The 72,089-nt window shown below is 43.4% G+C and overlaps 1 long non-coding RNA gene across 1 annotated transcript; it reads right to left on the reverse strand.

Annotated features, from left to right (window-relative positions):
* Positions 1-18,316: 18,316 nt before the first annotated feature.
* On the reverse strand, positions 18,317-37,287 carry LOC123281606 (uncharacterized). The gene is made up of 5 exons (XR_011501342.1): positions 36,954-37,287; positions 28,554-28,765; positions 28,197-28,387; positions 20,370-20,449; positions 18,317-18,577 (listed from the first exon to the last, which is right to left on the reverse strand). It is a non-coding gene; the product is annotated as an uncharacterized lncRNA (long non-coding RNA).
* Positions 37,288-72,089: the final 34,802 nt, after the last annotated feature.

Raw genomic sequence — 72,089 nt, forward strand, 5'->3', positions numbered from 1 at the left:
AGATTATTTGGATTGAAATTAAGAGAAGAAACTCTACTAAATTTATTGGAAGGAGCGAGAAGCGTATTATGCTACCTAAGGTTAGAAAGGTAACAAGTAACAGTGAAGTAAAATCCGGGAACTTGAGCTTCATCATGACTTCCTGTATCTTTTCCCTTCTCTCTGCTGTTAGCTTCATACTCTCTCTCTCTGTCCGTCTCTATCTTTCTGGACAGATCAGCCTTTTCTCATTTCCAGTACACAGTGTGTAAAACCTGTGAGAGTTCCCACCTCTCACACAGAATGATCTCTGTTTGTATATCCCTCTGTCTTCATCTCTCACAAATCGTTCCAAAATCACTGAACAATGAGTGCATTGGTCCCTTTGCATTAGATACCCAGTCCTGCACTGTACACTTAGATATGGCTGTTCTCTCCCTAACCATATGGCTCGGCAGGAGGGAAAATTCCTGGAAAAGTGAAGTTGTGAAGATCAAACAATGGATGCCACTCTGTACATGGTAGGTGACAGAATGCCTGTCATGGCTGCCGGGACTAGGTTGTCCATTATTCTAAAAACATCTCTATTTTGCAGTAGACATGAGATTAGGATACCAAACTGAGCTAGACATAACCTCTACATCTCCTTATAGTTCTGTGTCTACCATTCACTGCCTGATCTCAGTAAGTCACTTCCACTCTCTGGGCCTCGTCTCCCTTAGTTAAATCAACAGGACAGACAGAACTAGAAGTTCTTTATGGTCCATTACAAGGAGCCCATGAGCCTAAGACAATGTCACTATTCTTCCAGTCATTCTTTGTGAAGAACCTCAGGCTCATTGTCCAGAGGTTTTTCCGTGGAGAAGTTATAAGCAATTCCTGAAGACCCTCCTCCATGAATCCCACTAGTATAGAACATCAAGAAAAGTCTCAACCAGTTAAAAAAAAACCTTTTCTTTGTGCAAATCAGAAATGCAAACTGATTAAAGTCATGATTTCACCCTTCTCTTAAAAAAATAGAAAGCGTTCAACACAGTAATTTACATCCTGGAAGGCTTCACAGATGTAGTCCTATAGCACTCAGGACTTGAAACCCATCCTCCAAGCTTTACAAAGCCAGACATTACAGTAAATCTCGCTAGCTGTATGGCCTCATCTTTGGCCAAGAGACTGGAGAAGATCTAGGTGGTGAATGTGTTGCCAGTGAGATAGTTGTGTTGTTTTGGTAGAAAACTCTAGAAGAGGATCTGCAGCCAGAAAACCCTACTGCTGAGACTTCAGCCCCCAAAGATCCCCCAAGCTCTTTGAAAATCAGGCCAGTCTCACAGCCTTTCCTGAACCCAGTGATGAAGAACGAGTCTGAAGAATCGGAGACATGGATCAAAAGGTTCAGGAAGCTAGAAGATGCCCTATACTTCTGTGATCTGAATAATGCAGGTGAAGTGCGAAGCTTAAAGCTAATATACTTCTGTTTGTGTTTTAGTCTGAAAGTGGAGATCTCATTTTCTTTCACTTGTTAACAAATACAATTTGTATATAACCCACGTGCCTGGCACTGTGCTGGGCGCAGTCAGGGAATACAAAGATGGATCAGATGTGTAACCTCCACCAGGTTGCTTAAAGTTTCTCTGTGTCTCTGGAGGAATCTACTTCCCCACCCGGGTCTAACCCACAGTCCAATCTTGCAATTCCCTTGATTGACATTTTCAGCATGCTTGCTAACAGACTGAACTCCAAACTTCTTAGCAAAGCAAAACCTGATCCTTGTCTACCTGACCAGTGTCTTCTCCTTCAGTTGCTATTCTCTCAGCATACCCTATCCTGTCAGAGTCAGCAACGTGCCTTCCTCAAATGTGATTTCTCCTGTGGCCATGCCCTCCATCTGAGCTGTCTGCCTCTCCTTTACCTACCTCACCCCCTCCCAACTCCCCGTCTTGTCCAACTGGCTAATTAATACCTAAACATATTTTACGTTGGAACTCCACTCCACTCCTCTGAGACTCCACAGACAGATCTAGGCCAACCTTTATCTGACCACTTAGAGTTCATTAACATCCAGTATCATATTTAATATATTGTATTTTGTCAATCGAGGGCTTGTTACTATCTCACCAGTAGACTATATTCCCTTTTTATCCCCAGCATCTTGTGCAATTCTGTTCAACACTTTTTTTGAGGCAATAAGTAAATAAATAAATGTACATAAATAACTAAATCCAAGATGGGAGGTGATAAATGCCATTAGGGTGTGCTACGTGGGCATTCAGAGAAAGGAGGATCCTTCCCATAAGGTGATCAGGAAGTCTCTGGTAATATGGGACTGATCATTAGAGATCAAGCGCAGTTTGTATACAAAGGGATGAAATAGAGCGCCCTCTCTGGCAAAGGTGCAGGTTAGCCAAGCAAAGTGTTATGTATGAAGCTCAAGGCAAGGAGTTTGCTTTGTATAAAATGTAAGGACTATTAAGAAGAATATCAAACGATAGAAGATGGGACCAGATCCAGGAGGATCTTAGATGCCAGACCTGGAGATGAAGATTTCATTCAAAGATAGTGAGTAGTAGTGAGGGTTTCTAAGCAGGGGAGCGGTATGATCAAGTTGTACTCCAGAAAGTTGGTGTTTCTGTGCAGAATGAAGGAGAAATTGAAAGCAGGAAAAGGAGGAAGGAGGCTATCGGAGTGTCCAACTGAGAGAGAATGTAATCCAGAACCAGGTCAGAGGCCTGCAGAAGGGAGGAGCACATACAAAAGCACATGGGCTGAAATTGTTGTACTTAATCACACGCTGTGTTTTGTGAAGACTTAGTGTCCCCTATGTGGCTCTGGAAACACGAAACTTGTAGAAACAGAGATAAGAGTGGTGGTTTTCAGGGGACTGGGAGAGATGTTTAAAGGGTACAAACTTTCAGTTTTCAGATGAATAAGTTCTGAGGATCTAGTGTACAGCATGGTGAGGCTAGTTAATGTAGGGGAGGAAGACACTTCCTCTTCCCAAATGTGGGTTCGTCTGGCCGGAGAACGAATTAAGTTCACCTGAGACAGAATAGCAAGAGAAAATTAAACAAAGATTTATGAGGAGCCATGGCCCGGGGCCTGTCTTCCCGAAGGAAGAAAGGGCACCGAAGAAGTGGGGTGCACAGAGTGGTTATATATCCCCAAACAGGGTGTTTCACGTATGATTGAAATGTCCCTTTTACAACAGTCACGAGCCTGCTCTGTCAGCACAGCGCTTGATGGAGGCAGATATTTCTGCTGTCTCAGTGAATGCCGTGGGGTGGCAGGTGTGTTGTCTCCGGCTGGGGGATCACAGATGAGCGCAGCAATCAGTTCCTTGCCTACAGAGAGGGAGGCACCTTTACAGATAGAGATTTACCTTACAGATGTAAATGTGTCCTAACAAAGGGCAAGTTCCACTCCTCAGAGCCTCCTTCCCTGTCCCACTTTATCAAAAGCAATCAGCCTCAAATAATCCTGATGCCAAAGAGACATATCTGGGGGTGGCCAATTTCAGGTCCCTACAGTCTCGCCTTTGAAACTAAAAGTTTCACAATCCAGAAGCTGAGTGGTAGATTGTTTCATCTCACTGAACACATTTCTTAGTCCTGGTAATAGATCAGTCCAGTTAAATTCATTTTAGAAGGTGGCGACGCAGGTGGGCTCCCAAAGTTAGGCCTTTATTTTGGAAGCAAGCAATCAGGTGTTTAAGAAGTATTTCTATGGAAATAAGAAAAACAAGGTTAATGGTTGGAGCAAATTATAAACTAGTTCCTGAGTCCAGGAGGCAGCCAGTCAAGAAGACTTCTGGATGTCAGAGTGAAGCATCTTTAGCAGCTTGAAATGTCTCTGATGATGTCGTCAGGCATTCAGATATCTTTCTGAGTGGCTTACAGCTTACACAGCAGCAGACAGGAATCTCTCAAGTTTTTATCAAGTCGTTCAGCTTTAGTTTGCAAGGCTTCAGGAAAAAGAGCAGGTTCAAATCTCAATGATTCCAAATGAAAATGAGGAAAAGATTGAAAACATTAGTTTGGAGATTTGTAAGCAGATATTTCAGCAGAAGAATTCAGGATCCAGTCCAGTTCACAGGTGGAAAAAAACCCTCAAAGACAGTTAACAAAACTAGGATCTAACATCCACAAATGTGTCTTATAGCTTTTCACTGAAACATAGTTCTTCTCTCTAAAATCACCCTCATTTTTACCAAAGATAGCCAAATTAAGACTAATTCGTTTGCAAAATAAGTTTAGTTTCAAGAAACTTGGCCCAATTATTTACATAAGTGCAGCACGAATAGCAGTTGATCACATAGGCTCTTAAATCTGCTTTGCTGAAGTTTTTTCTGAGGAATCTCAGATTGAACTTCAAAGACCTCTCGAGGCCAGGAAAGCCACGCCAAGGACTTGCTGTCAGATTTTGCCTGCAGTACCTACAGATTTGGGTGGACTCCTCTCTTCTTGAGGTCCCCCAAAATATTCCAAGTTTCCTTACATCTGCCAGATAAGCAAGCTTCCTTACTTACCGGGTAAGAGTGCCAGAATCTCTGTAAACAAGATACCAGGCCCATATTTCCAAGTGGCTTTATTTCCAGAAAGTCAACCCTCTTCCTCAAAGGCAGTATTGTCATATCCGAGTCTGTATGTTTCTCTCAAATATGACATTCCAGTCAAAGCCTTGGTAATACAACCAATGTCCTGTTATAAGGAGAACAGATTCTTATTGAACTTATGCAAATACCTGTATTGCCATGAAATAACCATACTCACAAAGGGTTTCCCAATTCTGGAGGGATCAGGTAGGGAGAAAAAGATAAATGTTTCAGTTTTGCTCTTAAAGGCATACTATCACTAAATTGCTGTAAGTCATAGTTAGCAAAATAGAAAAGATTTCCTTAAATCTGAGTAAACAAAACAAAACAAAACATCAAAAGAATACACAATATTTCAAATAAAAGTCATAAAAAGTTATAGTCATCCTCATCAGTTCACACAGTCCTGTATAATTGATTACTGAGCTTAAGCTCCTGTTAGGAAGATCTATGAGGTTATCCGTTTCTCCAGTAGATTTCTGTAATTTCTTACCCAGTCCAGTTATGTGATCTGAAAGTTTATCAGAAAACTGTAATCCAGAGTAAGTGTCAGAGTTTTTTCCATGAATGTCTCTGAAGATGAGAAGTATTTGCAAAAGCAAAAAGCATCAGAGTAAAACAACCGACTGTAGACAACAAAAGACTTAAAAATGACAATTGACAGAGAAACTTATTATCTCTGATATACAACACCTTAAAATAATAGAATTATGGCTGATAGCCAGGACAGATCAGAATTTTAGGAATGTCAGCTAATTTTCAAAACACTTATATCAGTAATATTTACCCACAAATACCACTTAGGAAAGATTATCATCGCTTATCTGATAATGCTTCCAATGTAAATTAACCTACCAAGGAATCCTAATTAGTTTAGAATCTTCCACCTTACAGGAAGGAAGAGCAAATGTCTCTCTGAAGTCCCAGGGGCCGTCTGAAAATCCCCAGAGAAATCCTCCCCCTTCTACCAGGTTAAAAGACAGCCTTCATTCGGGACTTGAATATTCTTTAGGGAGAAGCTTGTCAAAAATATCAAAAGATTTGAAAACACTTGTTCAAACAACGGTCACTGTCAGACAATGCTCAGGTATCCATTTAAAGCAACAACAGAAACAATCAAAAGTCTTAAGCATGACCTCAGTCATTATACTAACAAAACGGATTTGTCTTTTAGGTAGACTTACTCAAAGGAACACCTTTTATAACCTCTTTATCAAGAGCAGACCAAAAGTTCAAGACAATTATCCTTTGAGAGACAACCAAATTTTAACTTCTGTACCACTTTACTTTTTCATATTAAAACCCATTTACTTAATTAGATTCATTTCAATCTTAGCCAACTTCACCAGGCATAAAACTCCTTTCAGAATTTCTCCTTCACAGACTTTGTGCAACTTTCTTTTTGCCTTCAGAATTTGTCCCAAAGTCTTTCGTTTTTTTTTTCCACCTAGTACTTTAGGACCAGTTTATCTTTTCTTAACCCATCAAACAAAAATATTCCATTCTTCATACACTCTTTACTAAAAATTTACACCTTACTTTCCTTAAGTACAGAACTGTTTTTCTTATTAATTTCTAGCAGCTTTAATCACATATATTAGAACTCTTTCACCTTTAACAAACCGTAGGAAACACGAAAATGGTAAGCAATTATGAATTGTCTTTTATATCAGCATTCTAAACACTTTTCATAATTTCTTGAAACACCCCACACTTTACAGTAAAAGACCCAAAGACTTTTAGCCTCTCTGCAATAAGAAGGCAAAAGTAGATAAACTTAGATACGTTTAGCAATAATGTTTCAGTGTTCTATCCAATCAGAAAATGACCCAGATACTCAGATTTTTTATCATTTAACTTAACTTGGCAAAACTCAAGATTGTTACCAAAAAGAATTTCAAAGCTGTTTTTTTTCCCAAGTATACAGACCATAAAACAGTTATTGTATCCACTTTTATCTATTTAAATCATTTGTTTCCAACAATTATGTTCAGATTACCTATGGAAACCTCATGAGACATCAGACAAAACTGATCATTTATAGCTGTTATTTTCCTGACGAATTTCTAACAGACAACATGCACTTATTTGACTAGTAAACACAGGCTTGCATGCCTGCATCATATGCAAATACCTACAACTCTTGAGGGCATGCCTTTTCAATCAAACCAACAACTTAAACTTTCATTAAGCAAGGATTAATCTATGTCATGTTAACTTGAAAGACATTTGGGTTAAAACTTCTTAGAGAAACTTTTTTGTAAGCCCTTACTTTAAGTCAATGGAATAGAGCTCTTTAGAAATTGTACCATCTGGAGGTAAAGTATCACACATTTGTAACATATATAGATACAGACAGACAGACATATAGAACAAAGATTTTCCTTAGATTTGATTTTGGTGTTGTCATAGCAGACCATGGTGAAAAAACTTGTTTTCCCAGTTTTTTTTTCCTTTCTCTCTTTCTTTCTTTCTTTTCGCCTTAGCAATCTGGCTTGGGATACCCCCTTTGTTAAGCAATTGCAATCACAGCACGAAGCCAACGGGAGTCTGGAGGAAAGGCTGCAAATTCGGGAACTGATTCAGGCCTTTTCAGAAGCTTGATTTCCCACGTCTCTTTTGATTTTCTTTTGTTATTGTGGGGACCTGGAATTGGCCACCCCAAGATATGTCTCTTTGGCATCAGGATTATTTGAGGCTGATTGCTTTTGATAAAGTGGGACAGGGAAGGAGGCTCTGAGGAGTGGAACTTGCCCTTTGTTAGGACACATTTACATCTGTAAGGTAAATCTCTATCTGTAAAGGTGCCTCCCTTTCTGTACCAGGAAGAAGAAAGGAGATGACCTTCTCTCTAAAAACTCTTAATCAATACCACAGACAAAGACTTAAAATCTTCATTTTATTGTGCTAGTCTGGTAACCTCCTGTAACTAACTTCCCTCCCCCTCCCAACGCTGGCATTTCTTAATGATTAAGCATCTTTCCTTAGGCTAGGAACTGATTGCTGAGCTCACCTGTGACCGCCCAGCTCCAGACAACCGACTTGCCTCCAGCTACGCCCTCTGAGACAGCAGACCACTACCTGCTGTGTCCATCAAGCACTGTGCGGACAGGACAATCTTGTGACTATTGTGGGAGGGACATTTCAATCACATGTGAAACACCCCGTTTGGGGGTATATAACCACTCTGGCACCCCACTACTTGGGTGCCCTTTCTTCCTTCGGGAATAAAGGCCCCAGGCCATGGTTCCTCATAAAGCTTTGTTTAATTTTCTCTTGCTATTCTGTCTCATGTGAATTTAATTCGTTCTCCAGCCAGACGAACCCCCATTTGTGGAGAGGTGATGTCCTCCTCCCCTACAGTTTTGGCATAGTCAGCAGGCTGAAATTTCCCTGGCTGGACACTGCTTGCACCTGGACTGCTGCAGCTGAGAGATCCCGGACCCCTGATGAGAGCCGGCAAGAGGTAAGAGTTCTTACCACATCAGTCTCCCAGATCTCTGCCTGCAGAGTCCAAAGGAAGCAAGAGTGGTGAGGTTTTTGCTCTTCTAAATTTAGATTAACAGGAGAAAATGTTGGTGGGGCTAGCTTCTCGGATTCAGCGACTCTAGGATTTGAGCACTCACTGGTTGTAGATCCTTTTCCTCCCAGAGATAGACTTTTCCTTGTCTCTGTCTTTTTGTTTGTCATACAACACAGGCATCTCTATAAGACTGTTGTCTGGGTTTTTTGTCTTGTTCTATGTCTTGAGAGCTTGGCTTTGTGACCTTTCTGGTCTCTGCCATTGGAGGATGCATGTACCGGCACGCATCTTGGCAGCCAGTCACATAGACTGGGGCTCTGGGAAAGTTTATCTTGAGAGCTTGGCTCTCTTTGTCTGGCTGTGTAAGCTCTCAGGGAAGTTTGTCATAAGAGGTCCCAACTGCTTTCATAAGGGGCCTTTGTCGTCTCAACATTTGTTGTTTGCCTTTACTTTCTTAGGCTATTTTTGGGAGTGAACTTTCTGGATCTCTTTTGGGGGCGCCTCTTTGTCCTTGGTTAAGCTTTGGTTGAGTCGCTAAGATCCTACTCGTCAAATCAGCCAGACGATGGATCATTTAAATTCGGAAAACTTCTAAATTGGGGAAAAAAATTGTGAGAGCTCTCATCATAATTCTTAATTGGTATCTGTAAAAAAAAAAGCCAAATTGAAAAGGAAACACAAGAAAATGGCAACTAGGTTTTAAACCCTGACTCAGGTTATAATTGAACTGGTGAAATATAAAGGTCTATGTGTTAAGATTATAAAGGTTGGAATGCTTGAGCTGATTATCTTTTTATGGAGAGGTTATACCAACTTTGCTTGAGTATGTTTTAAAACGTCTTTCTGGGAATGCTTCCTTATGCAATATTATAAGACTAAGACCTGTTAAGTCCTGGCCATGGGTCCTGCTGTCATGCTGCAGCTCTTCACTGCCCATAGGCCCTGTCCCCACGCTATTTGAATAGAGGAGTGCTACTTCCAGGCCTTGAGCCTAGGAAGTCTTTCTTTTGACTCCTTGGCTGCTGAGCCAGCTTGCTTCACCAGCTTGGGAGCTGAAGTTCTAGTTTTCCTTGTGCCTTTCTCTTTTTCAAGGATGGATCTAAATTCACTGCTCCATCGGGAACTTTCTGGGATAGCTGTATGAATCCATGTTTGCTTGCCCATGGCTACTCTATGGGGCAAATTGTGGCATTCAGCCTGAAGAGAATCAGTACCTTAAGCCTGAGGGTGATGGACAATGAATTAATCCATTCCTTCCTGACTCTATCTGTAATAGACAAATTTTACATGGGCACGGGTCGGCCACTTAAGTCATTAGGACGGCCGCCAATCTCCAAGACTCCCGTGGAAGGTTTCTTTTCCTAAGGCTGGATTGGGATCCCTTCCTCTGGCACCTGATCTCTCTCTGAACTGCAAGTCCCAATCGGGACTCCGGTTCAAGGCAAGTACCAAACTCTAACCTTTGGTTGAGTATGGGAACCCCTTCTTGGGAGAACGGCTCCAGGACGCAATTGGGTAGAATGTCCCCCAGACCGGAGGAAAAATTCTTCACTGTTTTTCTCTGTTCTTTGATCCTGGGGACAACTCACCTGGCACTTAATGACTGCCAGGCATAATAGGGAAGGTGTACAAGGGATGCAATGCAGAGGGATGCGCCCCATCGTCCCTTGCTATAGGAACCCCACAGGCAGAACAAGTAGGATGCTGCCCTAGGTTCGGGAGATTTTCAAGGTAATGGACCCATTTCTTTCCTCTCTCTTAAAGTGACAGTGACCATTTTTGGGCTCCTTTTGAGCTTTGCAATTGAGAAACAAAGAAATCTTTAAAGTGTGAAAGGCTCCACCTCTGGGAGCCCCCACTCTGGTTTCTGGGCCTGATCACCCCGGCAACCACGTGGGGTGCCCTCTCTTGGCGATTGACTTGTTAAGCATTTTAGGTGCCTACTGAATTGGTTATGACAATAGGAGACCTGTGGTTTATTCTGTCAACTGTCCTGATGGTGCTGTGTGCCCCAGCATGGGAACTGCTGTGTGACCTCTATCTCGATAACCCTTGGGGAAGAGGCCATGAGGGTGAGGCCTGATCTCTTTTCCATTGTTCTCCAGGCCTTTGCCTCCTGCTTCCCTGCCTGGCTCACCTGTGCTGGCTCAGGGACTAAGTGCCCTGGGCTAAGTGGGATTTGACTAGATCTTATAACTATGTTGATGCCTGCAGTCAGGCGCCTTTGCACCCTTTCTCTGGCCTTGTCAATTGGACACCAGCTTTACCACCATGAGGAATGCCTCAAACATCCTAAGAGACTTACCCCCTGGGTGCATTTTAAAGTTGGAAACGCTTTCAGTTGGATGGCTTATGCCCCAGAAACTCCAGCTTGGAGAAAACTTGAGGAGTTTCTCTGTCCCTTTGTGACTGCCTGTAGTTGGACAGGCAGGTCAATCTAGAATGTCATTAAGTTAAGCCCAGTAACTTCCAACTGTCCTTGGAAAATCCTTGCAAGACTGGACATACAGCTCTAGAGGCAGTTCAGATTCCACCCAGTTCCTTTATCTCAAAAGGATTATCATCTCCCCTCTCCAGGAACTACTATCTAGACCATCACTAATCCTAAGAATGAAGGAAAAAATAAAAAGAGGGGAAAGGTCATAAGTGTGCCCTTGCTGAGGAAAACAATCTAGCGTCTTGAGTGTCTTCTCCAGAAATATTAGTAAAAAGGCTCAGAACAAAATTCGGATTCATAACTAGGGAGTTTTGTATTGTACCAGATTCATGGAGTGATTTTTAAAACAATGGCTGTGGAAGCACTGTGTCTGTGTGTGTCTATGTGTGTGTGATATTTTTACCCCGGGTGATATGGCCTAAACTAAGAGCTCTGTTTAATTGGATTAAAGTCAGCGCTTACATAAATTCTAAATACAATGGAAATTAACCCAATGTCTTTTAAATTAAGATGATATGGATTAATCTTTGGTTAATGAAAGTTTAAGTTTGTTGGTTTGATTGAAAAGGCGTGTCCTAAAGAGCTGTCAGTATTTGGATGTGATGCAAACATGCAGCCTGGGTTCACTAGTCAAAAAATTCATGTTTTCTGTTAGAAATTTGTCAGCATAATAACTTTAAATGATAGCCGTTTGTCTAATGTCTCAAAGTTTTTGTGGGTAATCTAAACATAATTGTTGGGAACAAATGGTTTAGATATAAATGAAATAAGAGTTTATAGATAACTTTTTTTTAGCAATAATTGTAGTTTATGGTATGTGTATTTAAAATAACTTCCAAAATCTTTGGTAACGAAATTTTGACGTTTTGCTAGGTTAATTTAAATGATAAAATTCGTTGAGTAACTAGATCATTTCCAAATAAGATATTAGACATTAATTATTAAATGTAAGTTTATCTACTTTTGGCTTCTTATTGCAAAGAGGCTAAAAACATTTGGGTCTATTAGAAAGTATGCCTTGTGTTTTATTGTGAAGTGGCATGTTTCTAGAAATTATGAAGTGTTTAGAATGCTGGTATAAAAGACAATTCTTAATTGCTTAGTTTTTAGCTTTTTACTATGGTCTGTAAGGGTTAAAAGTCTAATTAACACATGTAATTAAAGCTACTGGAAATTAATAAGGAAAATGCTCTGTATTCAAGGAAAGTAAAATGTGTGTTTTTAGTAAAGACGGTATAAAGAATGGAAATATTTTGTTGGATTAAGAAAGATAAATTTGTCCTAAAGTACTAGAAAGTAAGAAAGCAAGCATGGGACAAATTCTGAATATAAAACAAAGTTATAGAAATTCTGAAAAGGGTTTTGTACCTGGTCAAGTTGGTTAAGATTGAAATGAATCTAATTAGGTAAATGGGTTTTAATATGAAAAAGTAAACTTGTACAAGAATTAGAATTTGACTTTCTCTCTAAAAAGGATAATTTTCTTAAACTCTTAGTCTGCTCTTGATAAAGGAATTATAAAAGGTTTTTCCTTCTGAGTAAGTTTCCAGAAGAAGATCTATGTTTGGTTAAGATAATCTCCTATGCAAAAAGACAGAGGTCTCTCTATTAAGGTTTATTTATTTATTTATTTTTTTTTGCTGTTGATACCTGAGCATTGTTTCACAAATGTTTTAAAACCTTGGATATGTTTGACAAGCTTCTTCCTCAAAAATATTCAAGTCCTGAATAAAGGCTTTCTTTTGACCTGGATGAAGGAAGAGGATTTCTCTGGGGATTTTCAGAGGGCTACGGGGACTTCACAGAGAAATTTGCTCTCTCTTCCTGTAAGGTGGAAGATTCTAAACTAATTAGGCTTATTGGTCTGTTAAATTACATTGGAAGCATTGTCATATAAGTGATGACAATCTTTCTTAGCTAGTATTATGTGGGTAAATGTTATTGACATAAGTGTTTTGAAAATTACATAACATTCCTAAATTCTGATCTGTCCTGGCTATCAGCCATAATTCTAAATATTATTTTAAGGTGTATATCACAGAAATAACCAAGTTTCTCTGTCAATTGTCATTTTTAAGTCTTTTGTTATTTACAGTCAGTTGTTTTACTCTGATGCCTTTTGCTTTTACAAATATGTCTCATCTTCAGAGGGATTCATAAAAAGGACTCTGACACATACTCTGGAATACAGGTTTCTGACAAACTTTCAGATCATAGAACTGAACTGGGTAAGAAAGTACAGAAATCTAGTGGAGAAACTGAAGACCCCATAAAACTGCTAACAGAAGATTAAGATCAAGAAATGATGTATAGGACTGAATGAACTGAAGATGATTATAATTTTTTTACGACTTTTGTTTGGAATATTGCTTTTGATGTGTTGCTTTGTTTTCTCAGATTCAAGGAGATCTTTCTCTCTTTTTCTCTTATGCTAACTATGACTTACCAATTTGGTGAAATTATACCTTTGTGAGCAAAACTGAAACATTTATCTTTTTCTCCCTACCTGATCCCTCCAGATTTGGGAAACCCTTTGTGAGTATGGTTATTTCATGGCAATACAGGTATTTGCATAAGTTCAATAAGAATCTGTTCTCCTTATAACAGGACATTGGTTGTATTACCAAGGCTTTGACTGGAATGTCATATTTGAGAGAAACATACAGACTCGGATATGACAATACTGCCTTTGAGGAAGAGGGTTGACTTTCTGGAAATAAAGCCACTTGGAAATATGGGCCTGGTATCTTGTTTACAGAGATTCTGGCACTCTTACCCGGTAAGTAAGGAAGCTTGCTTATCTGGCAGATGTAAGGAAACTTGGAATATTTTGGGGGACCTCAAGAAGAGAGGAGTCCACCCAAATCTGTAGGTACTGCAGGCAAAATCTGACAGCAAGTCCTTGGCGTGGCTTTCCTGGCCTCGAGAGGTCTTTGAAGTTCAATCTGAGATTCCTCAGAAAAAACTTCAGCAAAGCAGATTTAAGAGCCTATGTGATCAACTGCTATTCGTGCTGCACTTATGTAAATAATTGGGCCAAGTTTCTTGAAACTAAACTTATTTTGCAAACGAATTAGTCTTAATTTGGCTATCTTTGGTAAAAATGAGGGTGATTTTAGAGAGAAGAACTATGTTTCAGTGAAAAGCTATAAGACACATTTGTGGATGTTAGATCCTAGTTTTGTTAACTGTCTTTGAGGGTTTTTTTCCACCTGTGAACTGGACTGGATCCTGAATTCTTCTGCTGAAATATCTGCTTACAAATCTCCAAACTAATGTTTTCAATCTTTTCCTCATTTTCATTTGGAATCATTGAGATTTGAACCTGCTCTTTTTCCTGAAGCCTTGCAAACTAAAGCTGAACGACTTGATAAAAACTTGAGAGATTCCTGTCTGCTGCTGTGTAAGCTGTAAGCCACTCAGAAAGATATCTGAATGCCTGACGACATCATCAGAGACATTTCAAGCTGCTAAAGATGCTTCACTCTGACATCCAGAAGTCTTCTTGACTGGCTGCCTCCTGGACTCAGGAACTAGTTTATAATTTGCTCCAACCATTAACCTTGTTTTTCTTTTTATTTCCATAGAAATACTTCTTAAACACCTGATTGCTTGCTTCCAAAATAAAGGCCTAACTTTGGGAGCCCACCTGCGTCGCCACCTTCTAAAATGAATTTAACTGGACTGATCTATTACCAGGACTAAGAAATGTGTTCAGTGAGATGAAACAATCTACCACTCAGCTTCTGGATTGTGAAACTTTTAGTTTCAAAGGCGAGACTGTAGGGACCTGAAATTGGCCACCCCCAGATATGTCTCTTTGGCATCAGGATTATTTGAGGCTGATTGCTTTTGATAAAGTGGGACAGGGAAGGAGGCTCTGAGGAGTGGAACTTGCCCTTTGTTAGGACACATTTACATCTGTAAGGTAAATCTCTATCTGTAAAGGTGCCTCCCTCTCTGTAGGCAAGGAACTGATTGCTGCGCTCATCTGTGATCCCCCAGCCGGAGACAACACACCTGCCACCCCACGGCATTCACTGAGACAGCAGAAATATCTGCCTCCATCAAGCGCTGTGCTGACAGAGCAGGCTCGTGACTGTTGTAAAAGGGACATTTCAATCATACGTGAAACACCCTGTTTGGGGATATATAACCACTCTGTGCACCCCACTTCTTCGGTGCCCTTTCTTCCTTCGGGAAGACAGGCCCCGGGCCATGGCTCCTCATAAATCTTTGTTTAATTTTCTCTTGCTATTCTGTCTCAGGTGAACTTAATTCGTTCTCCGGCCAGACGAACCCACATTTGGGAAGAGGAAGTGTCTTCCTCCCCTACATTAACTAGCCTCACCATGCTGTACACTAGATCCTCAGAACTTATTCATCTGAAAACTGAAAGTTTGTACCCTTTAAACATCTCTCCCAGTCCCCTGAAAACCACCACTCTTATCTCTGTTTCTACAAGTTTCGTGTTTCCAGAGCCACATAGGGGACACTAAGTCTTCACAAAACACAGCGTGTGATTAAGTACAACAATTTCAGCCCATGTGCTTTTGTATGTGCTCCTCCCTTCTGCAGGCCTCTGACCTGGTTCTGGATTACATTCTCTCTCAGTTGGACACTCCGATAGCCTCCTTCCTCCTTTTCCTGCTTTCAATTTCTCCTTCATTCTGCACAGAAACACCAACTTTCTGGAGTACAACTTGATCATACCGCTCCCCTGCTTAGAAACCCTCACTACTACTCACTATCTTTGAATGAAATCTTCATCTCCAGGTCTGGCATCTAAGATCCTCCTGGATCTGGTCCCATCTTCTATCGTTTGATATTCTTCTTAATAGTCCTTACATTTTATACAAAGCAAACTCCTTGCCTTGAGCTTCATACATAACACTTTGCTTGGCTAACCTGCACCTTTGCCAGAGAGGGCGCTCTATTTCATCCCTTTGTATACAAACTGCGCTTGATCTCTAATGATCAGTCCCATATTACCAGAGACTTCCTGATCACCTTATGGGAAGGATCCTCCTTTCTCTGAATGCCCACGTAGCACACCCTAATGGCATTTATCACCTCCCATCTTGGATTTAGTTATTTATGTACATTTATTTATTTACTTATTGCCTCAAAAAAAGTGTTGAACAGAATTGCACAAGATGCTGGGGATAAAAAGGGAATATAGTCTACTGGTGAGATAGTAACAAGCCCTCGATTGACAAAATACAATATATTAAATATGATACTGGATGTTAATGAACTCTAAGTGGTCAGATAAAGGTTGGCCTAGATCTGTCTGTGGAGTCTCAGAGGAGTGGAGTGGAGTTCCAACGTAAAATATGTTTAGGTATTAATTAGCCAGTTGGACAAGACGGGGAGTTGGGAGGGGGTGAGGTAGGTAAAGGAGAGGCAGACAGCTCAGATGGAGGGCATGGCCACAGGAGAAATCACATTTGAGGAAGGCACGTTGCTGACTCTGACAGGATAGGGTATGCTGAGAGAATAGCAACTGAAGGAGAAGACACTGGTCAGGTAGACAAGGATCAGGTTTTGCTTTGCTAAGAAGTTTGGAGTTCAGTCTGTTAGCAAGCATGCTGAAAATGTCAATCAAGGGAATTGCAAGATTGGACTGTGGGTTAGACCCGGGTGGGGAAGTAGATTCCTCCAGAGACACAGAGAAACTTTAAGCAACCTGGTGGAGGTTACACATCTGATCCATCTTTGTATTCCCTGACTGCGCCCAGCACAGTGCCAGGCACGTGGGTTATATACAAATTGTATTTGTTAACAAGTGAAAGAAAATGAGATCTCCACTTTCAGACTAAAACACAAACAGAAGTATATTAGCTTTAAGCTTCGCACTTCACCTGCATTATTCAGATCACAGAAGTATAGGGCATCTTCTAGCTTCCTGAACCTTTTGATCCATGTCTCCGATTCTTCAGACTCGTTCTTCATCACTGGGTTCAGGAAAGGCTGTGAGACTGGCCTGATTTTCAAAGAGCTTGGGGGATCTTTGGGGGCTGAAGTCTCAGCAGTAGGGTTTTCTGGCTGCAGATCCTCTTCTAGAGTTTTCTACCAAAACAACACAACTATCTCACTGGCAACACATTCACCACCTAGATCTTCTCCAGTCTCTTGGCCAAAGATGAGGCCATACAGCTAGCGAGATTTACTGTAATGTCTGGCTTTGTAAAGCTTGGAGGATGGGTTTCAAGTCCTGAGTGCTATAGGACTACATCTGTGAAGCCTTCCAGGATGTAAATTACTGTGTTGAACGCTTTCTATTTTTTTAAGAGAAGGGTGAAATCATGACTTTAATCAGTTTGCATTTCTGATTTGCACAAAGAAAAGGTTTTTTTTTAACTGGTTGAGACTTTTCTTGATGTTCTATACTAGTGGGATTCATGGAGGAGGGTCTTCAGGAATTGCTTATAACTTCTCCACGGAAAAACCTCTGGACAATGAGCCTGAGGTTCTTCACAAAGAATGACTGGAAGAATAGTGACATTGTCTTAGGCTCATGGGCTCCTTGTAATGGACCATAAAGAACTTCTAGTTCTGTCTGTCCTGTTGATTTAACTAAGGGAGACGAGGCCCAGAGAGTGGAAGTGACTTACTGAGATCAGGCAGTGAATGGTAGACACAGAACTATAAGGAGATGTAGAGGTTATGTCTAGCTCAGTTTGGTATCCTAATCTCATGTCTACTGCAAAATAGAGATGTTTTTAGAATAATGGACAACCTAGTCCCGGCAGCCATGACAGGCATTCTGTCACCTACCATGTACAGAGTGGCATCCATTGTTTGATCTTCACAACTTCACTTTTCCAGGAATTTTCCCTCCTGCCGAGCCATATGGTTAGGGAGAGAACAGCCATATCTAAGTGTACAGTGCAGGACTGGGTATCTAATGCAAAGGGACCAATGCACTCATTGTTCAGTGATTTTGGAACGATTTGTGAGAGATGAAGACAGAGGGATATACAAACAGAGATCATTCTGTGTGAGAGGTGGGAACTCTCACAGGTTTTACACACTGTGTACTGGAAATGAGAAAAGGCTGATCTGTCCAGAAAGATAGAGACGGACAGAGAGAGAGAGTATGAAGCTAACAGCAGAGAGAAGGGAAAAGATACAGGAAGTCATGATGAAGCTCAAGTTCCCGGATTTTACTTCACTGTTACTTGTTACCTTTCTAACCTTAGGTAGCATAATACGCTTCTCGCTCCTTCCAATAAATTTAGTAGAGTTTCTTCTCTTAATTTCAATCCAAATAATCTTAACTAACTCACCATAGAATTATGACTCTAACTTTTGAAAATCATCTGTGCTTCCCCCAACATTCAAATACCTGTATTTCTCCAATATAGTACCTCTGTCTCAAACTTCTCACATAGAAAGTATGAAAATCCCATAGGTCTAAAGAATAGTAATTGAGATTAGAAGTCCAGTTTTAGTTGGTTAACAAACATGGATTAACCTGCTGCTGGGAAATGTGAAGAATTGTTTTGTTTGAAATAATAGAATGGTACATGATATGGTACCCACATGGATAACAAGCAACCAGTAAATTTTAAGAGATTAATATAAAAGAATTCTACTTGGATAAAATCAACTTTGGGAAGGGCTGAAAGTTTTCATAAAATAAACAGAGTAGTGATTCTTATACTTTTTAGAGCTTTAGATCACTTGAGAAATCCAACGAAGGCTTTAGATAATCTACCCAGGCAAATGCACATTTGCATGCAGGATGACTTTAGACAGTTCAAAGAGGTCCTTGGATCTGAAAAAGTGATTTTAATAATTTTATATTTCTTCAGATAGATCAACACTCTCTTTGACCACTAAAGACAGGGAAAGGGGGAATTTGTATGAACCTGAATTAGGCTGAACTAAGTAAGTGAGTGAGTACTAACTAACACACTCTATACTGTTTTCGTCCCACTGTGTCAGGAGGAAGTCCACGTCCCGTGATTGGCATGTAAGACTGTTCTCGTTCTCGTTCTTGTCTATCTTCTTTCAATCCCACATATACATCTTTTTCTCCAACCACCTAAAACCAGAAAACACGAAGCTGTTTTGTGCCTTGTGCATGCTGCTCCCTCTGCTGTAAAAGCACTTCTTGCCACTCAGGCCTTGGATGGTTGGGGTCCTACTCATCCTTCAAGATTTGACTCATATTTCACTTCTTGTGGGAAGCCTTCTCTTACAGACAAGCTGGCTGAGGGGCGATTCTTTGTGGCCCCTTTATCCACCTCAGCACTTATTGTGGAATGTTGTAATCATTTATTAGAATGACTCTCTCTTCTACCAGAGATCTGGAGACTGGCCTGTGAGATAGTCACTTATGTATCCTCAAGGTCTGGTTAGTGACCAGGGCATAGCTGGTTCTCAAGACATGGTTACTGAAAGAACAAGTGAATGAATGAGTGAGTTTCTCCAGGATCATAAGAAAGTTGCTTTACCACACCTCTGCTTCAATTCCCCCTTCTAAAAAGTGGGACAATGAATGCTACTTATGCAGGAATGTGACACAAATCAATTACTGCAGAGATGCCATAAAATCCTCAAAACAGAGTCAAAATAAAAGAGCAAGGTGTATTTTTTTTATAATCTGATTCACAATAGATGGTACTCAAGGAGAAAAGCATTTGCTGTTGTTTCTGGCATGGCAAGAGGCTTGCCAAAATTGACATGATTTTCTAAGACATTTTGAAGTGTGAAGTGCATGAAGAGGCCTCCTGCCATTTTGAGATGAATTATGGTCTAATCTGGGCATTTAAATAAAAATGACAGAAAAACTCAGGATGCTTTTCAATTCTGTGTGCATCTTTTCCTGGCTAAGTGCTGGGAATATTAAAATGTAATTTAACTGCTTACCAGATTTTGTTTGCAAAATCAAAGAGCCCACTACATTTTAAAATGTGGTGTCTGGGGAAAAGGTCGCCCTCAGTCTCTGGAAGCTGAATTTAAGATGTTGAAATAGGGGGCTGGCCCTGTGGCCAAGTGGTTAAGTTCGTGCGCTCCGCTGCAGGTGGCCCAGTGTTTCGTTGGTTTGAATCCTGGGTGCAGACATGGCACTGCTCAACAAACCTTGCTGAGGCAGCATCCCACATGCCACATCTAGAAGGACTCACGAGTAAAATATACAACTATGTACCGGGGGGCTTTGGGGAGAAAAAGGAAAAAAATAAAATCTTTAAAAAAAAATGTTGAAATAGGTCTCAGAACCACCCTTTATTTTGATGGCAGTGGGAGGATTGGTCACAGGCTTCAGAAACGTTGCACATGCTACAGGTCCAATTTCTTGCGGCAGGTGCCAAGCCCATGACCAGGTTGTGGAGAGAGGTTTCTGCAGCGATATCAGCTAAGGCAGGAACCACCCCACACTTGAAGAGGTTTCTACCTCCCTTCTCTGCCAGAGGAGACTCTCAAAGTCAAAGAGAGTCTGACATCACGGCGGTGGGTGGAAACCAAAAACCAAGAAGGGGGGGTTAGCCCCGTGGCCGAATTGTTAAGTTCACATGCTCTGCTTCAGCAGCCCAGGGCTTCACCAGTTCAGATCCTGGGAATGGATGTCATCAAGCCATGCTGAAGCAGCATCCACATAGCAGAAGCAGAAGGACCTACAACTAGAATATAAAACCATGTGCTAGGGGAATTTTGGGAGAAGAAGAACAAAAAATTGTCAACAGATATTAGCTCAGGGCCAATCATTAAAAAAATAAATGAACAACACCAGAAAAAAAAAAAAACCAGAAAGGAGGACCCTACCCAGCATCAGAGAATAGAAGGTGAAAGATAAGTGAAGCTCTTCCTCAAGCTCCACATACCCAGGTGCATACCATTTGTTTAGTTGTGCCTTGAGGCATCTCAGGAGTGTCAGGCTGAAGTGGAGTGGCAGAGGTTCCCTTTCCTCTGTTTCCTGAGAAAGAAAGAAAAAATGGAAGGGTTAAATTTGGTCTCTTCATTGTAACACTTACAGCCAGGCAAATAAAATGTTGAGGCCCTTCTATGTGTTTGGCACTGTGTTAGGCGATGGGGATATGGAGGTAGATCAGAAAGATCTGGTTCCTGCCCTGATGGAGCTGACAAAGGGGAGGTAGGCGCTAAACAATTACTCAAAATTATTATGTAATTACAAACTACCATAAACACAACAAAAGAAGATGTGAAAATATTTTGTTTTACTGTAGGGGTGGGAGTGGTGGAGAACCAGAGGAGGCTTCTTGGAGGAAGTGACGCTTAAACTGTGGATCCAAAGGGTGAATAGGAATTTCCAGGCAAAGGTGATGGTGGGTGTTCACAAGGAGCAGAGAGTTCCAGATAAGCAGAGACAAGAGCCTGTAGAACTGCCCTGAATCAGGAGGACTTGCACAGTTTGAGGAGTGGGCAGCAGCTTCCTCCCATGGCCCTACCTCTTAACAGAAAACCAGGCATTTCTGCCCCCTCTCTCCACACAGGTGTATGCCTCAAAGATCAGGCAAAACCTCTCTCTTCCACTTTCCCTCTCCTATCAATAGTCAGAGGGTCTGAATGGGATGAGGTTTGAACAGCATCTCTAACCCAGTACCCCCACAATTGGCTTCGGTTGTATTCCTAGCATTTATCACTACTTACATTATTTTAAGTGAAGGAAAAGCCTTCTGTTTACTGCAGGTGAAAAAGGTCCAACTTGCTCCGAGTCATAGAGTTTGAGAGTTAAGGGGATTCTAGAAACAGTATAGAGTATACAGGCAGGAAGATGAACTTTGGTGTCAGCCCTGAATGCTAATCTTGAGTCTTCCCTCTCCCAGCTGCAAGCTTTCAGATCCTAATTTTGCCAGTTGTGAAAGGAGAGAAAACCAGTGATTTACCGTAATGTTGTAGAGATAAAAAATTACCTACCTAAAATACTTAACACAGGGAAGATGCTTAGAAAAAGGATTCATTGTTTGTCCTTGTGTCGTTATTATCATAACACCTTAGGCAAGTCTAGTTTGCTTAATTGAACACTAATTACGATGGGCCAGGAATTGTCCTGGGCACTGTTCACATGCATCATCCCTGTTAGTATAAGATCTAGATCCTAGACCCTGTCCCAGGCCAGTTCCTCTGCACTTTTAAAAGTTTCTTTAGGAGAAAATACACACTAGTCTCCCTGGTCTCCTTTAAGCTTCTCTTTCTCCCCCCTAACATCTACAAGCGTGGAAATGGGTCATGGTTTGCACATGTAAAAATCATTTGAGAAATCTGAGGCAGAGCTGGTGTTTTTTCTTTCTAACACAGTGGGAAGGATCATCTGTGTAGTCTGCCAGTTGAAGGTTTGTACTGGAGAAAATAAGCCAAGCTGGCTTCTAGAGATTTCCAGGTGTTGGAAGGGCCAGGTTTTACAATGCTTCCATGAGTCTGATGGTTACACATCCAGCCCTGCCATCAGCCCACCAATGACTAGAAACTAGTGGTCTTGAGCACTGGCTGCATATTAGACCCCGCTGGGGAGCTTTAAAAATTGCCAATGATTGGGCATCACACCAGGCCAATTAAATAAGAGACTCAGGGTGAGAACCAAGCTCAGCACTTGTGAAGAATTCCCTCGGTAATCCTAAAGTGACACCAGGGTCGATAACAACTGATTTAAATAAAGGATTTTGGCCTCATTGGGTCCACTGAATGAAGCTTTGTGAGAATATATATATATGTGTGTGTGTGTGTGTGAGAATAATATATATCAAAGATCTGTACATGCCAGAGATTTCCCACACATTTTCTTACTTGAAGAATAATGCTCTGTGGTAGAAAGCATCTCCATTTGACAGATAAGGTAACAGAGGCAGTAAAGGCTTCAGTTCCCTGCTTAAGATTACAGAAGTGGGGTTAGGTCTTGGATTCTAACTCATTCATTCATTCAACAAACATTTGTTTAATGCTTACTACATGCTGGGCACTGTTTTAGGCACCATGATACAACAATGAGCACGAGGGAATATTCTCAGGGAGAGTGTGTTCCAGTGGTGAGGGCAAAGAGAGACATAAAATAATGTCAAATAGTGATAAATGCTATAAACACAACCAAAGCCAATTATGGGGGTAGATAGAAATGCAGTTGCTATTTTTGATAGGGAATTCACCAGAGGCCTCTCTGAGGCGACATTTAAATAGAGCCGTGAATAGAAAAACAAGGGAGAAAGCCAAGCAAATGTCTGAGGAAAGAGCATACCAGGATAAAGCTCTGGGGAGAGCAAAGGCCTCAAGGGCGGGGTGTTTGGTGCATTCAAGCAACAGCTGAGAAGAGAGCCGAGCTAACCCAGGAGGGAAAGGGAAGAGAAGTGGGTCAAGTGTCATGCCATGTGATTTGAGTTGATTTTTTGTTTGTTTGTTTGTTTTGGCTTCCAGCATTTGTTCCTCCTCTGGTGATTACCCACTTCTACTGTTAGAAACTATATTTTTCTTTGTGGAGACCACTCTTCCCCCCATGCCAGTGCTGTGGTTTGGTAGTATTAACCCCCAATTCCAACTCTAAACCTGGTCTCTGCTTAGTTGAAGACTAACGTGGTATCTCAATCACGATCTTGGTTCAAAGATGGGCATAAGACTCAATCGGAGCCTCAGAGGTGAGAGGAGACATCTGCTATAATTTCTTAGCTAGTAAGGTTCTCTCCTTCCTAGAAGGACCTACCAAAAGAGGGAGCTGTACAGATATGATGACATAGCTGCCATGGCTATTTTGCTATTGCAGAGGAGTGCCCACCTGGAGAAGTTGGAGGACTACCACCTAGAGCCTAGAGATTATGCCAACACCAAGTAAAGCAGAACAGAGAGCCAGAATGAAAGCAGATCCTTGATTTTGACACCTGAATGGTTAGATAAACCCACACCTGTAAGGCTTGCTGCTGCCAGACTTTGCACTTACATAAAACAAAATATCTTCATTGTCTATACCCACTGAGTTGGGTTTTCTGTCCCTTTGTATAAGTAGTTGTAAGTAAGACTTACTATAGGTATTTTTTTCCTTGATAAAAGGGAAGGCAAACTCTTAGCCATTTTTCTGCCAAATCTTGAGTTACAGGTCTTCAAGCAATGTTTGAGGGGATCAATGAGCCTCTGAGGCTACCTTCATTCCCTCCTAATTATCCCCCATCAGCAGCCACGCTATAGCCCTGCTCCATGATTGCTGCTTCTTCCTCTCCCTCACTCACAGGCCCCACAATGAAGAGATGCAAAGTTGGGCCCACACTTCCTTATTGTGAAATACCCCTTTAGACCTTAGACCATACCATGTTTGGTGGGATCTAAATGTTTTGTATTTGTCTTCATGAGAATTCATAGCATTTCTTGGATCTGTGGCTTGAAGTCTTCTATGACTTTTGGAAATTTCTCAGCCATAATTGTTTCAGATATTGCTTTAGCTCCATTCTCTTCCTCCTGTCCTTCTGAAACGTTGATTACATGTGTACTGGGTATTGTCAGCATTTCCTATATGTCTCATATACACTTCTTTTTGTATATTTCATTCTCTTTTTTCATTCATGCTTATTATTTTAAGTCTCCAAGTTTGTGGTAATTTGCTACAGCAGCCTTAGGAAATGAATACCCTCATTCTCAGTCGTCCAATCCTGGCAAAGCCAACCAACAATCCCCTGTTGTAAATTCCCTCTGTTTGAAATACCTGGCAATGTTTCTCTTTCTCCACTGAAACACAAAATGATATACCACCCCGCCACTCTAAACTCTCAGAACCTTGTATTTTGATCCCAAGGGGAATTAGTGAACAGTTCATGTGTAGTTGACACCAATGCATATTTTCTCACCTGTCATACTTAAAACTTGCTAAATGCTAAATATTTTGCGCAATTCATCCTTACCATTTCACTCAATATTACATCTTGGAAATCTTCCTGTATTGGGCCAACCATGTTATTTTACAGCTGAATACTTTTATCAATTGAATATACTGTAATTCAATTAAATGGTCCCTGAAGGATCGTTTTGCTGTTTTCGTTTTAAAAAACACTTACCAAAAACAATTCCTGCACTAAACTTATATGTAAATCTGAGAGGATTTTTTGTGAGATATCAGTAACATAAGTCCCTAGCTTTGGGATTCCTAGATCCAAGGGACTATGTGACTGAAATTCTAATGCATAATACCAACTCTAACTTCTTCTATAAGTGTACCTATCAAAGGGCTATCACCAGAGAATGCTTCATGATATAATAATATTTGGAGAAGTATGCCTTTTATGATCCAACTTGCCTAAAAGAACAGCCATCAAGGCAATCATCACTCCTAGTGTACATTTCTGGGAGTAATGAGATGAAACACAACAAGGAAACCACTGAAGCTAAGCAGCATAGTCCACAATAGTTCTGGGAAATGGGAGTGGTCTCAAGGAACAAAATAACTGAACTCACCTGTAGGCAAGTCAGAGGAAGCTCTGCTCAATTACTCAAGAAAACTCTGTCATCTGTGCAAGGAAAGGAGCCATAAGATGGGTGAACCATATCATTGCACTGAAAGAATGTGCAATAAAGCTGGAAATTAAATTGATACTGAAGGAGCTTTTTGATACTTGTATCATTCAGGGTGAATGCAGGAAACAGAAACTACTTTAAGTATCTCCACTAGAAAGGGCTTTACTATAGGAAATTAGACGTCCACAGAATTATTTCAAGGGCTAGTAGAATGGAGTTTGGTGTCTGCTGCTAGACTCAGGCTCAGGGTCAGGCCTCAGCAGATGTAGACCAGGGTTGGGGGAACTGCAGGAAATTCTGGCTGATGTCTCCATGCCCCTGACCATGAGGTTGGTGAGTAGGCAGTGCAAAGTGCCTTTTGGCCACGGGAAAAACTGATGCCTGCCAGGGCCTGGAGTTGCTACTAATGCAGGAAAATAAATACACGAAATGTCCCTGCTGCCCTTCACTACCCCTTCTGCCTTTCAAATCTCATGCAACTGCATTACATTGATGGAACTTAAATCAATTCTAGAACCGTGGCATCAAGGGAGTTTTGGAAACGTTCTTTTTAGCCCTCTCAAATATGGGAAGTACTGAAACACAAGAAAGAATGTACAAGGGGATGGAAATGGGTGTTGAGTGTAAATAGATGACATTTGGTGAAGTCCCCAAGCAGGAATTTCACTGAGCAATACTTGTGCATGAGACAATCAGGGAGTCATGTAATGCTTATGAGTACTTTAGGAATGCTTTGTTAGTGAAAATCACTTATACTTGCTTGTCCAGTATCCTTCCTCCATTTGTATATAAATACATTCTTCTCTGGGATCACGGACTACTGTCAATCTCCCATCCCCTCCCTTAGCCTATGCTGTGGCCACCTTGTTTAATTAACTCTATCACTTTCTCCACCCATCCTTCCCTCCCTTCTTCCCTTCCCCCCCACTCTCTGTCTCCGTCTCTGTATCTCTCATTATTCTTTGGTTCTGGTGCTTCCTGAAGTTCTATTTTCCCTCAATTTTATATGTCATTCCATAGCCTTTAAAGATATTTGTTTTGCTTATGTTAACAAAAGGAAGTTTCTGTTTCTAGCAACCAGATAGCCACTGGTAAGAATTTCTATCTCCTTCTTGCCTATCAAAAGTCAAGCAAGGGGGCCAGCCCCGTGGCTGAGTGGTTAAGTTAGCATGCTCCGCTGCAAGTGGCCCAGTGGTTCATCAGTTTGGATCCTGGACGTGGACATGGCGCCGCTCATCCAGCCACATTGAGGCGGCATCCCACATGCCACAACTGGAAGGACCCACAACTAAGAATATGTACCGGGGGGCTTTGGGGAGACAAGGAAAAAATAAAATCTTTAAAAAAAAAAAGTCAAGCAAGTTGTGAGATATATGCCCTGGGTTTTCCAGAGGAGTTCTAATGGCATATGATTTTATTCTCTTCAAATAAAAATGAGTGTTAGATTTTTAACTAGTTTGCTTTGTTTATACCTCATAAAACTTTTCCAAAAATCATACCATAAATCAGAAAATACGGCCTCCTGAGCTTCATGTCACTTTGGACATATGAATAGGTAAGGCATAGATATGCAGGGCCACAAGCTAGACAGCTGATGACCGTATCAGCTGCTGAAGGCCCAGGCAGGGAAGAGAAATTTGATGAAGCAACACTCTCAAGAAACATTAATAATCCAATGAAGATCTGATATTAGCCCGAATCTGGAAATGAGCTATAGTAGAAGTAGCTCCTGCCTTCTACACTTTCTGTAATTTCTTTCCAGGCCTTCTTAGGAGAGACAGGCTTATGCTTATGACATCTTCTGATCCTCCAAGAAATGACAATAATGCAACAACAAATTCCCAGATCCATTGATATTTCCACATTCATAACATTTATTTTTCAGAGCTGCTAGGAGTTACCAAATATGAGATAAAGCCTCTGGACAAAATGGCACCAGAAAACCTCTTTGCCCTTCCTGATTATGTGCTGGTAGTAGGGGACCTGTGGATGGCCACTTTCTCACTGTGCTAACATGTTCTTCCCTCTGTGTGAGCGCATTCCTGATGTCTCCCTGTGATTCCAAATTTCCTCCTCTTACAAGAACCCCAGTCAGACAGGATTAGGGCTCCACCTTAATGGCCTCATGTAACTTAATCACCACATTAAAGTCCTTGTCTCCAAATACAATCACCTTCCGAGGTGCTAAGTGTTAGGGCTTCAACATATAAATTTTGGGAGGATACAATTAAGCCCGTAATGGTAACAAGGATTCAAAGCAGCCCAACTTTTGGGACAACTTACTTAAGGTCTCTGAACCTCAGTTTATTCACCTGTGACGTGGGTATAGAACAACACAACTCCTGGGGCTATTGGGAGTATGAAAAGGGATGAGCCGTGTAGAATGTCTAGCCTGTGCCTGGGACATGTGAAGTGTGTGTGCATTAAAGCCTTATGTCCCTGAGTCAGGCAGTCATTTTGGTTACCGTTTAACTCAGCTGCTGGGATGCTCATTCAACAGCACCATCTTCCTCTGATTTTACCTTCTTGATCATGAAGCCTAAGTTGTTACCCAAAGCCAGTGCATTTCAGAGCCAGGATTTCCATCAAGGCCTGTGTGATTCCAGGCTCATGCTGCCTTTCTGCATGGACGGGGGCTGAAGGGGTAGGGGAGGTGCTAAACTGGAGAGGAGAAGTTACCTGCAGGCCCTGAGCTTCTTTGGATACAACCTGCCCCTAGAACTTAAAAGCCTCCCCATATTTGCATCTGTATCCCCCACCTCTACTGGGTCCTAGAGGAGAGGGCAGTAGATACTGAGCTTCTCAAATCCAGGACTGTTTTCAGTACCAAGCCAAGGGTGGAGTCAGCTGTGGAACTCAGCAGTTTGCTTAAAGCCTCTGTGCCTCACCACCATCGTACAAGCTTCTGAGTTTCATAGGACTTGCAGGAGCACAGGTATAGAGTATCAAGAGCCAAGACTCCGAAGACAGAGAGCCTGCATTTTACTCAGCCTTATCGATGAATTCATTTATCAGTTACATATTGGTTTTAGCCTCTCTCTGGTGCCTCAGTTTCCTCATTTGAAAGAAATAATACCTACCTCATGGGGGATTTGCAAGGATTCAAAGAGTTAATATTTAGAGTGCACTTAGAAGACTGCCTGGAATATAGGAAGCACTATATAATTGTTAGCTATTAATAATAAAAATAACTTTATTAGCAATATTATTATACTCACTCCATATGAATTCTTGCCCCATACGAATTGTGGGCTTCTGGAGGAGAAGGTTAGCATGCCTGAGGCAAAGTCGTCCGTTCCATTCAAAGCCAGGGAACAAGCGGGTAAGGCAGATGACCCAGGATCGGACATCCACAGGCATGGTGGACAGGCTGTGCCAGAGAGCGAGGCAGGGTGGAATCCCAATGATCCTGGGGATGGAGGAAAGGGAGGATATTTTCGGGGTCTGCTTCTGAAAGCCATGAAAAGAGTAAGCCGGCCACCCATTAAATGGCCTAAATTCAGACAGGTCCAATGGGGCCCTGGGGAAAGCCACACCGCCCCTCCCCGCCCCCCCTCCCCGCCACACACACACACATTTTGTTCCAGAGGCCGCAGGACTGCCTCAGGTGATACACAAACTGGGACCTGGAGGCCCGGGGCAGTACAGTGATCCCGAATCCGTATTTCAGATCTCAGAAGTGCTCCAGACACCCGTGGGAAACTCCAAAAGTTGGCGATCCATCCTGCTACCAGTCCTGCACAGCTACGAGTGGCTGCACGGAGGGTGCTCCATAACCGGCTTGAAGCTGAGGATGCAAAGGAAGACAAGAAGATGAAAAGGCAGGCCGCCTTGCTCGCTGTGGCCCGCCAGTCTCCTCAAGGTAACCTGAGGGAGAGGGGACATATGCCATGGGTGAGTAACCCCAGCCCCCACCGAGGGGCCAGGAGGCCACCCGCAATGTCGGGGGCTAATCGGTGTGCGGACTGCCAAGAGGAAGGGCGTTGGTGGCAGGATTGTCCGAACCGTCACCAGGGAGGGAAGGGATCGAAGAAGACCGAGCCGTGGCAGTTTCCCTTGACCACAGATGAGACGTGATGGGGCTGAAGGACAGCCCCCTCCCCCTGTTGGCTCCGGGAGGGCCCAGTGACCTCGGCAGGAAGGAGGAGAGCAGGCTGAATCTTTGCTCCCTAGTGGAGCCGTGTTCTTGGTGTGGAATGCCCACAAGGGAAAGCTTTCTGAAGGAAAGTGTGAACTGAAGGAGGTCTCAGGAAAGGGAGAGACCAGAAGATTTCTGGAGCCCTGGACCTGTGAAACAGGGTCCAAACTGCTGAAGGATTCCTCACTGTGTGTACCAGAATGCCCCGTTCCCCACCCCCTTCTAGGGAGGGACGAGCTCTGTGAGTTAGGGGCCTCCACAGGCTGGGAACAGGAGAAAACCAAGCTCCAAGCACCAAAAAGTGGGGGAGGTGAGCTGATGGCCCTCTTGCAGGATACAGCAGCCCCTGAGAAGCGAGAGATTCCCCTACATGATTCAAGCAGGGCTAACTCGGAACTATGGGCCCAAGGACAGGTGGAGTGAGCAGCCGGTGCCACGCCAGGAAAGGTAAAACGGAAGCAGGTAGGTGGCTGGCCCCGGGTGAAACATATGCCCCTTGAAGCCAGAAGCCAGAAAGAGGAAGCTTTCCCGGAATCAGGAAGTTTTCAGAACAGGGGAATCTAGCTTTGCTCGAGACCTTAGTGCTCTCAATGCTGTGCGCTCCTGGGGCTATAACAGTAAATGTCTTCCCTTGGTTTCTGGCAGTGAGCGCCTAAAAGTCCTGGGATTGCCCATACGAGAGCCACATGGCGCATCTTTGGTTAGGAGAATTACTTTAGGGCTCAGTTCCTGAAACGAGTCCAGAGCCAGAAAGGCGAAGTGGTTTGTCTGGTGTTATGCCTAACAAGCCCCTTTCAACGCCACCTGAACTGGTGTTAACGAGGTGAGTGTTGGAGAAGCCCTAAGCGTGGGGGCTGGGTGCCAGGGAAACCAACTGTGTGATTCGATTCTTGCCTTGGAAGTTTCAGGCCCGTCCCCGTCCCCGTCCCCGTCCCCACCCCTGGGGACGGGGGGGGGGGCAAGAGGGGTTGAAGGTTGCGCTGAGTAGCCAACGGCCAATGACCGCAATCGACTATGCCCAGGCGATGGAGTCTCCGTCAGACTGCGAAAGAACGGTGCTCAGACAGCTGCTGCGTTGGCGAACACGTGGAGGTTCGGGGAGAGTGGCACACCCAGAGAGGCCCCGGGAGCTCCTCCTCCCTGCCACACATGTTTTGCTCTATGCCCCTCTTCCCTGTGGCTGTTCAGAAGGGAGAGGTTCTCCCGAGTTGTGTGAGCCGCTCTATCAGAGCCCTCAAACCCAAGGAGGGGGTGGTGGGAACCTGCGGTCTCGCGGCCACTTTGTCAGGAGCACAGGTCACGACCCGAACTTGCAATTGGCATGGAAAATGGGGGCGGGGAGAAGGGTAATCCTGCGGGGTGTGATTCTATCCCCAGGAGGATAGAGTCAGACGTGAGTTAAGTATGTTCAGCTTCTTGACCAGGAAGGAATACGATGTGTCTAAAGGAATGGCTCTGTTCTTTCTTCTGTGGATTCTTTACATTGGATGCATGGCTATCAGCCTCTCTGATAAACTCGCGATCATAAACGGACGCTTTTGAATGGGGCAAGATGGACACACTGGTTAAAGTTTAGCCCCCAAGCTTCAGAGCAGTAGCTGCCATCTGCTTGTTATTCAAGAAAGCAAAAAAATTGGCTATGGACCTACCTATGAGGGTTTGGACTCCTACATCAATTCTCTAGTCTACCAGTGACTGATGAGGCCTCTGGCTATCCCGAAATAGAATACTTCATTATCAAGATATGATGCCAGATTCCCTTCATATTTCTTTAATATCCTGTCATATCTTAAACTCTGCTGCCCTTCTCCTTGATTCCAATGGGTCTTTAAGCCATGCTTGCCCAGAAGTGACCTCCAGCCACAGAGGTCTCCAGAGTGAATCATGGACGTTAAACATGGGCCAGAGATGCTTAAACTGTTAGAAGTGGTACAGGTCTCCAAGAAAGTAGCTGGGATCCATGGTAAAGCCCTTCAAAGGACATAACGTGGCAGCTGCAGCTGCAAAAATGGCCACTCCATCAGGAGAGATTCTCTAGTTACCATTAATTTCCACACTGCCCTCGTGTGAACTGACACCTTCTGTGAACTTACTACAGATGAAGTGAGGGAAGCTACTACACAGCGTTCTCAGTGGTCCCCAATAGTCAAGGGGTGGAAGACAAACAAATGAGGGAAGGTTTATGTTCCCAAATAGCTTTAGTGTGCTCATGCCAACTTAACTCGCAAGCATTCAAACCACTTTGATTTTGGTAACACCGTGACCTCACAGAGACCACCTCTGACGTCATAGAGGCCCCTTCTGTCCTCACTGACAGACAGAGATCTCAGCTGACCTAACAGAGACATCCCCTGACACTTTAGACACTCCCCTTGACCACACAGAGACATCCCATGCCCACACAGAGACTTGTCTGACCACCCAGAGACCTCCACTGACCTCATAGTGAACCCCTCTTCCCTCAAACTGAGGTCTCCTGATTTCACAGAGAACTCCCTGAACACACAAAGAACTCCCATGACCTCCAAGAGACCTCTAGTGACATTATAGAGACCCCCCTCTGACCTCACCGAGACCTGATATCACAGAGGCCAGCCATTACCTCAACAAGATCGCCTACAACACAGTGAGAACTCCACTAATTTCATGGAAATCTCAAGTGACTCTCACCAGATCTAGGATCTCAGGGAAATGAAGAGAGGATGGTGGGTGCACCCGCCCCTCCCCAACTGACTGACAAATCCCATGGGTCTTATTGACTGTTAGCACTCTGGAAGCCCCACTCCATGGAGGGAAAACCCTTCTTTCTATCTACGCATGCACAGCAAAGGTGACTGGCCTCAGAAAGGCCCTTGGGCTTGCTGAGGGACAGGTCCTTGTGGCACTGAAAGTGTGGGGGAGCCCACTGGTGGTGGCCGGGTGCAGCTGCTGGTGAACTGGGATTCCCAACTTCTACAACTGTGTCTCACATCCCCGTCTCCCCTTCTGCTCAGGTCCCACTCCCATCCTTTGAAAATAGCTTTCTGCCCCTCTTTGCCCATCAGGAGCCAGGGGGCAGGGCAAGGCTATCCCTCCTGCATGCTGGTCATCCGGTGCCTCCTTTATTGTTTGACAGAACAAGGCCTCCCATCAGGAAGGAGCTTTTCAACACAGGGAGCAGTAAATGTTTGACAAGTCAACAGGGCTCAGGAATGCTAGCCAAAGGAGTTTGGCCACATTAGGCATGCCACGCCCCCTGCGGAAATAGTGGGGAAATTGGCAGGCCTGCCCTTCCAGGGGCAGGCACCTCCCTTCACTCTGGAGTCACTAAAGCCATGCCCTCCTGCTGCCCAGAGCTCTACTCTTGAGAGAAATCCATGACTAAGGTCCAAGACAGGCCTTGCCCTGGCCATCTCTCTGGGTGCACTGTGGCAGGGCACAGGGAGAGGTGTATCCTCTGGAGGAGCCTGCTTTGTCTGAAGGAGGCCAGCCATTCCAGCTTCCTGGGATGAGTCTCTGTCTGGGGTCTAGCATGGGGAAAAGGGCCCTGAGACCTGAAAGTACCCTGGCAGTTGTCATCAGCCTGGTTGGAGCAGGAGGCTTCCAGGAAGCTAGTGTGCCCAAACTGTGTCTCAGCCCTTCCACATTTGGGCCCCCCCCAGCCCAGGCCGGGCTCCCGAGGGAGGATGATGAACGTGGCAGCAGCCAGTGCAAGGGCACCAGCAGCGGGGGTGGTGTCCCACAGCCTCCTGGAATGCATTGGGTCGGTTGGCGCCCCCTGTGGTGTGGCATGTGGATTGGGCTGACTCTGGTCACCTCTGGGGCAGGAATCCACCTCAGCTCAACAGATTCAAATACAACAAATGACACTTGGAGAGGAGTTCAGGGATCTTCATGCCCCTGCCTCAGGGTAATTCCTCTTGCCCAACGACTCCTATCAGACCCAATCACAACATTCCCAGGTCCAGATTTGAGACCACAGTGGTGAATTTGGAACCTACTTCTTACTTCCCTGTCCAGCCTACTGTGGTGGTGTTCTTGGTGGTTGGGGAAACGGCACTGGCGGTGGCTGCAGTGGTAAAGGCCATGGTGGCAGCTGCTTCCCAGACATCTGGCATCTTGGGGACCCGAGGAGTGCATCATTGGTGCACCCACACCCTCCCCAGCCCCCCATCTCTCCCATCTGTCCTAGTGACTCTCACCACTCCAGGAGCCCTGCTTTCCTCACTTACAGCCATCTCTTTGACTGCACTTGTTTAAATTACATGACCTTGAAACCTCCCTCCATAAGCTATTCTGATCAAAATCCTCCCTGGAACCTTCTGAGTTGGCTGAGAACAGAGCAGCAAAGTCCACAACATTCTCCAAAGTTAGAGGCAAGATTTTCATCTTGAACTTCCTGGGCACACCCCTGGGCTCCTAAGCAGGCTTCATCTGATCTTAATTATGGATTTCAGGCCATCCCCTTCTGTCTTTTTGAATCTGGCCTGCCTACCAGTATTTCATGTTCTGGAGAATATCTTGGGTATTTTCCAGGTGAAACTTCAGTGCTTCCTCATGGCTTTGCTGCCTCAGTTGGTCCAACAGCTTACAGAGGTGGGCCTCCTGGGCCCACGTGACTTCACATATGTTAAGTCACTGTGAACCTGTGAGTGAAAACATCTCACACTAGTTCTGTTCAATGGGTTCTTCCCCAATGTGAGATTTCTGCTTATTGGAGGAGCTAAGAGGCACTTAAAAGACTGCCCACAGACGTTCATTTGTTCTTTTCTCTATGTATGAATTCTAGGCTAATCAGTCAGTCATAGTTCCTGGTTAAAAACCTTCCTCATGTAAGTTACATATGCACGGTGTGTTACTCTCTTGCATGCATTGAGATTTCTTCTTCTTTTTTTTTTTTTTTAAGGAAGATTAGCCCTGAGCTAACATCTGCTGCCAATCCTCTTTTTGCTAAGGAAGACTGGCCTTGAGCTAATATCTGTGTCCATCTTCCTCTATTTTGTATGTGGGACGTCTGCCATAGAATGGCCTGCCAAGTGGTCCCATGTCTGCACTGGGGATCCAAACTCGTGAAGCCTGGGCCACTGAAGTGGAACGTGTGAACTTAACTGTTGTGCCACTGGACCAGCCCAGAGATTTCTTCTTTATAACACCTCAACTGTACAGTTGGTTAATTTTGTAACTTCATTGTGTTTCATAGACTAGATATTTGAGCCATGTTTATACAATTGTCCTTTTATAAGAACTCAGGTTATAGCTCTGAGCTCAGGTCAATATCCTTCCTAAATTAAAATTATGCAAAACTTTCCGCTGGGATGGCACTTACTCCCATCTCAAATTATAGTCCCGTTATTGTGCTTTACTAGTAATCATCCAATTCCCAGGCCTCTAATGTAGGGGACCAGGGTTCAACCCAAGAAACTTACCATCACTGTGCACTTAGATGGCTCCTTCCTGCAGATATTTGGTATAGGTACCATTTCTTGGTTTTAAAGGTTACTTCTCCTGCCTAAAGTCAATTAAAAAATAAATTTCTCAAGAGGCATTAGGGAACCAAAGTGTTGTACGGCATGCAAGGCAAATATTGACCCTTACACAGGGCAAGAATGTGAAATGGAGCAATGCACTAATGTCTAGAAACATGTTTTAGGGCACTGTCAATTACAAAATGTTTTCAAGATTGAAGAGAAAACTAAGACAGATTTTGGTAAGGTTATGAGAGAAGAAATCATCAAGGGGAAGGGATGAGGGCAAAGTTCACAATATGAAACTTTCAATCCAATGAGGACATAAACTATGAATAAAAGACATTGATAAATGCTAGGAATATTGACAACATTGAGGATTTTTCCCCCACTGGATTCCCATACTTTCCTGAAAAGACCATGGACTTAAGGAAATCTGTAGTCGGCATTACCAAGGTCCTGATCCCTCACTGACTAGGCTTCTCCTCATAGTGAACACACATGCCTAGAGCTTAGCCAGCCTCAGGCCTTGTGGGAATCCCCTTTCTTCCCTCCACAACTCCTCTCCTTGCTCCAATGGGAAATTGTGTCTTATTTGCAGAGCTGCCACCCTGTTCATGGGAAAAAGCCACTGGAATTTTGAACTGTGTTTTAAGAACCATACATATTCCTCAAGTCAAGGACAGGATCGCATGAACAACTAAGTGAGCATTGAAGAAAACCTTGGAAGTCCTTGAGCAGAGCAGGAGGAACACCGTGACACCAAGCCAAAAGCATTGAGGAACTCGTGGATGTGCACGAGCAAGCTCACAGAGTAAAGATTCCCAGTGTTTTCAACAAACGAGGAATTAAATGTTTCTAGTTAATCCAGAATAACCTAAATTTATGTTGCCTGGTGTTTTTCTCTACTGTGGCCTCAAACTTTGGGCTTACTGCTTAGAACAGAAAAATTACTTAGGAATTGTTTAATCTTATTTTTTAGTTATTAAAAAAAACCCCATTGAGTTTTCAGCACTGTTCTGGGTGCTGGCAATAGAGCAGCAACAAAGACATAAAATTGTGGTCAAGAAGACTATATTCTAGTGAAGGGGCAAACTACATGTCATTAAATCAATAAACAGAATTACCCACTCGTAGTTGTGTTATGAAAGAATAAAAATGAGAGCTGAGGGGAGCATGATATGTGGAAACTTCTCTGGATACTTGTTGAGTAAATAAATCCTTATTGACAGACTCAACAACAGAGAGAAGACGAATGATGTTCTCCAGCATCACATCTCTGTGTAGCTTTTGCCAGGATGCGCCCACCAAGGCCTATTCTTCCTGGGTGAAACCCAGAACCATATCCATGAAGGTTGCTGATTCCTAAAACATTGTGGACATTCTGGTTCAGACAGGGACATCTCTACCAGAGTCCAGGGGCAGAAAGTTGACATGATAGAGTTGGGGAAATGAGGCTGTAGGTATAGAAAGCTCAAGTCCTTTGGGGTTCTAGCCAAATGCTTCCCTGTGCTGATCTGGCATGTGTTATTCTTGCATAACCGCAAACGTATATACAGTCTGTACACAGCCTTAATACATACTAGCTTCATTATAAAGGAATATCACATGATGTGCAATGTGAAATAAACTGGACATTTCCCCAAAATATGGTAAATCTCATTTACAGACTGGCGCGTTTACTACAGTTTATTGGTTGTCAACTTAAGAACACATAACTAGATTCTCCTCACCAATTTAAAGTGAATCACAGACTCATCACATAGCAGGCAATATCAATTGCCTGTGACATATAACTGTGATTATGTGTAAACATTTCCCCTATAGGAACCTTACCTTTCTCCTTTGTGAAATGGTTTAACAACCTCTTACAAATGTTGACGGATCCAATGAGCTAATTTGCAAAGCACTTCTTTTGCATCAAACACTCAATACACATAAGTAAGAAGTATGTTAGTTGAATGAAGCCATGCTGACCATTCTGCAGAATGGAACAGATTTAGAGAACACGGATCGGCAGGTGCAGCCTCTGTCTCTTATCTGTACACATTCCCTGTGTTCACTACAAGGTAGAAGGACAGATGGTCCAGAAACACAACCCAACGTTCCCTGATACTTTTATACAGAAGGATGGCCCTAGCCTGCCCCACCTACAGTGAGGCTTCCATTGTCAATTTTCTCTGGGACCTCCAAGCATCTGTTATCATTTAGTTTAGTCCTATGCATCTGATAACAGGTAACAGAAGCCTCTCAATTGTATATGGTCACTCCAGGAGACCCCAAATGGCCACAGAACCCTCTACCCCATCCCCCACCCTGCCCCTCATCCCCTGCCTGCTGAGCTGTGCTCACCCCACCCCAGCTCTGACCCCCCCAAAGTGAGTCCGACCCACCTGAAGAGTCCACAGCCGCCCCATAGAGACAGCAGGCGAACCTGAGACGAAGCCTGAGAAGTCTGAGCGTGACAGTGGTGCCTGCCATAAGACTTGGACGCCTGTGGCGTCAGGAACGCCCCCTTCACGCCTCACCCAGGCTGAAAGCCCCACCCCAAAGATTCAGGGCAAGCGCAAATTGCAGCAGCAGACCGGATGCTCCATGGCCTGAGGGCTGAAAGGAGTCACAGTCACTGCTGCTTATAGCGCTTAGGAAAGCACCGGTGTATCCACCGTTTCCTCCATCATGCCAGTCGCCACGCATATCACATCACGCTCTGCGCTCCTTCAAGCCCCTCCCCTCACGCCCCTCCCCCGCCCCTCCCCACGCCCCTCCCCACGCCCACCACGCTCTGCGCTCCTTCACGGCCCTCCCCTTCCTCCTTCATGACCCTCCCCTTCCTCCCGGCGTCCTCCACACTCTGACCCTGCAGCCATGCTGCCGGGCTAAAGCGGGTTTAATTAATGGCGCCTGAGGCCGGCTCCTGAGGGCTCCTGAGGCAGCTTGAAACCCAGCAAAATCTCCCTGGCTGATAAAATCTCAGTGGCTAAAATGGAAATACTGGGACCCGGGTAGGTGGAACTTGCATTTTCAAAGCCACCTTTCCTCCATCCCCTCCATCTGGTTGGGCTGCTGGAACCCTCACAGTGGAGAACTCCCGGCTGAGGAGTCTACACTTTGGTCATGCCTCATAGAAGAACAGCCCCAGCCATAGTATTAAAAGGAGGAAACATCACAGCAGACAGCTAATTCCTACACTATAGACAGGAAATGCAGAAGCCCGGTAAGTGACCCCCTAAGCCCCTTCTCTGAGGCCCCACTCAGTGGGTCCACAGGACCTCCTTACCCACCATGGGCCTCTTGGCCTAGTTAACACAGGCAACAGGACCAGAAGTTCCCAGTGCTTTTGCCCAAAATGTTAGTGTGGTTTTATCTAGTTCACTGTATTTTGGGGTCTCTTTGTTAGAACAGCTTAACCTACACCTTAGCTAATATACCCTATCCCAGGTCATCTGACTGATAAATCAGATGGAAATCTTCATTGTTACACAACATTGACCGTGTTCCAGATGTTTGTCACTTTCAATTTCACTGTTAGGTAGTACTTATTAGAAGTTTTTGGGTGAAAATTAAAATTCACGGAGCCCAGCGTATGAAGAGTGTGCTGTTAAATGATTCCTCCAGAATCTCCAGATGTTCTTTTTGGATTAAGACAGGCCATCAGAGAATTGCACACCTGGGCTGTCTTGATCTGGTTCCTTGGAGAATTGCTCTGTGGATCTGAGCCTTGGCCCCGCGCCATCGGCCCACACTGAGGAGTGCCGCAAACAACCCCGTGAGCCCCACTGCTTCCTTGCCTGGAGGATGTGATTGAGGATGTGGTTTGATGCCCTTTGTGTGGACCCAAGAAAGAAGTTTCTTTCAGACCTTGTACCAGGAATAATCGTGCTTCTCCTGAGCAACTGGCTTGTTTTGTTTTTGTGAACACTCTAAATTGTGTAACTGTCTGTGTCTTTCAAAGCCATCTAAAATCCTTTGGGAACAAGACAGGGTATAAAATAAAGCTATTCAGAGTTTAGACCAAGCTCCCTATTTAATGCATTATATTCCTTTTGGAAAAGTCGCTTCATTTGGCTGACTTTCTTTGCTCGTAAGTTAGAGATAATGAGTTCTTCCTGTGAACAGAGTGCAAATTAATATTTTTAAAGCACTCAGAGTTCCCTCAATGCAAGTTGTTATGGAAACTAACACTAATATTTAATTTCTTTACATCTCTGCTATTTTGTAATTCCCTCTCTTCGTGTCATTCCTGAACTTTGCTTGCTCATTCATTTACTTGGAACATTTGAGGATGTAACAGTGCACCAAACACTCTGGAAGGATACAGATTAAAAAGTCTGGATTGCACTTTCCAGGAGCATGAAGAGTTGAGGGTGTGTTTTCCACTAAATTAGAGAATTAAATAACAAGAAAACAATAAATGAATAAGTCAATAAATATCTTAATTATAAAATTCCGTGGTTGCAGTGAAGAAAAGAAATAGGGAACAATGGGAAAGGATGACAGTTCTAGAGGTGGAGATGGAAGGTGCCTGTAAGAAGGCAACTTTCAAACAAAGCCCTGGAGAATAAAAAGGAACAACTGTGCTAAGAGCTGAGGAAATAAGTCTTAAGGCATGAGAGGGTTTGGCAGGGTGATGGATCTGAAAACAGACAGTGGCATGACAGTAAGCAAGGACAAAGGAGGAGTTTGGAGAGAAGGTCAGGGACCAGGCCATTTAGGGCCTTAAAGGCCAGAGCATGGGGCCTATATGTTCTCTTACCTTCCATAGGATTCCTCTTGAAGCACTTTATGGGCCAGAGTGATGTGGTATGAGTGAGGTTTTAAGGAGATAATATTGCTTGTATCTCTGGTGTGAGATAATCTCACGTAATAAGGGAAATGTTGAGGCGAGGTAAGCACTGAGGGTAGGATAGGGGAACACAGAGGAGGTGTCCTCTGGGAGTTCTCAATTCGGTTGTTGAGCAAGACTTCCTGAAGTATATGGTGGCTGAGCTGAAATGTGGAGAAATGAGTAAGAGTTCGCCAAGGGAAGGGAAGGAAGGTTGAACTAGACAGTGAGCTACATGACTGAATGTACAGTGATATGTGACAGCACGGTAAGGATGCTGCTGTATTGAAGCATCAAGTAAAACAGAGTATGAGGGTAGATGAAGCTGGAGAGGAGGCTAAAGATTGGACCATGGAGAAGCTTGAGTGTCTAATACTTTCTTCCCTATTCCATGGCTGGCAGGTGGGAGGAAGCTGGGTCCCATCTCCTAACATTTTTATGAGAATTATTTGCGAAAATAATTGCTGCAACCTCTTAAATAAAAGCTTACTTCCCCCCATACTTTCTTTGAAATAAGACCCCTTGGAGTACAGGTGACCATGAGGAACTCTTCTGCAACCTGAGATGGAGCAGTTGGGAGAAGGTTACTCATCTTCACCTTTGCCTGTACCTTGTCACCTCCTATCACCACCTCCTCCTTTCCCTGGCTCTTGTCATCTCCAGACCTCTGCAGGGGGAGTTGCTGGTGGGTGCCCATCCCACTTCCTAATGAATGTAGGTGTGCTTAGTAAAATGCTGACAGATTTGATGTGTTATGATAAGTGCTAATGGCACTAGATTTAGAGTCAGGGGCTGGTCCTAGGCCTTCTGCTTAGTAGGTGAGTGACCTGAGCAGGTCGCTTGATTCCTGGGAGCTATTTCCTCACATATATATAAAGGGGGATGTATCTACCTCCCTGAGTTGTGAGGATTAAATGAAAAATTGAATATATGCAAAGTGCTTACACAGTGCCTGCTTAGTAAACTATAGGTGTTATTGTTGTCCATAGTAGGGAAGTAATAATCAAAAGGGAAAGCAGACTCAAAGTTCTTTTCTGAACACTGATCATGGAAGACTAGGAAATGGAGAAGCTACTGAACAAAAATAAGGTAATTGACCTTGGCTAAATCACTTAATTCGTTTCCTCATCCAAAGTGTGGGGGTTACAATTTCCCTTTTGTGTAATGTATTGGATATTTATAAGGAATAGATGTTATTATAGATGCAAAAATTTTTTGGAAACTGAGTATTTTCTTGTTTTGCTTACAACGTTAATCTGTATCCTCCAAGAGATGACAAGCATTTGGCGGGGAAATATTTCAGTGAGAAATTGTGGTGGAAGTTAGAGAAGCTGGCAGGGCTGTCAGACTCTGATGGAGGTCTGACTTGAGGAAAGGAAAGTTTTTCAAGAGGGGACAACCTTGAACCAAAGTCAACCAATAGAGGAATCCTGCAGCTCACTTTCAGGGAGAGGGCAGCCAAGCTATCCCTGCTGAGCTCAGTAATGGGCTGGGAAGAGCTTGTGGGAGGCGTGGCCTCAGCACAAAGAAGTGATGGATTTCAGAGCAGCAGCTGGGGCCATTGGTCAGTTCTGCTCCCTGTAGCTGGTATGATCTTGTGGCCACCACACTTACTATGATGAAGAATCTATTTTCTTACCAGGAGAATATATCATTTTGCAACTAAGACTATTTATTCTGATCCCCCTTCATATGTAAGAGAACTCATCCCGGCAAGTCCACTGCAGCCATTCTTCCAGTGAAGGTCAACAAATAGTGTGCAGTGTTCTGATAATGAGCTAAAGGGACTTGTGGGCATGGGCACTGCTTTAACCTTAAGTGCGTTCTTGAAAGAGCTAATGGGGAAGGTGTTCGTGTTCTCTTTTAGAGCTGGTACTTTTTCTTTCTTGATACAAAATAGCATTTATTAATAATTTCCTCTGTATCCACTGACTTTTTTTATCCAATCAGCCACCCTATGCCTTTCGATTGGAGCATTTAGTCCATTGACATTTAAAGTAGCTATTGATAAGAATGTACTTATTGCCATTTCGTTGCTTTTTTTTCTGGGTGTTTTAGTAATTCTTCTCAGTTCCTTTCTTCTCTTGCTCTCTTCCCTTATAGTTTGATGGCTTTCTTTAGTATTATGTTTGGGTTCCTTTCTATTAATTATTCGTGTATTATAGGTTTCTGGTTTGACATTAGCACGAGGTTCGTATATTATAGTCTACATGTATCATGGTCAATATTGAGTTGCTGGTCTCTTTAGTTTGACCTCTTACTGAAAGCTCTACTCTTTTGTGTGTGGTTGTGAGGAAGATTAGCCCTGAGCTAACATCTGCCGTCAATCCTCCTCTCTTTTTCTGAGGAAGTCTGGCCCTGAGCTAACATCCATGCCCATCTTCCTCTACTTTATATGTGGGACGCCTGCCACAACATGGCTTGACAAGTGGTGCATTGGTCCACACTTGGGATCTGAACTGGCAAACCCCGGGCCGCTGAAGCAGAACATGTGAACTTAACCACTGCACCACTGGGCTGGCCCTAAAAGCTCTACTCTTTTACTCCCCTCATCCCACATTTTCTGTTTTTGATATCATATCTAACCTCTTTTTTCTGCATGTGTATCCATTACCCTCTTATCATGGAAAGAGATAATTTTAATACTTTTGTCTTTTGACCTTCATATCAGCTGCTACATTTATTGTATATTTGCCTTTACCAGTGATTTTATTGGTTTTTAAAAAGTAATTTTCTTATTCTTATTTGTGGTCTTATCTTTTCCACTCAAGCAAGTCCCTTTAGCATTTCTTGTAAAGCTAGCTTCTTGGTGATAAACTCCTTTAGTTTTTGCTTGTCTGGGAAACTATCTTTCCTTCCATTCTGAGTGATAAACTTGCTGGGTAGAGTATTCTTGGCTGTAGGTTTTTCCTTTCAGCACTTTAAATATATCGTGCCACTCCCTTCTAGCCTGTAAAGTTTCTGCTAAGTCAGCAGATAGCATTATGGGGTTTCCTCTGTATATAACTTGTTGCCCTTCTCTTGTGCCTTTTAGGATTCTCGCTCATCTTTAATTCTTGACCTTTCAATGATAATGTGTCTTGGTGTGGGCCTCCTTGGGTTTCTCTTATTTGGTGCTCTCTATGCTTCCTGTACTTGGATGTCTGTTTCCTTCCTTAGGTTAGGAAAGTTTTCAGCTATGATTTCTTCAAATAGATTCTCTGCACCTTTGTCTCTCTCTTCTCCTCCTGGGACACCTATAACACAGATATTAGTATGCTAGATGTTGTCCCAGAGGTCCCTTAGACTGCCCTCACTCTTTTAAATTTTTTTTCTTTTATCTGTTCAGCTTGTTTGATTTCCTCTAGTCTTTCATCCATCTTGCTGATCCATTCTTCTGTATCTACTCTGCTATTGAGTCCCTCTAGTGAAGGTTTCATTTCTAGTATTGTATTCTTCATTTCAGATTGATTCTTTTTTAAATTAAATTACTTTTTTTAAAGATTTTTTTTTGCTTTTTCTCCCCAAAGCCCCCTGGTACATAGTTGTATATCCTTCAATGTGGGTCCTTCTAGTTGTGGCATGGGGGACGCTGCCTCAGCGTGGTTTGATGAGCAGTGCCATGTCCACACCCAGGATTTGAACCAATGAAACACTGGGCCGCCTGAAGTGGAGCATGCTAACTTAACCACTCGGCCACGGGGCCAGCCCCCGACTGGTTATTTTTCATATTTTCCAATTCTTTGTTGATGTTCTCACTGAGTTCTTCTCCCAAGATCAACAAGCATCCTTATGACTCTTTGTTCGAACTCTTTGTCACATAGGTAGTTTATTTCTGTTTCATTTAGTACTTTTTCTGGGGTTTTATCCTGTTTCCTTACTTGGAATGTATTCCTTTATCTCCTCATTTTGCCTCTTTCTCTGTGCTTATATCTATGTATCATGTATGCCAGCTACATCTCCTGATCTTGGAGAGGTGGGCATATATAAGAGATGCCTTATGAGGTCCAGCAGTTTGCTTCCCTCTCATCACCAGTTCCAAATGTTCCAGGAGTGTCCCCTGTGTGCTCTATATGTGCCCTTCTGTTCATGTTGCTCTTGCTGCAGGTGCCTGGGGAGGCTAGGCTTAAGGTTACTCCCTGCTGGCCGTGAAGCATCTCTGCTAGAAGGTGGTCTTTTTCTCTCCAGAAAGGAGTTTCTGCCTCTTCCACTTCAGTCAGCCCTGTCCCTTTTCGTGGGGGTTCTTTTAATCCAGTTTTCAGTTCTCTCTTAGGGTTAATTTTTCCAAGGGTAGTTGTAGATTTGTTGTGTCCACGGGAGGAGGTGAGTTCAGAGTCTGCCTATGCCACCATCTTGACCTAAAGTGGTAACTTTGAGTAAAATTGGGCTTGAAAGTCCTTTCAGGCTGCATCTCAGAGTGCTGTAGTCCTGTATCTGGGATGATTCCTTGCCAACATCCATGTACAAACATGCCCTAATATGTGTTAAACAGGCAGACCTCCTTTGACCCCAGATTCCTCTCCATTTCCCATTCTGTTTCTCTGCTCCATTCAAGCTGCCTCCCCTCAGGTTCTCTCCTGAACCAATTCAGGAGTTTTCTCCACATCACTTCACCGAAATGGCTTTTTCCAGGTCACCAATGATTTCCATTTTGCTAAATTCAAGGTTAAGTTTTTGCTCTCATCTCACTCAACCTTTCAGCTGCATTTGACACATATTATACAATTGAACACTCCTCCTTCTTGAAACACTTTCCTCTGGATTTACAGGCACCCCTTTTCTCCTGAATTCCCTCCCCCTATCTCTCCCTCCTCCTGCTCCTTCTCCTCCACCACATGTCTAGTAATACTCCCTTCTCATTCCTGTGTGCTCTCTCTTCTCAGAGGAGTAAATATTTTTCCTATTATCTTAGTGGCTACCCTACTTTATCAAGGTCTAACATTAATTAGTATGTATACCTTCTTCCAAGAGAGTGCAAGAATCCCATTTACCCCTTTCTGACTTCTAGATTATTATTGTGTTCTTCAATTATCATATAACTATAAAACTATAAATGTAATCTATGAAAATATATATTTGAAGCCTATCACATATTATCTTTGTTTTATAGATTATTTATTTGGAGCTACCCACATATTTATTAATTTTGCTGTTCTTATGTTGTTCCTACTTCTCCATCATGAGATTTCCTCCCTTTCTCTCAAAAAATATCCTTCACTATTATCCTTCAGTTTGATATTTTAGGGGAGCAAGAAATTTTCCTCATTCCCCTTGGTTCTTCTGGCTGGTCTAAGAATTAAATTGACATGAGAAAGAATAACAGGAGAAAATCAAAGAAAGGTAAGAACGTGTATACATGGGAGAAGCCCAGGAAAACTGAGTAATTCCCCAAAATGGCTGGAGCCACCACCTGAAATACCTTAAATACTTCAGCTGAAGACAAAAGAGGGTTTTGAGGGTAGTGGCTTGAGACTTCAAAGAGGAGGGAGGCAATTCACTAAGAGAAGGAAAAGTAAGTGTTTGGTCAACAAATGTTTGCCATGTTTGGCAGAGAGTGTGGGACATGAGGAGGGTTTTGATGAAATGGGCCTTGCTAGGCTCCTCCCTGTCTGCCACACATAATACATATTACACTATAGTTATCTATGGTGAGAGCTCCTTCCTGGAACAGGCCTTCTATCTTAAATTCCTTTAGGAGGTTAGGAGGAAACTCAAAGGATCTTCTTGGTCTTTTGTTCTTAAAAATAATCAAGCCAAGGGGCTGGCCCCGTGGTCAAGTGGTTAAGTTCACATGCTCCACTGCAGGCGGCTCAGTGTTTCATTGGTTTGAATCCTGGCCATGGACATGACACTGGTCATCAAACCACGCTGAGGCAGCATCCCACATGCCACAACTAGAAGGACCCACAATGAAGAATATACCACTATGTACCAGGGGCTTTGGGGAGAAAAAGGAAAAAAATTAAAAAACGTTTAAAAAATAATCAAGCCAAAAATACACATTTTGAGGTAGCAAATTCTGCTTCCCAACACATTCATGATAAATTTCAGTTTTTGTTTTTCTAGAAATGTTTTCATTTTCTGCTATTTTCCAAAAGATATTTTTGTTTTCTTTACAGTTCTTGGGTTTGCCATTGTATTGTTTCAGCACATTAAAGCTATTTTTTTCCCACTGTGATCCAGCTTCCATTTTTGCTGTTGAAAAATGAGATATTGGTTGAATTTATTCTTTCTCTCTTTCCTTATTTCCTCCTCTCCTTCCTGTTTTTGCCCCCTCCTGACTGCTTTCAGGTTTTCTCTTTGTCTTTTCATTCCACTCTTTTTGTGATTTTATTATACTCACTGTAGATGTGGAATTTGTTTTGTGTTGTGCTTGTGATCCACTGAGCTTATTTTTTCTATGGAGTAGTCATTCACCAGTTTAAAAATGCTTAGTCATTTTCAGTTCAATATTGCTGCTGCCCATGTGTCCCTTTAACCTGTGGTAATAGCTGAATGCATTTTAGTATTATTTCTATTTCATTCTCATGGTCTCTCTCTCTCTTCTTCAAAATTTTGCCTCTTTGGACTTTATTCTGGATTTCTTTCCAACAATCTATCCTGCTTCTTAATTTTTCCTTAGCTGTTTCTAAGATGTGCACTTTCAAACACACCAGTTGAGTTCTTAATATTATTTTACTTGTCAGTTTTAGAATTTTTATTTTCCTTTCTCCAAATTTACTTTGTCTTTTTTAAAGTTTATGTTCCACTTCTCCACCAGAATTTTTGTTTTAAGATTTTATTTTTTTCCTTTTTCTCCCCAAAGCCCCCCGGTACATAGTTGTATATTATTTGTTGTGAGGCCTTCTGGTTGTGACATGTGGGATGCTGCCTCAGCATGGTTTGATGACCAGTGCCATGTCCGAGCCCAGGATTCACACCAATGAAACACTGGGCCACCTGCAGCAGAGCATGTGAACTTAACCACTCGGCCACGGGGCCAGCCCCTCCAACAGAATATTTAAACTTGTCTTTTATCCTCCTGAATCTTGTAACACAATTATATAAAGATAGTGTCAGGAGATCAGCTGGGCTGAGAGAGAGACAGCTGAACTGCCAGGTGTCAGAGTGACTGATTAAAAAAACAAACCCAAAATGAAGGAGTTAAGCCTTTAATCACTTACTGTGATGGTATAAGCAAGAAACTAGAACTGGAATTTTAGTCTCCCCCTATTTAATTATCTCCCATGGGATGGCTCACTGGTTGAGGGTCATGTGGATCAGCACAGGTATGGGGGTCATCTCACTGTTTGGAGAGCCCCAGACAAAAGATTTCATTTTTTTCTCTGGATGCTGGGGGCTAGGAGGGATGAGGTAGGAGTGGAGAAGAGTGGGTTACTGAGTCAGAGAGGGAAAAAGTGTCTTCAGGTTTTTCCTCTTCCCTTCATAGGAAATGTGTAGCAGAGGTGCCTGAGGAAGAATCCTGTTGGTGGCCTCAGAGAAAGAGACCTGGGAATGGAGGTGCCAGGGCTAAGAATGCAAATATGGGAAGTGCTGCATGTTCATGAAGCACTGTGTTTAGTGCTCCCCTAGCACTTTGCTGAGTGCTCCACAGCCAGGTAGTCTGCTGAATGCTGACCAGGTACTTTGCTGAGTGCTCACCTGACAGGCAATATCCTGAGTCCTCACCAGATAGGAACTGTACTGACTGCTCACCAGCCTCTTTGCACAATGCTCACAGTGTAGGTACTATGCTGAGTACTCACCTGGCTGTCACTGTGCTGAATGCTCACCAGGCAGACACTGTGCTTATCACTCACCTGGCATGAGCTTTGTGAATGTTCACCAGGCACTGTGCTGAGAGCTCATCATGCAGGCATTATGCTGAGTGCTCACCAGGAAGGCACTCAGCTGAGTGAGCACCATGCACAGTGCTGAGTTCTCACAGGTGTCAATGAAAATAATCCATAACCAATCTATAAGTGAAAATTTGGGTGAGCTTATTCTGAGCTAAAATGTGAGGACCATGGCCTGGGCCCTTTCTTCCCAAAGGAAGAAAGGGCACCAAAGAAGTGGGGTGCGCAGAGTGGTTATATACCCCCAAACAGGATGTTTCACACAGGATTGAAATGTCCTTTTACAACAGTCATGAGACTGCTCTGTCGGCACGGTGATTGATGGAAACAGCAGGTAGGTCTGCTGTCTCAGTGAACACAGCAGGGTGGCAGGTCTGCTGTCTCGAGCTGGGTGGTCACAGGTGAGCCGGGTGGTCAAAGGTGAGCACAGCAATCAGTTCCTAGCCTAAGGAAAGATGCTTATCCCTAAGGAAATGCCAATGTGGGGGGAAGTTGCACCTTTATCTTAATTAAGGCCATTTGTTCTTGCCATAGTAAATGTTTTAAAGCAGATATACAATGCGTGCTCAATGGCTGTGCTCAGACCCTTTTGGAAAAAAACAAAGTCAGGCCAAATTAGGTTTACACCAAGTGGCTTCCTCATATTCTCCAATATATCCTATTGCTTGCCGTTTCTATTTGTCACAGGAAGGCACAGTGCTGAGTACTCAACATGCAGGCATTATGCTGAGTGCTCACCAACCACTGTGCTGAATGCTCAAATGGACAGCACTCTGCTGAGTGCTAAACAGGCAGACATTGTGTTGTGCTCCCAAGGCATTGTGCTGAGGCATTGAGCCTTCAGGGCTCTTGACTGCTCATCCTCCTTGCTCATGTCATCTCCATAACTGTACACAAATATCCATCACAACCCTGCCCAGAGATCCTTGGGGATGAAGCCAGGGCTCCAGCTTTGAGGAGGCAGAACTGAATTCAGACCTCTTTTTTTCTACCAGTCCTGTGTCCTGGAAAAGCCGTTGTGCCTCTCAGGGCTTCCCCACTCTCCCAACCTGCACAATGGTGATGATGCTCAAAACTACTACCTAGGCACATGGTCAGGTGTATATGAGATGACATCTATAACACCTGTGGGCTAGTGTCACATGTCTCTGATGCACAAACTTACAGATGAAATAATTACAGGAAAGCGTGGGATATACCATGGACTATCTCTCAAAGCTGGCCTGGGTTTCAGCTTTGTGATCTTGGGAAATTCACTGCCCCACCAGGCCTCATAGTCAGGCCTGCATCTTTAAAGGGTTGAAATTAAATGAAATTCAGATATTCATCTAATGTCATCCACTGGCATTAAACCTTCCAGGGTCTCCTGTTTTATGGACCCAAGTGCCTCATGTTGGCCTATGGGTTCTTCACAATGGCTCCCAATACTCCCTGCCTCCTGGTGTGCATATCCTCATGTAACCACGATGTGGTTAGTTACTGGCTTCTGAACAACTTAATACAGCCAAGGCGATGGGATCATGTCTAAGTTTTATGTTTTTTTAAGATTGGCACCTGAGCTAACATCTGTTGCCCATCTTTTTCTTTTCTTTTTTTTTTTTTTTTGCTTATTCTCCAAAAGTCCCCTGATACATAGTAAATGTTTTTGGGTGTGTATGTGCAATAGTTTCTATGCAGGTATTATATTTTTCAAACAGATAAGATAGGCTATTGAATACACCAAGAAAAGGGATAAGTTGATCAATTTTTTTCAATGTGTGAAGTCTTTAGAGAGCAAATATCACTATTAGGAGCATAGAAAATGGAGCAAACATCTCATGCTCAAATTCTAGCACAGTCACTTACTAGATATGTGTATTGGGCAAATTACTATGTCATTGGTGCCTCAGTTTCTTCATCTGTCAATAATGTCATCATGCAATAATGATAAGCATAGCCACTTTGTAAAGTCATGGAGAGTATTAAAGGAGTTAATGTCTGTAAAATGCTTGGAACACCTAGCATATCATAAGCACTGTATCTATGCATTATAAATAAAATTTAAAAAATCTTCTGACCCTGTTCATAAGCTCCAGAGGGTGAGGCTAGTGCCCGGATGTATGTAGAAAGCACTCCATGACATACAATGAATAAAAGAATGAACAACACTGTTGAATGCTTTACCACTGTCACATATGTCATCCTACAGGCATTCCCAAGCAGAATCACACCCAAACCTATGTGTTCTGTCCTTAAGCGTCTTCTTTGATTCTATCCAGGAATCACTGGGGCTTCTTGGACCCTAGTGAAGATTCCCTCTAAAGGTTCTCTTCTCTCTGTCACAAACCCCAGTCCTTGTCCTAATTGCTTCAGCTCACAGGGTCTGCACTCTGATCCTTTTCTTCACACTAAGGAGAAGTGTCATCCCCAGATCTGGGCATGCACAGAACATGAGCCTTGTAGAAACGTTTCCTGGTCTGTGGCAGGTAGAAGCATGCAGTGACAGGGTGGGATTTGTGTAAAACTCTCCAGGTGTTGTCAGAGGGGTGGAGTCAGGGGAGTTGTCAGCAAGGACCTGTTCTGCTGGTGGGCCTTGATAGTTAAACTGTGTGTGGGGCGGGGATGGCTATTTCATAGGTCCTAGCATAATACCTGCAATATGATGGTTCATGAAGTCAGAATCATCCTAATGAGGTCCAAATTAATCCAATGTCATCTGTTCCCTGACCAACTCGCTAATCCAATAGTGATTTATAGTAGTGATATTTGTATTCTATCATCTCCTTTTCATTGATTGGCTGGTATAATTCAATTATTCTTTACATATCTTGTATACATTTACATAGTAAAGAAAAAGTGAGTTTTAAAAGAACTCTCCTTCAAAGAGTCTCCCTCCCATATTGAATTAATAACAGAAGCCATTGATGGAAAATTCACAAGAAAAATTTTGACCCTTAGTCTCTGGTTTTAGATCTTCCTAATGGTAAATTATCTTGATTTCTGATTACTTTCTTGAGATTAGTCCATTTAGCACTATGTAGGAGTGCAACTTCATGCCAGTTGAGAAGTAGCGGTGGGACCCTAGGATGACATTTGTTTCATTTTGTGTGTCTGTGTGTGTGAATGAGAGTGTTTACTGCCTCTTGCAGTGTGGGGCAGAGTACACTCCTTTTCTTGGGAAAAATGTTCCCTAACCACTTTTTTTTTTTTTTTGAGGAAGATTAGCCCTGAGCTAACTACTGCCAATCCTTCTCTTTTCACTGAGGAAGAGTGGCCCTGAGCTAACATCCATGCCCATCTTCCTCTACTTTATAGGTTGGATGACTACCGCAGCATGGCTTTTGCAGATCGGTGCCATGTCCACACCCGGGTTCCGAACCGGTGAACCCCAGGCTGCCAAGAAGCAGAATGGGCAAACTTAACTGCTGCACCACCCAGCGGGCCCCCCTAACCACTTTCTCTGTGCTTTATTTTCACTCCTGCCTTGACTGGTGCTGTCCAATAGTAGCATTAACACTCTATAACATGAAATCAAAACTTTCTAGTGGCCACCTTTAAGAAAGTAAAAACAAACTCTGAACCTAATTTTAATAGTATATTTTAACCCATTATAACCATGATATTATCATTCATGCATGCAATCTATATAAAAATTAATAATGAGAGAGTTTACATTCTGGGGTTTTTTTTATTGGTTCCACAAATCCAGTTTGTGCCTTTCAGCTGTAGCATAATCTGCATTCGTAACTTGAATTTTTTCGTATATACATTATATTATAACGTTGACAGTTGTAACATAAGATTCACATCTCTAAGTTGTTGCAAACATGCTTAAAAGATTTCCATTTAAGGATCACGTAGGATGAATAATGAAAAGTTTCCCTTGGGTCTAGTAAGAAAGGAGTCAGTGCGGCCTTACCAAGGGAATCACTCATAGAATACTGAGGGCAGATGGAGTGTGGGGGATCTGAGGAGGTGGTGGGACAGAGACACATAATATAGATGATCTTTTCGCAATGGTTCACCACTACAGAAAAGGAGTTATAGACAGCAATTTCTCTGTGAAATGTGAGGAAAGTTAAGTGACTTTGAATATGTTGGAAGGAATAAGGAAAGTGGAGAATATTAAAAACAGGCTCAAAATTACTGACACATAAAAAGCAAGTAAAATTTCCAGGCTTTATGGATGCTTCCCAGTTGAGGTAGATAATATTGGATGTACAGTGGTACCAACATATGTTATGTGCTTTTCTTAGCAGTTAACATAAAACCAGCAGCAGGTAAGTCATGGCAGATAACCAGGATCTTCTGGGTTTGAAGTTTTACAAGACAGATATCAGCAGTAAGAAAGTTTGGATCATTCCAAGGGAATTATTGAGATCATAGCCCATGGAATCCTGGGATGATAGGAGAAGAGAATGAAGAGGAGAAGAGAAATGAAGGTGAGGATGTGGTGATCTGGCATTATTTCCAATCTTGAGGAACGAGTATCTATTGTATGAGCATTTGAGTAAACACTGGAAATCAGGAATTGGTTGTGGGTGGATATGTTTTCTGAGTTATTTATTATTGCACAAGACCATTTGGGTTGACGGAAATATCTGGGATGTGGGAGTGAGTCACTAAGAGTCATGTAGATAATTTCACTATTAATTTAAGCTCTAAAGGAGCTCTGCATACCAAGCGGTCATTGGGAAAAAACATTTGCAAAACATATCCCTAGCAAAGCACATGTATTTATAATATACAAAGAGCTCTTACAACCCAATAGTAAGAAGACAAGCAACACTTCCCTGCTTGCCAGGAGACAGCAGATCCAGCGAGTGATGAGCACCATGAATCCTGCCAAGCAAATGAGAATGATGGTCTAGAAGGGGAGATATGGGCAGACAATTGTTCCTGTGAGCCACCTCTGGTAATTCTCCCAGGGCTGCTGCTGTCCCCTCACTGTGTTGCAACACTCCTTGACATGGGTTGGCCAACTTTCATCATCACCCAAGACCCTGTTTTCATGGTTATCTTTTATGGGTCAGAGCATGAAGATATTCCCTCCCCACCCTGGGCTGAGGTTTCCTTGAGGTTGACCAGAATTCTCAGTCAAGGCACCATTTCTGTTGGGAGAATACCCTGGAAGTGAATGGAATGGAGAATGCATGTGTGTTTTACTTTTTTAAATAAAACATTTCAAACACAGAAAAGTAGAACAATATCAGAAACATCCATCACCTAGATTTTACAATGTATATTTTAGCCAAGTAAAACAATATTTCTTCCAATGTGTAAATTATTAACACTTGCCACCCTTGCTTCTTTGAAAATGGATATTAATATTAAAATTAAAATTAAAATATTAAAGTCATCGTGATGTTTCACCCCCATTTTGCACCTCTGAAAATCAGGGAATTTTGCTACATATTCAAGGTCATTATCGCACGACAAGAGAGTAACAAATTAAATCGAACTTATACCTCTGGGCACGGAGAACTGAAATTGGGCTGAGTCATCTTATGATGGTCGAGGGCAGAATGGATCATCATACCTGGCAAGCCCATGGGATCTCTCTAAATTTGTAAATTCTCACTCAAACGCTTTCTTCTCTGCCTAGAAAAGTATTCATCCGCTTCTCCTTTACTGAGTTGTTTTATACTCATTTTTAAGGATTCTCTTATAACGTAATTTCCTCCAAGTAGCCATCTCAGATTACCACTCCCAATCATGGATTGGTTCACGTCACATAATTTATAATTTTCAATCATCTATCATTGTTGTTACCAACTACAACATAAACTCCAGGAGAGTTTGGACACACAGCACCTGTTGTGCATGTGGGTAGGGTTTCAGGTCCCTGTACTTGTGCAACCTCTCTCCAGCCAAATTCTTATAGATGTGTTGTCCAATGTGGAGTTGCAACAAGTGCCTTTTTAAATTAAAATTAATTTTAATTAAGTAAAATTAAAAATCTGGTACTTCAGTACCGTTAGAAATCGGTAACCATAAATCCTAGTCACAATAATGTAACTTCAAGTACTCGATAGCCACAGGTAGTTATGCACTGGACAGCACAGATCTAGAACACTTCCATCTTTGCAGAAAGCTCTAGTGCATGGTGCTGATCTAGAGAAGGACTTGGCAAACTACAGCCTGTGGGCCAAGTCAGGCTCGTTCCTATTTTTATACAGCCTATGGATGTGGAAACAGGTCCACCTTGCCACACTTGTCAATGCTGGTTCACACACAGCTAGAGGCCCTCACTGACCATCTGGCCAAGTGGCTTTCAGTGCAGAGATAAGGAAACAGAGTCCAGAGAGGGGAGGTGACCAGCCTGAGCTCACAGAGCTGTCTAGGAGAAGGCCTCTTATATTCCACTGGGTCTCCTTTTCTCTCCCGCAATGGTGGGTAAAGCCTGGGGAACTATGCCACCTCCCACTAGCCTGAGAAGTTTCCATGCTCTCTCAGCTCCAGTCCTCCCGATTCCCAGGAACAACCCCAGGTGTAGAAGTTGGAAACCTACTCCTGTCCCAGTGACCAGGGAGCCTTCCCATCCACAAAGACACTGATCTTGTCCAGGGTAAGGCTCTGTAGCTGGGTACCATTCTGCGTCAGTCACAGGAATTCCTCACAGATGGCAACTCTGTCCAGTCTCCACATCAATGGTGAGAAGTTACACAGATGGTCCCCCAGTGTGGTTACTGTGGGGACAGAGCTAGAAGGGCACAAGGGATGCACAAGGGTGTCTGGAATTCTACCCTGATTCTAGGTCCTGTTCAAGAGAACTTTCTGTAAGGATGTGAACATCTGTCTGCCCTACCCAATACAGTCATCATTAGTCCTATGTTGTTACTGAGCAGTTAAAATGTGCCTACTGGGTGTGAACAAGGAGCTAAATTTCTCATATATTTTAATTTAATGTAATTGATTTATAAATGATTAGTCACAGGGAAATGTTGGAGAAAGGATTTCTGAAAATACAAAACAAATGAGAAGACTGGTCAAAATGGTCAAAATCAATATTTTCAGAAGTCTAGAAATGAACCAAAGTCTTAGAGCAATCTGAGGACTGTTTGGTTAAGAAAAACTTGATTCTTGGTGAAGTGAGTAAGCTCTGTGGCATTATAACGTGCACTATTCCCATCCTGCCCTCACAATATTCTCAATAACTTTGAAAACCATCAGTCTCAGAACCATGATAGCTCTGAAAACCAAGATCTTAGCAGCCATAATGGATTTGGAGCTCCCAAAAGACCCATCCCCACTGAACTGTCACTATTTGGCCTGTGTGGCAGCTCCTTGAAAAAGCCTCACTCTCAGGGCTTCTCTGTAGTTGACTCAGAGCTTGCTTAGTGAGGAAAGCTTTTCCCCAGAGCACTTGAAGAAAAAACATCAGTGGTAAGTGTTTTACATTTCAGAGGCCTGAGTGAGCTATGCCAGTTGAGGCAGGCAAGAGGTGAGCAGAAACATAAAAGAAAACTTGTGGGAATGAAATGTCCATAGGGAGCTTTGGAAAGCTCCAGTGGATTTGTGGTTATCTAGAAGGCTGTAAGTGTGCAGGGCTCTGTGCATAACCAGGAAAGACTTGAGAAGGTCTTAATCTCTCACCTTTAGCTGAAGGTTTGGTTTATCTGAAAAGCTGATTAACATAATATGCTGTATTAACAGAGTAAAGGACAAATACCACATAATCTCAATACACACATGGAATATAGGTTTCACAAAATACAAATCCTTCAGGATTAAAAAAGAAATCGCTCAACACATTAGGAATAGAAAGAAATTTTGTCAACCTGATAAATATCATCCTTGAAAAACCCACAGCTAACAACATACTCAATGGTGAAAGACTGAAAATTTCCCCCTAAGACCAGGGACAAGAGAGCAATGTCTGCCCTCATCTCATGTGGCAACCACATTGTACTAGAGGTTCTAATGAGGGCAGTTAGGTAAGAAAAAGAAATAAAAGGCATCCAGGTTGGAAAGGAAGGTGTAAAACTATTTCCTTTTGCAGATGACATATCATATATAGAAAATCCTAAGAGATAAGCAGATGAACACACGGTATGTGAACCCTATCCCAACAGGTGTATTAAAAACTTAAATTGCCTCATGTGGTTAGTGGATACACTCCTGAACAGCACAGTTAGACTGCTGGATCCTAAGTCAACTGGTTCTAGGCCCCCATCTTCCATGAATCTTGACTAAGGCATGATTCCTACACACTATATTCCATGGCTCCAAGCACTAGGTACCTCCATGACTTCTGAGTTTACACAGGCTTCCTTGAGGTTCTAAACCTGTTGGGCTCACTGGTTTAGGAAGAAGCTGGATTTTAGGTAACAATTCTATATTCCAAGGATTCTCTTCCATAACAGCTGGAACTGAGAGACTATGAAATGGGAATTCTTTTACAGAAGGAGAACTTTCCAGAGTCATTAGGTCCTGAGTTGAAACTCGACTGAATGCTAAAACTTGACAGTCATGAAAATAACTCCTGCCACTGCTATTTCAGAAGAGCTGGTTGAGCTGAAAGACACGGCAATATTTCCGAGGTCAGAATCCCAGGCTCTGTGGCCTCTGAGAGTTTTCAGCTACTGAATGAACTTCCCCATTTATTTTTTCTTGTCTCAATGAGCACTAGACCAGGTATGTGTACCAAAGGATGTCTTGTCCCAGGCTATGACTTAGCTATGTGACCCTGGGCCAGGTATGGAAACTCTCAGTGCCTATTTCTTAATTTGTAAAACAGGAATAAGAACCTGTCTCCATGAATTGTTAAGAAAAGTCAAACTCTGACCACCCAGTGTCCATAGGTCAGTCCTTACATGAGAACAGAGTGGACAAGCATCTCCATTCTCACCGCACCCTCCATACTTCTCTTGTTCTATTGGTGTTTGCTGGTGCTTGGCTGGGTTATGTCCTGGGAATAGAGTAGGTTGGTGACAGTGAAATTCTGCTGGAAACGCTGGGGACTGGGATCGCTTCTTGGCTTGTCTGTCAGCAGATGAAATGGTGCCTCCACTCCTAGAATAAACAGAAAGTATAAAATTCCTGGATCAGGAGAAGATTTTAACAAAGACGTCATTCCAGCCAGGTCCACTTATTTCTGGCAACATGACCTGAGCTGGGTTTATTTTTTTTAAAAGAAGATTTTATTTTTCCTCTTTCTCCCAAAGCCCCCCAGTACATAGTTGTGTATTTTTAGTTGTGGGTTCTTCTAGCTGTGGCAGGTGGGATGCCTCCCCAGCATGGCCTGACAAGCAGTGCCATGCCTGCGCCCACGACCTGAACTGGTGAAATCCCTGGCCCCCAAATCAGAGCATGCGAACCCAACCACTCAGCCACCGGGCTGGCCCCTGAGCTGGGTTTTTAAAGGTGGGCTGCAGAAGGCCCTTCACCTCCCTGTCCACATCGAATCCATTCATATGTCTACCTGTCCAACACCCAACCAAGAATTATGAGAGTTCACTAGGATGGGGGAAGAGGAGATTGGGCCTCTTGGGGGGCATAGTCAGCAAGTGAAGGTGCTTGTCACCCCAGTGGGCATCTGTCACATACCTTTTCTGACCTAGGTTCCTAATGGGGCTTTCTGCCGCTGGTCGTCTTCCCCGTCCCAATCCATTCTCCAAAGATCACCTAGAAGATGAGTTTTCTAAAGCAGGACTCTGAATGTGTAGTGTCCCCCCATGAACCATTCCAGTGCCCAAAGACCCTGCCCACATCTTTAGCCTCAACAGTCACCTCTCCTGTGTCAAACTGTATGGTTCAGCCTCACTAAACTTCTAACAGCTTCCCCAAATATGCCCTGATCTTTCTCTCTAGGTGATAGACACATGCAGCACCACTCCCCATCTCTTCCCCCTTTCTAGGTCCTGTTCCCCGTCACATCTCTGTTTCCTCATCACTTCCTCAGAAAACTTTTCAAGACATGGCTGTGTGTCCCTCCTTGAGGTTCCCACAGGCTCTTGAAATTCTCTGATTATAGCAACCATCAAAATGTACCATCAGTGCCTATTTACTCCCTTTAAGTATTTGTTGAATAAATGAATGCGAATGAAACAATGCATGACTCATAACTAAGGGGCCTAAGAAGTCAACTCAGGATCCTTCACGTTTTGAGTTGGAAAAATTGATGTGTAATAATAACCATTCCCTTGGGTGCAGTTGCTTGATGTCGTCTCCCTGCCTCCTGTTGGATGGGACACTTCCATGGGTATCTAGATAGACCCCCTTTCACCTCCAGAGCCTCCATCCATTACATTGCTACTGAGAAAACCCATCCTTCCTCACAGCCCCATGTCTTCAAGCCACGAAACCAGACTCCATCTTGCACCTGTCACATGCACATCAACCACCAATTAAGATGCACCCAGGCAGTGGGATGAGACATTCAGGATGTTGTCTAAAAGCACTTGCTTCACCATGAAGTGGTCCAGATTGGAGGAGAACAGTGCCTGGATGGTGGCCAACATGTAGTCCAAACTAGAGACAGAGACCAAGGGAACTCCTGAGGTCCTGCTTTACACAGTCAGAGACCTAGGGACAAGCAGTGCGGGGTTATCTGGCTGTCTCTTCTCCCAGGCTGGGAAAGAGACCCTGACCAGAAAGAAAAGGCTTCCTGGAGTTGGGAATAGAAGCAGTAACAGTGACAATAATGAACACCTACTGAGCACTTCTGAGACGTGACTTACACATTCCCTCACCATTACTGTGGTGGAAAGTATTATTATAATTATCCCCATGTTAAAGACAAAGGAACTGAAGTTTAGAAAGATTCAAAGATAGCACTGTGTCCCATGATCCCCCTCTTCCCCTGTGTGGATGTCCTAGTTTCTCCACCCATCCCTGAGAGACCTGGATTCAAACTCATGTGCACTTCTTGGCCCGTTTGCTTCACTTCTCTGAGGCTCAGTGGCCCCATCTGAACAACAGGAATGTTCATTTTATCCACCTCATGGAGGCTTCTACGGGATTTAAATGAGGTGATCATGAATGAAAGTGCTCAGCAGGGAGCTTGGCCATGGTCAATGTCGTTATTGGGCTGATATTTGCCAAAAGTTCCAGGAAGAGTTGAAGGAGGTGGATGTTGGGGCTTAATGCTTTTCCCACCCCTGAGACCTATGGAAGGAGACGGCAGGATTAGGGATGTAGGGGAGAATGGGAAGCATGTCAGTGACTTCCAGATCAAGGATGAGCCACAGGAGCTCATCAGAGACACCAGCCACTGGCTCAGCCAAAGTTTCCAATCTCTTCAACTTACATCAAGTCAGGGAGTGTGATACTTCCAGCTTTGCTCTTTGTTCTCAGGATTCCCTTGGCTGTTTGGAATCTTGTTGTGCCATATAAATTTTAGGATTGTTTGTTCTATTTCTGTGACAAGTGTCATTGGAACTATGATGGAGACGGCATTGAATCTGTAGATTGCTTTAGGGAGTATGGACATTCTAGCTGTGTTAATTATCCCAATCCAAGAGCATGGAATACCATTCCATTTCTTTGTGTCTCCTTCTATTTCTCTGAACAATGTTTTATCATTTTCAGTATAAAAGCCTTTTACCTCTTTGGTTCACTTTCTTCCAAGGTATTTTATTCTTTCTGCTTCAATTGTAAATGGGATTTATTTCTTAATTTCTCTTTCTGCTACTTCCTTTTTAGTGTATAAAAAAGCAACTGATTTCTGCATGTTAATTTTGTATTCTACAACTTTACCATATTCATTTCTTATTTCATTCATTCATTCATTCATTATTGTGGTAACGTTGGTTTACACCATTACGTAAATTTGAGGTGTAAATCAGTACATTTCGATTTGTGTGTAGAGTGTATCATGCTCACCACCCAAAGCCCAATCACAATCCATCACCATACACATGTGCCTCATCACTCCTTTCACCATCCTCCCTCCCTCCTTACCCTCTAGTGACCACAAATCCAATCTCTGTCTCTATGTGTTTCTTTGTTGTTTTTTTTAAAGATCTTATTTTTCGTTTTTCTCCCCAAAGCCCACTGGTACATAGTTGTATATTCTTCATTGTAGGTCCTTCTAGTTGTGGCATGTGGGACGCTGCCTCAGCGTGGTTTGATGAGCAGTGCCATGTCCGCGCCCAGGATTCGAACCAACGAAACACTGGGCCGCCTGCAGCAGAGCGCGTGAACTTAACCACTCGGCCACGGGGCCAGCCCCTTGTTTATTGTTTTTATTTATGAATGAGATCATGCAACATTTGACTTCCATACTATGACTTATTCCACTTAGCACAGTGGACCCTCAAGTTCCATCCATGTTGTCACAAATGACCAGATTTCATCCTTTTTTATGGTGAACAATATTCCATTGTGTATATTTACCACATCTCCTTTTTTTTATTTTAAATATTTTATTTTTCCTTTTTCTCCCCAAAGCCCCCAGGTACATAGTTGTGCATTTTCAGTTGTGTGTCCGTCTAGTTGTATACCACATCTTCTTTACCAATTGGCCCTTGATGGAAACCTTGTTTGCTTCAAAGTCTTGGCTACTGTGAATGATGCTGCCATGAACATAGGGGCGCATACATATTTACATGTTCATGTTTTCATCTTCTTTGGGTAAATACCCTTCATTGGAATAGCTGGATCATATGGTAGTTCTACTCACAATTATTTTGAGGAATCTCCAAACTGTTTTCCATCGTGGCTGCACCAGTTTGCACTCCCACCCGCTGTGTATGAGAATTCTCTTTTCTCCACATCTTCTCCAACACTTATTTCCTGTCTTGCTAATTATAGGCATTTTGACGGGCATGAGGTGATATATCATCATAGTTTTCATTTGCATTTCCCTGATAATTAGTCACGTTGAACATCTTTTCATGTGCCTGTCGGCCATGTGTATATCTTCTTTGGAGAAATGCCTTTTACCCATTTTTTGATTGGGCTTTTCCATTTTTTCTAGCTGATATGTATGAGTTCTTTATAGATTTTGGATATTAACCTCTTATCAGATATATGGTTTGCCAACATATTCTAGCGATTGTTAGGTTGTCTTTCTGTTTTGTTGGTGGTTTCCTTTGCTTTGCAGAAGCTTTTTAGTTTGATGTAGTCCCATCTGTTTATTTTTTCTATTGTTTCCCTTGCCCGGTCAGACATAGTACTCGAAAATATACTGTTAAGACCGATGTCAAAGATGGTACTACTTTTATCTTCTTCTAGAATTTTCATGGTTTCAGGTCTTACATTCAAATCTATAGTCCATTTTGAGTTAATTTTTGTGTACGGTGTGAGACAATGGTCTACTTTCATTCTTTTGCAAGTGGCTCTCCAGTTTTCCCAACACCATTTATTGAAGAAGCTTTCCTTTGTCCATTGTATGTTGTTTGCTCCCTTGTCAAAAACTAGATATCCATAGATGTGTGGGTTTAGTTCTGCCCTCGTGAGTCTGCTCCATTGATCTGTGTGTCTGTTTTTGTGCCTGTACAGTACTGTTTTGATTACTATAGCTCTGTACCATATTTTGTAATCAGGGAGTGTGATATCTCCAACTTTGTTCTTTTTTCTCAAGATTCTTTTGGGTCTTTTTGGTCTCTTGTTGTGCCATATAAATTTTAGGATTCTTTGTTCTATTTCTGTGACAAATGTCATTGGAACTTTGGTAGGGATTGCATTGAGCCTGAAGATTGCTTTAAGATGTATGGACATTTTAACTATGTTAATTCTTCCAATCCAAGAGCGTGGAATATCATTCTATTTCTTTGCATCTTCCATTTCTTTCAACAATGTTTTAACTTTTTGAGTGCAAAGTTCTTTCACCTCATTGGAGAAGTTTCTTCCCAGGTGGCTTATTCCTTTTGCTGCAATTGTAAATGGGATTGCATTTGCAATTTCTCTTTCAGCAAATTCCTTGTTATTGTATAGAAACCCAACATATGACTTCATGTTGATTTGCAGCCTGCAACTTTACCATATTCATTCCTTTTTTATTTATTTGTTGCAGTAACATTGGTTTATAACATTATATAAATTTCAAGTGTACATGATTATCCTTCGATTTTGGTGTGTTACATCATATTCACCACCCAAAGGCTAATTACAATGAATCACCATACCCAAGTGTGTAATTACCCCGTTTACCCTCCTGCCTCCCTCCTAACCTCTGGTAACGACCAATCCAATCTCTGTCTCTATGTCTTTGTTCTCATTTTTATCTTCTATATAGGAATGAGGTCATATGGTATTTGACTTTCTCACTGTGACTTATCTCACTTAGCATAATACCCTCAAGTTCCATCCATGTTGTCACAAATGGTCAGATTTCATTCTCTTTCATGGCTGAGTAGTATTCCATTGTGGAGTAGTATTACATTGTGTATACATACCACATCTTCTTTGTCCATTCATCTCTTTTTTTGTTTGATGGAGATTAGCCCTGAGCTAACATCTACCACCAATCTTCCTCTTTTTGCTGAGGAAGACTGGCCCTAAGCTAACGTCAATGCCCATCTTCTTCTACTTTATATGTGGGATGCCTACCACAGCATGGCTTGCCAAGCAGTGCCATGTCCCCACCTGGGATCCTAACTGGTGAACCGCAGGCCACCAAAGCAGAACATGTGAACTTAACTGCTGGCTCCCATTCATCTCTTAATGGGCACCTAAATGCTTCCAAGTTTTGGCTACTCTGAATGAAGCTGCCATGAACATAAGGGTGAATATGTCTTTACATACTCATGTTTTCATGTTCTTTGCAAAAATACCCAGCAGTGGACTGGCTGGATCATACTGAACTACTATACTTAATCATACTTCTTATTTCTTTTTTTGTTAATTATAGCCATTCTGATGGGTGTAAGTTTGTATCTCATGATAGTGTTCATTTGCATTTCCCTGATAATTAGTGATGTTGAACATCTTTTCTTGTGCTTGCTGGCCATCGGTATATCTTCATTGGAGAAACGTCTTTTGCCCATTTTTGAGTTGGGTTTTTCGTTTATTTGTTGTTGAGATGTATGAGTTCTTTATGTAATTTGGATATTAACAGCTCATACCATACATGTGATGAGCACAAGTTTGAAAATATCTTCTCCCAATTTTCAGGTTGACTTTTCGTTTTGTTGATGGTTTCCTTTGCTGTACAGAAGCTTTTTCATTTGATGTACTCTCATTTGTTTATTTTTTCCCTTTCCTGGCCAGACATGGTACTTGAAAATACACTGCTATGATCGATGTTGAAGAGGATAGTGCCTATGTTTTCCTCTAGAAGTGTTATGGTTTCAGGTCTTACATTCAAGTCCTCTAATCCGCTTTGAGTTACTTTTTGTGTATGATGTAAGATAATGGTCTTCCATCCTTTTGCAGGTAGCTGTCCAGTTTTCCCCATACCATTTATTGAAGAGACTTTCCTTTGTCCAGTGTATTTTCTTTGCTCCCTAGTCAAAAATTAGCTGTCCATATATATATGGGTTTATTTACCTTGCTCTCAATTCTGTTCCATTGATCTGTGTGTGTGTTTTTGTGCCACTACAGTGCTGTTTTGATTACTATAGCCTTGTAGTATATTTTGAAATCAGGGAGTGTGGTCCCTCCATCTTTGTTATTTTATTCTCAGGATTCCCTTTTTTACCAAACCAATGTGAGTTTGCTCCTGGTGAGTTAAATCAGGCTCTCCATCAGAAGTAGCTATCTCACAAAGTAAGGCATATTTGCAGCAAATAGGAGACTATGAGTAATCATCTCCCAAGTCATGGCCTCCCTGAACAAAGGGAAAAAGGGACGTTTATTTCAGATAAGAAATGAATATTCAAAAGGCTAAGGTGGGTATTTCCTTGCACAGGCTCAGTTTGAAAACATGCTTCCACATACACTGTAGGTTATGGTAATAAGGCCTAAGCTCCTCCTGGAGAGATCTTAGCCTTAAAAATAAGGCAAAGGTCATAGGCATTGCTCTTGTGATGAGGCTTTGTCTGACCCAGAGAGCTTGGTGATTGCATCTCCTTAACATAAGGAACAGTAACAACTTGGAAAAACAGTTAAAATATCCATACCCACCCTTGAGTTTCTCGGGGTAACTAGTTGGTGACACAAATCCCTCCTCTGGTTTTATCCTGTGCCTTGTTCTTGAGGGGCACAGGTCGAAGGTCCATGTTCTGTGACTGCTGAGCTTGGGCATTGTCATAGGGACCAGAAGAGGAGCTGAATTTCCAGCTACTCTCAAATAGGTTTGTGGCTCACCACAGGCATAGCCCCAAGTTGTTCGTAACAACCACCTGTAATTTTATACTCTCAATGTGTTTAGTATATGTTTCGGATCTGGGCGTACTTGCCCCCAATTCCACCAGCTCTTTATAATCTAGAAACTGAGTTGTCTATCATTCTCTGATGGACCTAGTCTTGCTGCCCAGGAACATGCCACCCCCTTAGAAGCATACCATCCCTAATTGGTGTGGGGTTGGCTAGGATCCAGGGAAGAGCCTGGGGTGAGTAGGGAGTCATTAGTAATCTGTATAGTGTCACCAAAGCAAGAGTTTCAAGACAGAGTGGTTTGCAGGAAAACTCCGAGTCATCAAGCGTCTGTGATGACCTCTCTTGATGTTCAGGCGTGGGCGTCTTTTTAACTCCTGTGTGGTGGATCGAAGGGGCGACTCCTTAGTTAAGGGAAGAGTGTGTGATTAGTAACACCAAGCAAGGCCCTACCCAAATAGGACATAGTAGATCTTGGGACAAACCGCTTTTCCAAGTTTTAAGGAAGACCCAATCTCCTGGCTCATATGGGTGGAGTTTGACCTACATGGACAAGGGAAGTCAGAAGTTTCCATATTTATTGAGTTCTTCTACCACCTGCTTCAGATTGATTATGTGTTTGCCATGGAAACCTCTTTGTCTGGGTTTGTAGCGAATCTGAGTCCTTAGGGAGCAGCCTCCCATGGGTGATTTCCAAGGGGCTATGCTTCATTTGCCTTTTGAAACTACCCTTATCTGAGTGAGGGCTATTAGCAGTAATTTAGCCAGTTTTCCTGCATCTCTTGGCACAATTTTGCTAATGTTTTCTTTAAAGTTTGATTGGCCCACTCAGTTTTTCCAGAAGTTGTGGTCTCTTTGCAGCATGTAGCCCTCCGTTTAATTTTTAAAACTCTGGCTACTTTGGAGGTTATTTTTCATATAAAAGTTGGCCTGTTGTCCCTCTGAATTGATCTTGGCAACCCCAAATGGGCAATTATTACTTTTAACACTTTGTTACCACATTCGCCCTTTCTGACCTACAAGGAAGGGCTTCAATGCATCCAGTAAATTTATCCACAAACACCAAGAGGAATTTGTACCCTCCAGAGACCATGGACATAACAGTAAAAACAGCTTGCCAGTCTTCCCCCACTAAAGTTTCCCAAATGTGCATTCCTTTGGCCAGGGTCGGTACAGGAGGCCTGGTTTATGCATTATTCTTCTGGTGATAAATTCACTGTCCAGATATTGTTTTCAATAAGTTCTTTTATACCTGGGGTGCTTATGACCTTTGTCAGCCATAGGTATATAAGGTTTCTTTTCCATGATGGGTAGAATCATGAGCACTCTTAAGGAGCCCCCAAGCTGTTTGGGGACCCAAATCTTCCCTCATGGGTTTATCATCCAGTCCTTGACTACTGGAGACCACTGATAACCCTGTGTAGTGGTTTCCATGACTTCATCAGGGGAATTAATACATAGACGGGTAGAATAGGAATTAATGATAATTGGAGAAGCTCTCCTGATATAGCAGCCCTTTTTGCAGCTGCATGTCCCAAATCATTCCCCTTTATATGCTCTGATTCCCCACTTCGATGGCCTTTACAATGGCCACAGCTAGTTCCTTGGGGCCGTGCACCAGAGGATCTCTGGCTCAAGTTTGATTTCTCTTACTGCTGCCATTACAAAGTCCTCTTTCTTTGCAAATGTCTCCATGAGCATGAATTACAGAGAAAGCATATTTAAGGTCTGTGTATATTGTTAGTATTTTTTCTAGTCCCAATTCCAAAGTTCTGATTGATGCAATTATTTCTGCCTTTTGGGTCAAGGTGACTGGTGTCAGCCCCTTGGCTTCTATAGTTTCATGCAGAGACACTACTGCATAATCTGCTCTTCCTTGTCTGTTACTCACAAAGGTGCTCCCATCTACAAATCGTACCTCCTCTGCATTAGGCAATAGTTCACCCTGGAGATCTCTGTGGGTAGAGTAAACCTGATCAATCACTTCTGGTCAAGCATGGGTAATAGGCTCCTTGGAATCAAGGAGCAGGGTAACTTGGTTTAAGGTATGACAAGGTTTTAAAGAAATCTGAGGGGACCCTAACAGCATAGCTTGATATTGTAGTGTTCTATTCTTGGATAGCCGGAGATGTCCTTTAGTCTCTAGTAAGCTAGAGACTTGCTGGGGGCTCCACATCAGTCAAAGTTTGGCCCATCATCACTTTTTCTGCATTCTTGATTAATAGGAAGGTGGCAGCTACAGTTCTCAAGCATGGGAGTCATCATTTTTGCCACAATAATAGGCTACCACGCTTTTAGGGGGTCTCAGCATTTGGGTTAGCACTCCTGTAGCTACTCCCTGTCTGTCACAGGCAAATAGGTCAAATGTTTTGCTCAGGTCTGGTAAGGCCAGTGTAGGTGCTTCCATTAGCAAGTTTTAAGCTTATTGAAAGTTTGGTGACATAGCTTATCCCATTCAAAGGGGTCTATTTCTGGCCCCTGCAGCTTATCTAGAGAGGCTTAGCAATTAATCCAAAGTTAGGGATCTAAATGCAGCAAAAGCCAGCCATCCCCAAGAATCCTCAGAGCTGCCTGTAAGTTTTTGGTGAAGCAAGTTGACATATTACCATTTTCCTCTCTAGGGGAAGGCTGTGTTGTCCCCTTGAAATGATGAACCCCGAGTACTTTACAGTCTCTTTAGATATTTGTGCCTTCCCTTTAGACACTTTATATCCCTTACTGGCTAAGAAGTTTAACATTTTAACTCAGTTTTGACACTACCTGGGCATAGAATCAGATCCCACAGGTTAAGAGTTCAGTCCCACAAAATTACCCTTTGCCTCCCATTTTAGATGCCAATTGTAAGTTCAGGTTGTCACCTGTGCTTCTGAGCAACCAGCCACAGAGTAGATGTTCCCACAACCCTCATTGTGTTTGATTATTTTGATACAGCGGCTCACAGAACTCAGGAAAACATTTTACTTAGCAGCCAGATGGAAGAGATGCATAGAGTAAAATACGTGGGGCAAGGACGTGGAGCTCCCAGACCCTCTCTGGGCATGCCACTCTCCCCAAATCTCCCTGGGTGTTTACCAACCCAGAAGCTCTCTGAAGCCCATCCGTTTGGATTTTAATGGAGACCCCCCTACACAAGCACAGTTGATTACGTCATTGGCCTTTGACAATCGAACTCAATCTTCAGCCCCCTCCTCATCCTGGACCTATGGAGAGGGGGATGGGGCTGAAAATTCCAACCCTGAATCACAAGATAGCTTTCCCTATTTTCCCACATACCAGCCTCCACCCTTAGGGGCTTTCCAAATGTCACCTTATTAACATAAATTCAATGTGGTTGAAAGGGTCTTGTTAGGAATAACAAAAGACACCTCTTTCCCCTTTATTGCTCTGGAGTAATTTCAGGAACTGAGGACTAAAGTAATTATTATAACAATATATGCCTCTATGGCTCTTATATGGGAAATTACAAGAGTTTTTGGATCTCTGTGCCAGAAACAAAATGAAGATATTTACTATTATAAATCCAGTACTGTACAGCATTGACAGCACTACGGTCTTGAACAAACCTACATTCCCCAGTTCTAAAAACGTATTGATTACAAGAAAGATTCATCTTTATGGCTTCTGGCTTCAGGGGGGTATTGTCTTACCCGGGGCCAGCAAACTACCTGCTTCAGTTTTACCTTTACTGACCTGACACTGGCTGCTCACTCCACCTGTCCTTGTGCGTATAATTCTGAGTTAGCTTAACTTAAAATATTTAGTGGAATCTCTTCCTTCTCAGGTGCTGGTGTATCCTGTAATAGGGCCATAAGCCCAATTCCCAAACTTTTGGGATCTTGGATCTCTACTTTATCTTTTTCCCAGCTTATTGAGGCCCCTAGCTTAGATAGCCTGTCACTCCCTAGAGGGGGAGCAAGGCATTCTGGTACATACAGAAAGAAACGCTTAAGTACTTTTTATCCTGTTTCATAGGTCAAGGGGCTCCAGAAAACTTTTGGTCTCCCCTTTGCCTGATACACCTTTGAGGCTACATCTTTAACTATTTGAAAGGTTTCTCTTTTAGGTATTCAGCACTGAGAATGTGGCTCCAGTATTGACCAAAAATTTTAACATGTTCTCCTTCTACTGCCAAGGTCACCCCTAGAGCCAACTGGGGAGCCACATGGCCCTGTGACATCTCATCTGTGGTCAAGAGAAGATACCGTGGCTTGACCCTGTTCAATCTCTTCCCTCTCTGGTGATGGTTGGGACAGTCCTGCTGCCAATGCCCTTCCAGATTACAGTACACACACCCAAATTTGCTGGTGGCTTTCTGGTCACTGGTTGGAGGCTGAGGTCACTCACTCCTTCTCTTCCTCAGGTTACCTTGAACAGACTTGAAGGGACACACCAAACAGGGTGGCTTGCTTTTTCATCTTGTTGTCTTCCTCTTCATGATCATTAGGATCACTGTGATTCCACATAGCATTGGTCTCTGGCACAGGCTATTCACTAAGCCTGCAAATGGCTGATACTGGGTCATATTCATAATAGGCTTGTTCCCTAGCATTTAATAGAACAGCTGACTATTCCACAGCCATACGGAGAGTAAATAAGACTCTTCGAATATATGCCAAGACGTGGCTCAGAGCAAAAGTTCTAACACAGCGAGATGAGGGCTGGAAAGAAACTGCGTTTCACAGGCCTTTGTAGGAGATGTTCCCGGTAGGCTGTAAGAACACTGTGCAGAGCCAGTTGTTTCTTAGAGTCCCAAAGGGCTGGAAGCAAGACGCTTTGGGGTTCCTCTCCCCATTTGGAAACAAGGAAGCCCTTTGGGACTGGCAGCTCTAGGCCAATGTGGCACACACAGAGCAGAAGTTCTACTTCCCAAGATCAGGCATTCCAGAAAGTGCATTTCACAGGCCTTAGTACGAGAGGTTCCCTGTGGGCTGTAAGAACACTGGGCAGAGCCAGTTGTTTCTTAGCTTCCCAAAGACCTGGAAGCAAGATGCTTTGGGGTCTGTCTGCCCCATTGGAAACAAGGCAGCCCACTGGGCCTCGCAGCTTTACGCCAATGAAGCACACACAGAGCAGAAGTTCTACTTCAGACAGACCAGGCCTGCCAAGAAACTGCGTTTCACAGGCCATGGTAAGAGATGTTCCTGGTAGGCTGTAAGAACACTGGGCAGAGCCTCTTGTTTCTTAGCTTACCTAAGAGATAGAAGCAAGATGCTTTCTGGCCTCTCTGCCCCTCTGGAAACGAGGCAGCAATTTGGGCCTGGCAGTTCTAGGCCATTGTAGCACACACAGAGCAGAAGTTGTAGTTCAGCCAGATCATGCCTGCCAAGAAGCTGCATTTCACAGACTTGGTAACTGATGTTCCCAGTAGGCTGTATGAGCACTGGGCAGAGCCACTTGTTTGTAGCTTCCCAAAGAGCTGGAAGCAAGATGCTTTGGGGCCTCTCTGCCCGTTGGAAACTAGGCAGCACTTTGGGCCTGGCAGCTCTAGGGCAAGGAAGCACACCCACAGCAGGAGTTCAACTTTAGCCAGATCAGGCCTGCAAAGAAACTGCGTTTTTCAGGCCTTGGTAAGAGATGTTCCCGGTAGGCTGTAAGAGCACTGGGCAGAGCCAGTTGTCTCTCAGCTTCCCAAAGAGCTGGAAGCAAGATGCTTTGGGGCCTCTCTGCCCCTTTGGAGACAGGGCAGCCCTTTGGGCATGGCAGCTCTAGGCCAATGGAGCACACCCAGAGCAGCAGTTCCACTTCATCCAGATCAGGCCTGCCAAGAAACTGTGTTTCACAGGCCTTTCAAAGAGATGTTACTGGTAGGCTGTAAGAGAACTGGGCAGAGCCTGTTGTTTCTTAGCTTCCCAAAGAGCTGCAAGTAAGATGCTTGGGGCCTCTCTGAACCTTAGAAAACAAGGCAGCCCTTTGGCGCTGGTAGCTCTAGGGCAATGTAGCACACCCAGAGGTGAAGTTCTACTTCCGCCAGATCAGGCCTGCCAAGAAACTGCATTTCACAGGCCTTGGTTAGAGATGTTCCTGGTAGGCTGTAAGAGCACCTGGCAGAGCCAGTTGTTTCTTAACTTCCCAAAGAGCTGGAAGCAACATGCTTTGTGGCCTCTCTCCCACTTTTGAAACAAGGCAGCTCATTGGTCCTGGCAAATCTAGGCCAATGGAGCACACCCAGAGCAGAATTTCTACTTCAGGCAGATCAGCCCTGCCAAGGAACTGCGATTCACAGGCCTTTGTATGTGACGTTCCCGGTAGGCTGTGAGAGCACTGGGCAGAGCCACTTGTTTCTTAGCTTCCCACAGAGCTGTAAGCAAGATGCTTTGGGGCCTCTCTGCTCCTTTGGAAACAAGGCAGTCCTTTGGGCCTGGCAGCTCTAGGCCAATGGAGCACACCCAGAGCAGGAGTTCTACCTCAGCCAGATCTGGCCTGGAAAGAAACTGCGTTGCACAGGCCTAGGTAAGAGGTGTTCCCGGTAGGCTCTAAGAGCACTGTGCAGAGCCAGTTGTTTCTTTTCTTCCCAAAGAGCTGGAAGCAAGATGCTTTGGGGCCTCTCTGTCCCTTTGGAAACAACGCAGCCCTTTGGGCCTGGCAGCTCTAGGCCAATGTAGCACACCCAGAGCAGAAGTTCTACTTCAGCCAGATCAGGCCTGCCAAGAAACGGCGTTTCACAGGCCTTAGTGACGTTCCCGGTAGGCTGTGAGAGCACTGGACAGAGCCACTTGTTTCTTAGCTTCCGAAAGAGCTGGAAGCAAGATGCTTTGGGGCCTCTCTCCAGCTTTGGAAACAAGGCAGCACTTTGGGCCTGACAGCTCTAGGCAAATGTAGCACACCCAGAGCAGAAGTTGTACTTCAGCCAGATCAGGCCTGCCAAGATACTGCGTTTCACAGACCCCGGTAAGAGGAGTTCCCGGTAGGCTCTAAGAGCACTGGGCAGAGCCAGTTGTTTTTTTGTTTCCCAAAGAGCTGGAATCAAGATGCTTTGGGGTCTCTCTGTCCCTTTGGAAACAAGGCAGCCCTTGGGCCTGGCAGCTCTAGGCCCATGTAGCACACCCAGAGCAGAAGTTCTACTTCAGCCAGATCAGGCCTGACCATAAACTGCGTTTCACAGGCCTTGGTAAGAGATGTTCGCAGTAGGCTGTAAGAGCACTGGGCACAGCCTGTTCTTTCTTAGCTTCCCGAACAGCTGGAAGCAGGATGCTTTGGGACCTCTCTGCCCCTTTGCAAACAAGGCGGCCTTTTGGGCCTGGCAGCTCAAGGACGATGGAGCACACCCAGAGCAGAAGTTCTACTTCGCCAGATCAGGCCAGCCAAGAAACTGCGTTTCACAGGCCTTTGTAAAAGATGTTCCCGGTAGGCTGTAAGAGCACTGGGCAGAGCCAGTTGTTTCTTACATTCCTGAAAAGCTGGAAGCAAGATGCTTGGGACCCCTCTGCCCGTTTGGGAACAAGGCAGCCTTTTGGGTCGGGAAGCTCTAGGCCAATGGAGCACACGCAGAGCAGAAGTTCTACTTCACCCTGATCAGGCCTGCAAAGAAACAGCGTTTGACAGGCCTTGGTAAGAGATGTTCCCGGTAGGTGTAAGAGCACTGGGCAGAGCCAGTTGTTTCTTAGCTTCGCAAAGACCGGGAAGCAAGATGCTTTGGGCCTCTCTGCCCCTTGGAAACAGGGCAGCACTTTTGCCTGGCAGCTCTATGGCAATGGAGCACAACCAGAGCAGAAGTTCTACTTCAGCCAGATGAGGCCTGCCAAGAAACTGCGTTTCACAGGCCTTTCAAAGACATGTTCCCGGTAGGCTGTAAGAGCACTGGGCAGAGCGAGTTGCTTCTTAGCTTCCCAGACAGCTGGAAGCAAGATGCTTTGGGGCCTCTCTGCCCCTTTGCAAACAAACAAGCCCTCAGATCCTTGCTGCTCTAGGCCCATGTAGCACACCCAGAGCAAAAGTTCTTCTTCAGCCAGATCAGGCCTGCCAAGGAACTGCATTTCACAGGCCTTGGAAAGAGATGTTCCCGGTAGGCTGTAAGAGCACCTGGCAGAGCCTGTTGTTTCTTAGGTTCACAAACAGCTGGAAGCAACATGCTTTGGGGCCTCTGTCCCCCTTTGGAAACAATGCAGTCCTTTGGCCTGGCAGCTCTAGGCCTATGTAGCACAACCAGAGCAGAAGTTCTACTCCTGCCAGGTCAGGCCTGCCAAGAAACTGCGTTTCACAGGCCTTTCAAAGGGATGTTCTCTTAGGCTGTAAGAGCACTGGGCAGAGCCAGCTGTTTCTTAGTTTCCCGAAGAGCTGGGAGCAAGATTCTTTGGGGACCCTCTCCCCTTTTGGAAACAAGGCCGCCCTTGGGGCCTTGCAGCTCTAGGCCTATGCAGCACACAGAGAGCAGAATTTCTACTTCAGCCAAATCAGGCTTGCTAGGAAACTGCGTATCACAGGACTTGGTAAGAGATGTTCATGGTAGGCAGTAAGAGCACTGGGCAGAGCCTGCTGTTTCTTAGCTTCCCAGAGAGCTGGAAGCAAGATGCTTTGGGGCCTCTCTCCCCCTGTCAAAACAAGGCAGCACTTTGGTCCTGGCAAATCTAGGCCAATGGAGCATACCCAGAGCAGAAGTTCTACTTCGGCCACATCAGGCCTGCCAAGAAACTGCATTTCACAGGCCTTGGTTAGAGGTGTTCCTGGTAGGCTGTAAGAGCACCTGGCAGAGCCAGTTGTTTCTTAACTTC

This window comes from Equus asinus, unplaced genomic scaffold, assembly GCF_041296235.1.
Source record: "Equus asinus isolate D_3611 breed Donkey unplaced genomic scaffold, EquAss-T2T_v2 contig_804, whole genome shotgun sequence".
Lineage (NCBI taxonomy): Eukaryota > Metazoa > Chordata > Mammalia > Perissodactyla > Equidae > Equus > Equus asinus.